General features: G+C 35.3%; 6 protein-coding genes across 7 annotated transcripts; 3 read left to right on the top strand and 3 right to left on the bottom strand.

Moving 5' to 3' along the window:
• Window positions 1–13,348: 13,348 nt before the first annotated feature.
• LOC120010234 (F-box/LRR-repeat protein 4) lies at window positions 13,349–15,084 on the bottom strand. Its single transcript, XM_038860959.1, has one exon. The coding sequence runs from the start codon at window positions 14,963–14,965 to the stop codon at window positions 13,541–13,543; it is 1,425 nt and encodes a 474-aa protein (XP_038716887.1). The 5' UTR covers window positions 14,966–15,084; the 3' UTR covers window positions 13,349–13,540.
• A 6,298-nt stretch (window positions 15,085–21,382) lies between these two features.
• Window positions 21,383–24,917, top strand: LOC120011557 (heterogeneous nuclear ribonucleoprotein 1). The gene is made up of 6 exons (XM_038862701.1): window positions 21,383–21,607; window positions 21,836–21,876; window positions 21,956–22,119; window positions 22,218–22,317; window positions 22,395–22,564; window positions 24,074–24,917. The coding sequence occupies exons 1-6, from the start codon at window positions 21,492–21,494 to the stop codon at window positions 24,629–24,631; spliced, it is 1,149 nt and encodes a 382-aa protein (XP_038718629.1). The 5' UTR covers window positions 21,383–21,491; the 3' UTR covers window positions 24,632–24,917.
• Window positions 24,918–35,241: 10,324 nt separating this feature from the next.
• Window positions 35,242–39,588, top strand: LOC120011032 (protein kinase PVPK-1-like). 2 transcript variants are annotated; one of them, XM_038862045.1, is made up of 3 exons: window positions 35,242–35,527; window positions 36,229–37,435; window positions 38,478–39,588. In XM_038862045.1, exons 2-3 carry the CDS (start codon window positions 36,249–36,251, stop codon window positions 39,349–39,351), a joined length of 2,061 nt encoding a protein of 686 aa, XP_038717973.1. In that variant the 5' UTR covers window positions 35,242–35,527; window positions 36,229–36,248; the 3' UTR covers window positions 39,352–39,588. The 2 variants fall into 2 exon arrangements, with proteins under 2 accessions (XP_038717973.1, XP_038717972.1); XM_038862044.1 differs by having other exon boundaries at window positions 35,242–35,581.
• Window positions 39,589–43,916: 4,328 nt separating this feature from the next.
• Window positions 43,917–46,848, top strand: LOC120010187 (altered inheritance of mitochondria protein 32). Its single transcript, XM_038860904.1, has 5 exons — window positions 43,917–44,287; window positions 44,375–44,460; window positions 45,296–45,601; window positions 45,688–45,771; window positions 46,255–46,848. The coding sequence occupies exons 1-5, from the start codon at window positions 44,036–44,038 to the stop codon at window positions 46,610–46,612; spliced, it is 1,086 nt and encodes a 361-aa protein (XP_038716832.1). The 5' UTR covers window positions 43,917–44,035; the 3' UTR covers window positions 46,613–46,848.
• A 96-nt stretch (window positions 46,849–46,944) lies between these two features.
• Window positions 46,945–47,661, bottom strand: LOC120010547. The gene is made up of 3 exons (XM_038861332.1): window positions 47,582–47,661; window positions 47,310–47,448; window positions 46,945–47,226 (listed from the first exon to the last, which is right to left on the bottom strand). The coding sequence occupies exons 1-3, from the start codon at window positions 47,659–47,661 to the stop codon at window positions 46,945–46,947; spliced, it is 501 nt and encodes a 166-aa protein (XP_038717260.1).
• Window positions 47,662–61,812: 14,151 nt separating this feature from the next.
• On the bottom strand, window positions 61,813–63,333 carry LOC120010546 (alkane hydroxylase MAH1-like). The gene has a single exon (XM_038861331.1). It carries the CDS (start codon window positions 63,331–63,333, stop codon window positions 61,813–61,815), a length of 1,521 nt encoding a protein of 506 aa, XP_038717259.1.
• Between the last annotated feature and the right edge of the window lie 8,756 nt (window positions 63,334–72,089).

Below are 72,089 nucleotides of genomic sequence, written 5' to 3'. Positions count from 1 at the left end.
ATTTTATTTCAATAGTTTATAAATTATAATACTAGAACTAATATTATAATTAACACAAAAATCACTTAAATATAATTTTGGGACAATTTATTATTAATTATTTTATTTAATTAGTTTATAAATTATAATACTAGAACTAATATTATAATTAATACAAAAATGACTTAAAAGTAAAATAAAATTAATAAAAAATAAAATAAAAATTCAAAGGTCAACCCATCTCATTTTTAAAAAAATTAAAAACCATATATTATAAGCCACAAAAGTTGATCCCACTTATTTTTATAAAAAAAAAATAATTCATAAAGTTTGCAATGATTAAAATGGTCCCCGTCACTTTTCTTAAAAAAAATAAATAAATCGGATTAGCCTTGAACCACTCACCAAAAACTCCTTCATAGAGCTTTTTTTTCTAGGGTGGTACAGCTGGTAGTAGTAGAGCGATATCACCAAATCGACCTGTTTGGCAAAGCTTGTACCGCTAGCGATACCGCTAACTTTTAAGCTTACATACACGCTTTACCAAATACACACGGATCCCTCGCTTCGGTTCATGCGATCATACTCATTTTGAAATTCCATTTTCTACTAACGGATCTGGTGAGATCTCTCTCGTGCAAGACTCTTTGATTCTCTAGTTGCTTCTATTCCCTGCGACGATAAGACTATGCATCTCAGGCCGCTTCTACCTCTCCTCTTGACAAAACTCTTTGATTTTCTAGTTGCTTCTATTCACCGCCTTCAAAGACTCTCTGTACTTTTGGCCGCTTTTATGCCCCACTCATCCTCGATCTAGTTTTTCTGAAAAACAGTGATGATGGAATCAATGTTTGTTATATACGAGAAATTTAGGGTATCCGATCTAATTTTTCTCGGTTCGTGTATGAGTTTTTGAGTTTTGCTGATTTTTGGAAGTGGATTGTTGGGCTAGATGAATTTGTTTTTTTATGTCGTTCATGTATCTTTGATGACTTGTGCCTGACCTCTACTAAGTGCTACAAGTTGATTTTTGGAAGTGGATTTTCGAGTTGGATGGTGTTGTGCCATTTTTTTTCTCCATTTTGTGTGTTCTACTATTGTGGCTTGATTTTTTGGATGAATTTGTTGTGCTTTTTTTTTTGCTTGATGAATCATTCCTTAGGAAGGGTGGTAATGTGGTTTCTTGTTTACAGGAATTCAAGCATAATTATGAGTAGATCAAAGACTATAAAGCATATTGTTGTTTGGACTGGAGATTAAAAACTTCAAGGATATTGTTGGTGCTCAACCTGCAAGAGGCAATATTTTGGTTCCGTTTGATAGAGCGGTTGTGTTGATTTTCAACGCTAGCGGTTAAGGTGTGGAAAAAAGTTAAGATTAAAGCTGTGAAGTGTTTGGTAGAGTTGTTAATTGTTGTTAGCAGTTAGGTTGGATAAATATATTTTGTTTATATTTTTTCATTTTGATTTTTTTATTTCAAAAAAAAATTAATTATAAATTTAATAAATAAACAATGATTATTAATTTATAAATATACTTTATGAAGTTAAAATAATAATTACTTTAGTTTAATATTTAAATAAATTTGTAATATAATATATACTACATATATACATGAAAGAAAATGTCAAATTAAAAATATATATTATTATAATTATTAATATATATTTATAATTATAAATCGAATTTATTAAGTCTAAACATATATTACTTGGGGTTTATTAGTAATATTAATGTGGGTCCCATCATATTTTTTTATTTAAAAAGGGAAAGTTTAACTTTAAAATACGTGGGGCCCGCATAAAAAAATTAAAAAAAAAAGTGAGGGCAGTTACCGCCCTCACAAGCTCCATTTTGGAGCTTGTGATTTGAGAGCGGTATTAGGGTGGTATCGCCCTTAAAATCATGCTGTTTGGCACAGCGGTCCCCAAAGCGGGACCGCTGTGCCAAACAGGCTTTGTTGCTTGGAGTTTGGACTGAAGATTGAAGGCTGAAGACACTTTTGTGCCCCTTAATTTCTCCATGTATTGCTAGCTTATTTTGAAGTAAAAATCAAATAGAAATGTTGTAAAACAATGACGCATATTCAAAGTGAATAAGGTCAATTTGCACAAAAAAACCCATGGACAAAAACACTTCAGACTATAGTACTATATACTTAAGCAGGGATGACTGGCTTCTAACGTTCAAGGATAAAATCTACCCAAGTTACTCTGTGTGCGATATACATCTCTCACCAACATCTAGCTCCATCCCACTTCTTGACTTGGCACCAAATTACGATCAAAACTTGGTTCTTGCAAACGAACATTGTGTGTAATATGTGGACTCAAGCAATCCTCCTAGAAGTTTGAGAAATAAAAACTTCAAACTATCATATCCATAACAAAAGCAATCAAGTAAAGTACAAGCATATATATAAAAGTTTAAATTACCATATTAAAATTAGAGGTTTTTCTAATTTTTCTTGTACGTGTCTCATGTTGTGGTTTCATTCTTCTCTTTCCCTTTCGACCTTTCTTCTTCTTCAATCCCTTGACATTTTCCATTTGATTGTTAACCTTGTTTCCAATCACTGTGTCAGTTTCAACTTCCTTACCCATTATGAAAATTTTCAAGTTTCTTGCTGCAGTCATTTATCGTGAAAATACGTGAATTTTTGTTCATTGAAGCTTGATATGTTAACTGTAGGAGTTGTGATTGGACTCTTCTAATCCAATCTTTTGCATATTCTTCTTCATTCGACTTCTCTTCATCTAATACAATCTGACTCTTTACAACCCTTGTAAGTCTATTGCAAATGTATTTCTCCAAAATTTTTGTCACATTTAGCCAGCTAAACACTCTTAATATATGACATTCCCCCACTTTCAAACTTTTTGCAACTACAAGTCACCACATCATAATTAGTGTCACAAAACACCTTGTATTCTCTCTCTTTTTTCCAATGTGGAGAAACAATATATGCACAAGTGTCTTGTATGTCATCCTTCACTATAAACAAATCAACACAACCATACTCCTCCTTAAAGAGATGAAAAAAATTTAGGAGTGTACCTTTTTGATAATTGCTTTAGTATTGGGACTTGGAGAAACCTAATGAAGGGACATTATCTCTCATTTTAAACTCAACATCTAGCTCCTTATTTCGCTTTTGGTCGTTCACCCTATCAAAATGTTTAAAAAAAATCAGCAATGCTCAAAGTGCTTTTCAAATAATATTGAACCATTCGACTGGCAAAGTGACATTATATTATATTTGTCTCTAAATTACATCAATAAATTAATCATAACGTAATTTGAAAAGGTAGTGTTTTCTTATTTGAACTTGATAGATTTTAGAACCTGGTGAATATTTTGTTTGGATTGGACGACACCACTTACTTATCAACAGTCGAAGTTTCTTCGCAACCCAGATGTTGGATACCGGTAGCGACAGGTGCCAAAACACATTCGCCTTTTCAAGCTTCACATCTTGATTGCATGAACCGAAGCAGCAAGGAATGGAAGGTAGGGTTTGAGGGAAATAATTGTGGCCATCATATCTGAAGATAAAAAGGTACAGAATTTGTACTGTACTAATGATCGATAAAACATGTCCAACTCAGTTTGGTGGGCCCTTGATCTATTGATTGCTTCTAGATATCTTAGAGCCATGAATTCAAATGCAGAGAGAGTCATAAAACTGTGATGCTGTCAACTGCTATGAGGTGCTGTGTGGTGTTGTGAGTTATAAAACTGTGGTGCTGTGAGGTGAGTTGAAACACAAAAAACTATTTGACGCATCACTTTTAAAACTGTGGTGCGGTGCTGTAAGGTACGTTTGGCGTATCTAAATTATGGTTATATTAGATGACTAATAATATTAATATAAAATCACTTAACGTTTACATTGTACATTAATCTAAAATAAAATAATTTACCTAATTTGATTACGTAGGACAATTCAACATATATTGTAAGTGTTTGAGAGTGCTGTGAGGTGTGGTGAGGTGTTGTGAGGTAAAAAACTGTGGTGCTGTGAGGTGAGTTGGAATGCAAAAACTGTTTGGCGTGTCACAAAAAACTATGGTGCTGTGAGGTGCGGTGCACCTAAACACAGTTGAAACACACTGCCAAACCCTACCATTGTTTCAAGCCAGTACATATGGTTCATTAGAAAAATGATTTGAGACCTCTAATTTAGCAATTTATGACACTTCCAAAATTTTCCATAATATAATGAGTATCTTTTGATAACCAATATCCTAAAATCCAAAGAAAGATTTCTTGATCATAGACAGCGATAAAGATCTTCAATTGAATTGATTGAAATTTGTAGAAATTAAGAACGTAATGTTTTTGTCATGGAATTTCTTCATGAAAAATGACATGTTTACATAATATTTGGTATACATAAGATACATAATCTATGTGGCATGTGTAACACCCCAAAACTTCACCAGGGGTAATTACACGGCACAGCCACTATTTGCACATTCCCAGTTACCCGGGTCCATGCAGATAGCGTACCGTAAGCCTTTATTATCAGAATACGATTATCTAACTTCGATACACAAAAGTATTTTATTCCACAAACATACACCATAATACCAATAGCTTTAAGTACACACTTAAGTGTTTGATACAAAATTTCCTTGCATAGATTTACATAGCTCTAGATCTATTACACTACCTTGATCCTTATTTAGCCTGGTTCCTTCCCCACTCAGCTCCCGTTAATCTACATGTATGGAAAAACATGCAGGAGGGTTAACCAAGCTAACTGCAACCAATCAAAGTCAAGTATAGACACTTATCAAAATCCTTTGGGCAACCATAAAATATAAACTTGTATAGAATATAGACGAGATCACAACACGGGGTTCAAACCTCTTTTGAAGGTAGTGATTATAAATTTGTAGAAATCATACTTCAATACAAATTATCCCTGTCTGACATTCCAAATTATAAATCCATTCAATGGATTCCAACATTCCCACATTACGGTTTTTCCCAGATTCGTCAATCCGGTTAGTATGTGGGGTACCCACCGGTATGCTTTCCCGTCGGAAAGATCGTGGAAATAAATCCTTTACATAGTGTGGGAGTAAAATCGCTCCAACCACACACACACTAGTCACACCTTGGGACTAGTTAGCAGATACCACAACCGGGCCAAGGTTGGGGCGACCATGTGCACAGGCAACAGAATAATCATATGCTTTCATTTTTACATACTCAAAGAAGTTCAGCACAGGGAGTTTGAAATCATATGAATATGTGTATCAAATCGCATTTTTACAGGAATTTTAATAACATGTACCACTTGCATAATCTCAAATGTAAAATTCTTTTTTTTTGATACTTTATAGCCAAGTTTCATTCATCACATAATCGTCTTCCAAGATAACTCAGCTTTCAATTTACAATAAATGTAAATAGGTATTTTTTTTTTCCACAATTCATCGCAAACCATAATTTGGCATTCAAACACATATAAAATGTATTTAACGCAAATAACAATTTCTTTATTGTAAAAGAATTTATCTTATCAAATAAATCACATACCACATCAAACATTTTCATTATATATCATATCAAAACATTTTAAATGTATTAGCAGTGGCAACCCTCACCTTTGCCGATATTTTCAATTGTCAGCGAGTGCTTTCCCCTTCTTTTTATTATATACGAGATTCGGTCCGACGTCCTCGATTCCTAGTCAATTACTTATTTCAGTCTTCCGAAAATGCAACATTATATCATTCTTCGTTCATGCTTGTTATCCGATTCAATATTACAAGTATACAGTAACAACGTTTTCAAAATTCCAAGTTTATCAAGTATATTACTTTGGTTATAACGGCTATACCTTACAGGTAATAAAGACAAATGGAGTTTATGCCTTAAATTATAAGCTAATTAACTTATTACGTAATTATTTACACATGCTTCACACCTAGAGTATTGATTAACAACCCCAATCCAGTTTCAAAACTTATAAAATTTTGATTCTTATGTCGATTCATCCACAGAGTAATCATAACACATGCAAAACCCAAGTTCCCATTTTTAGGACAAATCCTCACATGCAAGTTTAACTTATCAATTCCATTCATATATCTTAATGAAAGTTCATAACAAAAGATCTACTACTGACAACTTAGCATATTCATGGTCATGATTCCTCATCCGCTTGATCAATTTATGCATGCATATATAAATCCATATCACAAACTCCAAATTATCACCACATATTCCAACCTTTTATTTGGACCTATAACTCTAGGTCCTCTCCATGCACTATTATATATATAACACAGTCAAGTTCACCCCAGCATCATCACCTTTCCTTACCTTCTTCAAGTACCTAAGCTTGTAAGCTTCTTCGTGCTTCTTGAATTTCCCTTGTTTTTATCTTTATATTTCCCTTGCGATCCAGGTCTTCCAAAGTACCTTGCTACACTTCTTTTTCTTCCCCCTTCATTTACCTCTCTCTCTTTCTTATCTTCCTCTCTACCTTGCTGAGTAAGAGAACCCATATTTAATCCTACGTTTCTTCTTTTACTTCTTTACGCGTTTCCTCTCCCTCACTTGACAGGTGGTACACATGCATAACTCATAATTACATTCTTTGCTTCTTGCCTTGTACATGACAGCTTGCATATCTTATTTCCTCTGATTATTATTTCTTTTTTTTTTATACCAATAAACAATTCTCGTACACCATACATCATCAAATTCTCATGTCAAACTTTATTCTTCTTAAGACTTCTATGTTTAAGGTCTTGATAGTCAATTCCAATTAACGACTACCCCTTCCTACCAACTTTGGATAATATATATATATATATCTTTACATGTTAAATACGTGCAAAAACAATCCCTTATAATTATTCACTTATACAAAAATTTCACCTACTTACTTGGTGAATTTATTTATTTTTTTCCTGGTGTTACAGCATGCCTCATAGATATTTTACACAAAACCCTAAAGACTCAGCCATTGTTTTCCCACTTATATTTCTCTCTCCTCTATCTCTCCCTCTCCTCTCTCTCACACGATTCTCTCGTTTTCTCTCACGGCCAAAACCGGACCTCCATCGTCCGATTACCGATATGATGGCCAATGCCACCAAAAGAGGCAGTCGGCCCCCAGGAGCAACACCCAACCACCACTTGCCATCAACGGTTGTTGATTTTGTCGAAAATCTACCATGAAGCCATGCGTATCCATCGGACAAAAATCACATATCCAATGATTCCGATGTCAATTTGGTAACTCGACACCACTAATGGACTCCCCTATGTGAGGAGCACCTAGCCCAGCCCTTCGTCGACCGAAACGACCATCGAAAAACAGAGACCCACGTCGAAGGTATGCTCCAGTGCGTCATTACACTATACATTTGGCAGTGTATTTAGCTTTTTCTGTTGTATTACTTGTGAAGCTTGGTTTTAATACATTACAAATAACCAGTGTATTTAGAGAAGTTGTTCATTATATTCAAATTTTTCTTGTTAAATAGATTGGTATTACTTTGATGGTGAGGCTTTATCATTCGGGATTCCCATTATTATCAAGCATGTTGCTTATTACATTAGGTTTTTGTAAGTGTATTTGTTAACCAGTTATTAATGCATTACGAATATCCAGTGTAGTAATGTCAGTGTCAATTAATTTTTGGTGTTCATTTTATATGCCTTATTATATTATAAATTACTGAATTTATGGTTTTATCTAACAAATACCTATTTAAATATTCATTTTGCAGTGAAGATATAGTTTCACTTGATGATATTGATAGTCAGATCAATATCAATCAAGTTGATAGTGTTAATGATTGTGTTAAGACTGATGCCGAAATTGTTGGATCGAATGTGCTAGTAATAGGAATGTTGTTTGAATCAGTTGATGAGATGTTTAAATTTTACAAGGACCATGGTCAAGTAAATGGGTTTTCAGTCAAGAGGAGATCATTAACGAAGGATGCGAATGGTGATTACAGATATCTGATATTTACATGCGGGAGGTCAGATAAATTTGTATCACGTTTGAAGAATTTTGTCAATCATCTAGGGTGTTGGGCGTTCAAGATGTAGTTTATTGTGTTTTAAATATTTATTACTGTAAAATTTTTATGGCTGCCAATCTTATTACATTATGTTTTTATAGTGTATTTGTATCTCATACGTTAATGCATTACAAATTAATGGGGTATTTAACATAGTTATCCATGACAATGCTTTATTACATTGTCGTTTGATAGAGTAGTTATTACCCATTTGTTAATGAATTACTAGTGTATTTAGTGCATGGTAGTAATAGCATAGTCATTTTTCTTGTTAAATAAATGGGGTTTTCTTGTTATGTCAATGATTTATGACACTCCAATATGTTTTTCTTCATGGCAGTAGTTTATTACATTTTTTTTAAAAAATGTAATCCTTTCACAATTGTTAATGCATTATGTAGTAACAATATATTTACTTACTAATAGTTATGCACATTCATGTGAGGTGTTCATCAACAAAAGTTATCAGGCGCACTTGCCTTTTAAGTGTCCGAACATCGACAAAATTAACATGGTTCAATTGACATAACTAGATAAATGTTTTGCTCATCATTTCCACTTTTTTGTAGTGGTACACATCCCATGAATATCCACCATCATTAAAAAAGTCATGGATATATTTTGCCCTCAGTTGGTAGATGTTTGTTTTGGTAAGCTTCTTCTTTTAGCTCACGTTGTTGATTATGCAATTAATTACGTACATGCATATTAAGCCGCAATCGACCTTTTTTTTATTACAAAAAAAGTGTCAATGTATTTATATATATTTTATAAACAACAAATGAAAGGTTAAATTACTCGGATATAATTAAATCAAATACATTACATAGTGTAGTAGTGTAATAAAATATTTGACCAATATGAAGAACACACACTATTGAACCACAGTATATACCTAAATACACTTCCACTAAGCTTGAATAAAATATCACAAAACACAAACCAATGCATTATAATAATTGAAACCCATCAAGTATGTAAACAGAACCATTCAAGCCATATACATTATTTAATTGGTAGCGTATAGTTCTATCAATGTTCAGACCTAAAAATTTTACTAGCTTTGTCCATACCTAAAATTACTCACAACAAATACATTAGGCAATATGGAAGTGTAGTTATAGCATTGTTCATACATACAAAAATTTTACGAACAGAGTATACCCAAACAAGACAACATTGAACATATGTTAAAAACATTATGCACACTGACAGTGAACCAATCGAACCCATCAAGAAAGGAAACTAACATATTCAATGTAACTACATTATGAGAACTTACAGTGTATGTAATATTTTGATTTTGTATAAAACAAATGCATTACTAAAATGGAAGTGTAATCAAATATTTTGCGGAACCAAGAAATCACCAATCCAGGACACCATGACGAGGAGCAGCCCAGCAAAATACACTATGTTCTAAATACACTAATGCTAAATACACTATTTGCAAAATACAATATCTGGCAAGTTAGGCAAGAAACAAACCATGAAACAAAATAATTACACTTTTCATTATGACAGTGCAATAACCCACTATCAAGCTTCACAAGTAATCCATAAGATGTTCAATCAACAAAAAAAGTTAAATACACTGTCAAATGTATAGTGTAATAACGCACTGGAGCATACCTTCGACGTGGGTCTCTGATTCCTGTGGCCGTTTCGATCGACGAAGGGCTGGGCTAGGTGCTTCTCTCGTAGGGGAGTCCATTGGTGGTGTCGGGTTGCCAAATCGACTTCAGAATCAGCTGGATCTGTGATTTTTGTCTGGTGGATACCTATGGCTTCATGGTGGATTTTCGACAAAATCAACAACCATTGAAGGCAAATGGTGGTTGGGTGTTGCTCCTGGGGCCGGACGATTCTTTTTGGTGGCAGTGGTGGTCATATCGGTGGCCGGACGACGGAGATCCGGTTTTGGCCGTGAGAGAAGAAGAGAGAATCGCGTGAGAGAGAGGAGAGGGAGAGATAGAGGAGAGAGAAATGTTAAATCTGATGAGAGATAAAAGTGATTTGTAGGGTTTAATTTTTGAAATTTGAAATTGCCTAGTCACTTGCTTACATGGCATGCCATGTCATTATGTATACCAATTTTATGTATGTATATCATAACCATTCATTCCGCATACAAACAAACTACAAAAACCACATGACTATCCGGTTTTCCCTTTGACGAAATAGATAGGGTGATTGTGTATTTAGTTTTCTCCAATATTTTATTTAAAATTAATTTTATACTTAAACAAATTTATTGAAAATAAAAAAATATGATTTATGACATGTGAAAACAATATATATTGAACAATGCAACAGGATTTGCGAGTTCTATAATTCCCCTTGAATTTTGTAATCTAAATTCTCATCTGATAAGCTATGATATCAAGTCATCTTCTTCTTTTTTTTTAAATAAATTCAAAAAATATGTGAGGAGCAAGGACGCAGGGAAAGAAGCTACACTAGACTGTATACAAGACAAAGTAGTGCAGGTACCCTAAGACTATTTGAATTAAGAGATTTGGAGGAAGGGAAGATGAGAGAAGGGAAGAGATAATATTTTTCTCTCTGTTTGGATATAAAAAAAAAATAGTTTCATTTATTAATTTCTCCTTATTTTTTTCATAAAATATTATATATAAGGGTAAAATGAGTTTTTAACTTATAAATAACTTAATTAATCGTCATTTCCCTCCAAATGACCCCATCTCGCGGGAGAAGTATTTTGATAAAAGTTAATGAAATCTTCCCCTCAATTATCTTCAAATCTCTCCCCTTAATTTTTTCTTTAACTATCCAAATAAGCGAATTGAAAGGAAGTTCTATTTCCCTTTTGTGTTTGGATTGAGGGATTTGGGGGGAATGGAAGAGAATGAAGGGAGAATATTTTTCTCTCTCTCATGTTTGGATAGATAAAAAATGAAGGAAAGAAAATTAGCTTAATTTATTAATTTATCATTATTTTTATGTTAAAATATTATGTACAATGGTAAAATAGGTATTTAACTTATAAATGACTTAATTAATATTCACTTCCCTCCAAATGACTCCATTTTGGGAGGAAGAATTTTCACAAAAATTTAATGAAATATTCTCTCCAAATCCATCCTCTTAATTTTTTATAAACTATCCAAACAAGAGAATTAGAAAGAGCCTCTCTTTCTCTTTCATTCTCTTTCCTCCAAATCCCTCAATCCAAACACACTCCAAGAGAAGAACGGATGCTATTTTACCTCCTCATTTGTCATCTGAGTTGGAGGTTGATTTTTGCAAGATGAGGTGCTATAATGACAATTGGAGTGTTTGAGTTGCTCTTAGTAACTGATTTTCTAATTTTGTAAATTATATTCACCCTCCGACATTTTTTTCTTCACTTGGTTCCCAATCCAAGACTTGCCGTTAGGCTACGATTTCAAGACAAGACCTTATACTGGACGTAGTAGAGTAGATCAATATAAATCATTTCGCACGCCCTTTAGCAAATAATGTGGAATTCTTTCAACACTCCCCTGCAAATGTGGATTGACAACGACGGCCCAATACGTGGACGACCCCAAGTTTAAGATCTTAACAAGGCCTATTCCACTACGACGTGAAGACACCGATCCAAATCTTTTTATATGCTATATAACTTGGTCGGTATATTAATCTAACAATGCTGCTTTTATTAAATTCCAAATTGACAAAAGCTAGGTGAAAAGGGTATGGAGATGGGAGCACATCGTGCATCTTGTTAGTGTTAAATCTTGGTTTTTGCTGACAATCGAACATGAAATTCTGAATACACAAGGACGAAGAACATTCAGATCAGAGCTGCAAAAATACTGTCCAGGACGACGTCTTCTTCTTTTTTTTTTGAAAAGAACAAAATATCATTAACGGCACCGAGGGGTGCAACCCACAGAAGGCAGAAATACAAGTCAAGGTTTAAGGCTCTCAAAAATATTGGAACAAGTTCCACTCAAACAAAGCTTAAGATCAGAGAACCAACGATCCAAAAATGTGTCATAATTGAAATGTGTTGCAAACTGTTTGTAAGTTAATTATATATATATATACACACACAGGTCCCTTAAATCTTCAAATTGAGTAACAGAACATCAAGAAAACCACCAGTTTTGCTTGAAAATACCAATAAATATGAAGTTAATCCTTCTCAGCCATGCAGAATTCCGGACAAAAAAAACTCCACCACCTCAGATTAATCCCACAACAGCATTGTCAAACAAACTATATATATATATATATCAACTTTTAAGTGATAAAGTTATATAATCAGTTAACAGTTACATGCATGACAGGAACCAAACCTAAATCACAAAGGCACGAGTATTTGTTGCACTGTCAAGTGCCAACATGACAAATAAAAGACAAATATTATGCCATTTGACTTGTCTTAGCTATATAAAGCTCTCCAATTTCTAGCAACTTTTAAGGATAGAAAGCATTTTCAAACTCACTCATGTTCCACACAGATTGCAAAGACAGACAGGACTTCTGATCATAACCCAATTCAAAGCAAGTCTCCTTTAGCCTGTCTTATGCCCCTTTCAAGATCCTCATATGGCTAAAACAAACTCTTTTAAAGTGTCAAAACTGAAATGCTTGATCTTTTTGTTATCATCCAGATGGAAAATTTCCAAAAATCAGCATGATCTTGTGGACCAATGATTTATTTAAACACGGCAACTGAGTATAAGATTCTAAAGATTCAGGTGATTTACTCTACCCCAACACAAGTTAGAAGTATTTTATCCTTTCTCCCTGGCAGTCATAGACTACCTTATCTCCTTCTTTACTCTGTCATCCTATACCACCTAGTCAGATAACCAGCTTACTAATGCCTCATCCCAATGTGTTGATCTACATACTTCTAACGGATGTATATGGATTACGACTGAGTAAAAAATACTATGCAGCTTCATTATAATGCCCCAGTTAATGTAACTAAGGATAATCAACCTTCTATTGTTCTTATTGTTATACCCCATCTGTTCCCCCTCAATAGACAAGGGTATATCAGATTAGTCACTCAACCGTTTGATTAAGACAAGTATTCAGTATTGTCTTACAACAAAACTACTAATTTGGACACTTTAATGATAAAAGGTTATAATCAGTACACAGTTAAACATGCATGAATGGAATATATGTGAAGCCATAAAGGTATGAGTATTTGTTGAGATGTCAACATGATAAGAACGAACAATGCACAAAAACTAAAGATGATAGCGCCATTTTAATTGTCATCTATATGAAATTATTAAAGTATGAATGGCTGTTGCAGTGTCACTAACTATTAAAAACAACCAACAAGAATCAAAACAATGGTGCCATTTTATTTATCAAACACTGAAGGCAATAAAAAGGTTTAAATTGCTCTTTTGATTACATTATATAAACAATTTGCAAATGTAGAAATCACTTCGAACATGTGATTCGATATATACCTGTTTGGCTTGAAATGATCATTAAATAAATACTTATTCTTCTTTTCAGTTCATAAATTAAGCAACAACCTCGATGAATCGATTTGATGCCCAGGTCCTCGCAACATCAGAAAGCTTGGTTTCCTCAACTTGAACCCGTCTCAGCCGTGGAGAATTCATGACAAACAACTCCACAGACTCGGCCCCAATCCCACCACAATGCATAATATCAATACTCTCCAACTTCTTGCAACTCTTAAGTATAGATTGAATTGTCAAACCAGTGAGTCCCCTACACCCTCTCAACTTCAATTCGATCAAATAACTACACGAAATAAGCATTAATATAAACTCCTTATCAAGTAACATTTCATTGTAAGACAAGTCCAGCTTCCTCAACTGCTTTAAATTCTGTCCCAATGTGGCAAGCAACCCAGGTTCTCTTTCAACAACATCACAATTAATCAGTGACAATTCTTCAAGCCTTGAATTCATGGAAATTCCAAGAGTCATTAGGCCCTCACCAGTGACAAGACAACAACTTTGAAGCCTCAGAGTCGATAGACCTCTTAAATTCACTGCAATAGAGGAGAGATGATCGTTATCGAGGTCTAATGGTAAGCGAAGATCGAGGTTCTGCAAATTACTCCTACAGTTGCTTATGAATTGAAGCAACCCTTCTTTACTGCCACCATCATAAACCAACAGAGAAGTCAAATAATCACAATTATCTGCCAATTTCAATAAAACCCCATCAACTATGCTTCTGCAAGTCCTTAATTCAACTTCTTCAAGACCCTTTAAGCACCTAACAAAAGACCCTCCATCACAAATACCCTCACAGCTCTTCAACTGCAATGTCTTAAGCCTCTTGCAGCTCCTCCATAGCCAACCAATACCCCAATCATCTGCACGAATCCCAGATAAACTAAGACTCTCCAAACCCAATTCCACCTCAAGTTCCTGATTTGGGAACAATCTATATCCTCTATTCCAATCAAATTCCTCCTCAATACCATCACCACCACAGACACACACATATAACTCCTTCAAACAAGAAAAAGAAACAACCCAATTGAAAGACAGAGGCCTAGACAGGGAAATAGACAGAGAAGTAAGATTCTTACATGTTCTAGACAGAGCTAGCAAAGAAGAAACACGAACAGGACCAGCTAAAAACCTCAATTGCTTAAGATAAGAGAAGCAGGAGGAGGAGACTACGAATAAAACTTGGTCATTAAAATTGGTAGTTGTAGAGGTGCTACTAGAGGAAACAAGTAGAGACAGAGATGAAATAAAAGGGTAGTGAGAGAGAAGAACTGACAAAGTAGGAATTGTGGAGGTGCGAGGGTCCAGCTGCAGAGAAAGTGAGGTTTTTGAAGCCCTGTAGAGATGAAGCCAACGCTTGGACACCAGAGAAACTGATGAAGATGAAGATGGAGATGATTGAAAGAGTCTTGTGAAAATATCTTGAAGAAGTTCATCACACAACACCCTATCCATCTCTCCCCCCCTCTGGAATTTGTGGGTGGCGATGATCTATAGCCTTTTAAGGGTTTTTTTTTTCTTGGTTGAGTTTGGTTTGACAGCTGGTTCCTCTTTGTGTTCTCTGGTTATGGTTGGAAGAACCAAGACAAGGCGAGAAAGAGAAAGATATAGAGGGGAAGTGAGTTGGTGAGAGAGAAAAAGAGAGCTGACAGAGTAAAGGATCTTCGCAGCTTGAAGAGCGTGGAAGACAGTTTCCCATTTGGAAGTGGTGTGGAAAAAAAAATCGGTTTCGGATTGGACAAGAGCACGTGTTTACGAAATATTTACATATCCGGACCCTAATCGGAGTTGAATTTCAAATGTACTTAATTGATCAAACTCATATTGATTTAAATCCAAACAAGTAAATTGAAAAATAATCTAACCCGAGTTAGGATCCGGACAAACAAATCGAACAAAGTTTCTATGTTCAGACCCATACCCGATTTTAAATTAGATAAAAATTTTATATTTAGACTCAGATTTCAGACATATAACTTTTATCCAAACTTAATTTAATTCGAATCAATCAAATTCGATCATTCATATAGACTGTTGACACCACTAGTTGAAAGTGGGAAGGGTATTTTTGAAGTCTATTTAGAACCCACTAGTCTTCAATCAACGCCACAAGCAATGATGCCTTGAAAGGCTCGAATAAAAATAGAACCTTCAAAGTTGCATTAAAAAATGATGCCTTGAAAGAACAACTTAGACTGTTAGACAAATCAAGTTAAGTAAAATTTTGTACGTTCACTTTTTTACAGTATAGATTTGAGTAAATCTATCTGTTCAACCAGAAAAAAAGTTGGGGTATCTTCAAAAGACCAAATTCAAAGAAAATGAAGAATAAAAATGTCAACTTTTTTGTTGTCTTTTCTGTCAACTTTTCTTTTCCCACTAATGCTGGAAGAGAAAATTTGGTTGTACAGGTCCTCATTTAGACAGATGACTCTTTCACTCCACACAAGACGTATATTTACTTTTTTAGGGTTTAAGAGAGACGAATCTTTACTTTGTTAATTATTGGAGTATTGATTAGGGCATTTACATCAGAGCATGAGATTCAAGAGGAGATTATAGTAGTTAAAGTTGTTGGGAATTTTTACCCAGATCCTCCTTCTGAACATAAATGTTACACGATAGTAGAGATTAAAATCGAGAATAGCAACACCCAGAACTCAATTGCACCAAAAGATTTTTCACAAAATTTTTCCTACCTTGCTCTCTCTCTCTCATTAGGTATGGCTACCTCTCTAACCCCTAGAGAAACAAAACAATAGGAACTAGATTACAGCCCGAGAAACACAAGTCTACTATTTATAGAAAAACATAAGCTCTCTCAGTCATCCAGAAGGGCGAGGCTACTTATCCTGTACGAACGACAAGAACTTACAGACTTGATTTCCAATGCAGCTGTCCTAACACCCCTTTAACTGTCTAGATGGATCTTCATCATTCCTCAATCTAGACGTCTAGTAAGCCCCTCTGCCACTTCACTTACTTGAATTGTCCGAACGACAACTCGAGAAACACAATACTAACAATAGAACTTATCTCGACGCGCAATCCGAATTCGATCCAAATAAATTGGTGAAACCTAACCCAAAAAAAAAATACAGATTTGTTGAAAAAGTCAGCTGCATGGACTCTGAAAATTTCATTTGGGATAGTCAGCAACTACCAAGTCTGAAAAGAATAAATGACAATAAAATAATGAATATATGTTTTCTCAATGCCAAATATTTGGCGGATATATTTGTCTCACAACCATATTCAAAGATGCTCTAGCTGTTGTGGCTAGCCTGTGAATCTTGTTCATATTCAGCATAATTACCAAGTACACTCTCTCAGTAAATTATCCAGACTCTACAAAATTAGTAGGACTAGTCAATTTCAATGAGCTAGAACCAGTCAATTTCGATGAGCTAGAACCAGTCACTTCTTTTTTCATCTTGTTTTCTTTTTTATTGTAATTATTGCTAATTACCACATCGAAAAAAGAAGTGAGATTCTTATAGCCCTCACTCATTACACGAATAATACATTTTACTAACCTAAGTGAGTTGGACTTTGACCCATAAGTTTCGGCCCTTAGTAACTATGCTAAGGAAGAACAAACTCGTACGAGTCCGATATATCATCGGGAATAGAATAACCCAAAACCAACAATATTTTGTTGGTTTGTATGATGGTGTAGATTTACAACAATGATTGATGAATCCATTCAAATGATAATGTATCATTAAAGACACACTCTCCAAACATGTAGGGCAGAAGAATAAAATGTTTAAGATGCTATCGTCCCTCGGATCTGGTCAACAACAAAAAGTCATCAATTTTGGCCATTCAGATGTGGGTGGGATTCTCTTTAATGGCACATCCGTGGACTCCATACATAGCCATCAATCCCTTTCTTCCAGTAAAGCCATGTTTTGCGTATACCCTTTGATCCAAAGGAAACAACATATTAACCAAACGAAGCATGAAAAGATGTCTGCTCTGCACCACCTATATGATGTGAAAACAAAATCTCAACTTTTCATGGGATAAAGGGTAATTTTCTTTAAAGATTATGTAAGTTGATGATCGGCAGCCCATCCCATCTCCAAGTTAGATGGATAAGCAAGCATCATTCCTAGTCAGGCCTGCACAATTGAGCTGACGCCCTGCTACAAATAGTAAGCAGAGGTAATAAAGAACAATAGCAAGCACACCTAATCTTCATGCCAGTCGAACCTGGTTCTACCACACAGAATTACGAGTAAGGAAGCCAAGAGAAAATGTAATTGAACATTATCATGAGAACGCTATTCATCTTTCAGATATAAGGTCTAGCTGATTACTGTGGGGGATTGTCTCCCGCCCCTACCGAATCCACACCACATCCAAGAAATTGTCTGCTCCGGCCACCTGTGCACTGTATCACTGGTTAGTCTAGTCCCCCATGGGGTAGGCCGACAGTAAACACATCAACCTCAAGGAGTTATTTCAGGAAATCTCGCCCTCCCTCACTGTTATAACTCATGACCTCTTGGTTACGGGAAAGTGAGTGGTAAATCCGTGAGGAGACAAAATTTAGTGATGGAATTTTGTTCTATCGCTAATTTGTGTCAGAAAAAAGTATATTTTTTCAGGATTTTGTACCAGTAAATAGGATTTAGTGACGGAAAGCTAAATCCTATTAAGAAAAATGTAGATTTTTTAGGATCTGTGACAAAACATAGGATTTAACGACGGACATACCATTTTGTCGATAATATGTTTTAGAGATTGAATTTAGCGACGGAATATTATTTTCGTCGCTAATCCATTACAAATTTTGGAGGGAGTTCGCGCCACATTTTCGATGCAATTTGAGACGGTTTTTTTTTTGCAACAGAATATTCCGTCGCAAATAGTGAAAAAATTTCACCAAATTTAACGATGGAAATATGTAAATTTTCCATCGCAAAAAATACAATTTGCCGCAAATTTTCATCATTAAAAAGCTGTTTTCTTATAATGCTTTCAACTGATCACACGTAGTTATCATGTGAGTCACAACTTGATTAATTTAATAATTAATCTTACATGACTAAGGTTGGGCTCCAAACAAACCATGGACTTGATTCATCAAGCTTGACACTAAGCCCACCATATCATGACCTCATAATGTTCCTTAAATAAAAATAAAAAAATCCATTAGATTGGGCTTCAATTGACTTATTATTACTCCTGAGAACCAAACCAATATAATTTCCAAAAATATTCACAATTTATTTCTGCTGCTCTTACTTTTGGACTTTCCCATTTTTCTTGACTCCGTAGGCAACTAGGCTGGCATAGGTGGTTCCTTCACACCAACTGCCAAGTCCATCCGTATCCATGCACCCCAAAGTTAGGAAGATTTTGTCCTTCCAATACGAAAAATTATCCCCACTCAACAATAGGATATGAGAAGGTTGATTAATTAATGGAGTAACTAAAGATGCAATAACCAAGAATAAATAGTAAACCTTAATGCTTTGAAACAAGAAACCATAATTTGAATCAACCAATGTTAGATCCAATTATAAATATAAACCTTCTTGTGTGTAGAGGCGCAATATGCATTAGATATGCCTTTACATGAATTCCAAATATTGAAGAAAAGATATCATATAAATTCTTTTTTCACAAAATTCAGATTCATTTTATATTGATCCATAGGAAGTTTCTTTATAAATGATATGGGCATAGCATTAACTCAAAACAACTGTTGCTTAATCACAATATGAAACGCAAACAATTTGTAATTTTAGATGGTATTAATTTTTTTTTTAAAGAATTCTCACTACCTAGTAATCTATTACATTGTATTTTTACATTAGTGGATACCAAACGTGCAATACCAAGCCAACCAAACCACCCATAAATGGATACTAAACATTAAATTGCAATAAGATTCCTATTGCCATTCCAATACCAAGAAAATTAACCAAACAGAGCTATATACAATAGGAGGTAAACACTATATATATATATATATCTATATATATCTAAGACAGCATGTAGTAGCTAGTGCGACCACATCTGGTAAACACAATTGCATAGGGTGCTGAAGATGACACTATATATATATATACACATATGGGGGTTTTGAAGTTCGAATTTAAAGGTTCTCGAGGGCTTCAGTGGGCAAATGTTGAGGCTGAGGGACTTGTTGGTGAGGAAGGCCTTTTGGTGGGTGATCATGATCACTCTTCTCCTGCTCAGTTCTCTCTTCTGTAATTACTCGTTTAAATATTGCATGAGGCTCATCTACCACTCCTTTCACTTCCTTCACTGTTTTCTCTTCTTTGAACTCCTTCGCAGCCTTCTTTTCCTTGGTCTCCATGGCCGTCTTCTATGAGTTCTATCTATAATTCTATATGTAGTAGCAGTTGTTACCTGCACGTGTCTGTCCAAAATGCTCGACAGGTTGATGATATATTATCATGTTCCGTGCAAAGAGACACGTGGCAGTGTAGTCCAATTTTCAATTTTGTTCATCACGGTTCAAGGTTAAGAGTATTCGCAGCAGTTTCCTCATCTTTATCCTTATTCTGTAGTGCCATAGTTTCCTCATCTTTATCCTTATTCTGTAGTGCCATAGGACCATTATGCAGTATAGAGATTCAATTTTTGCACTAAGCATCCAACATATTCCTTATGCATGTTCCCTATATCATCAAATTTGAATATTTTTACAATTCATTAATTTTTATCTCCCCAAGTGATATTTTTCCTGATAATTAAAGGATTTTGTGAATATTGATAATGAAAGAATGAAAATTGACAATTGACAAACACAATGTCGTTATTGATCACCCAAAGAGTATGTACCCATAAAATTGTTATATCTTAGTAAAATTGAAAAAATTCAGCCAAAATCAAAATAAAAATCAAAACCAAATCAAGAACATTGAACCCTATATATGAGATGAAGACAAAAAACTAGTAGAGGAGAGCTGCATTTGTTGATTTCTTCCATTCAGCACTCATGGAGAGCATAAGAAAACTCTGGAGAAGAAGAGTTCTCGTTTCTCGCAAATGATTTCACCTGTTCTCTATCCCTGCTAAGGACTGACGCGCCAATTTTAGTTAGGTGTAAAATGTAATTTGACACACATAGGTAGCGTTTTTTTTCACTCCCTCACCCTGAGAAAAGAAATCAGATATAGAAAATAAAGTAGAGAGTCATATAAGGATAGAAAAACTGTTGCATCATTATTTTTTGACATGTTCTTCAAATATGAGGGTAGAGGGTTGTATAAGGAGACTGTTGAGAATGCTCTAAACCCCTCATCACCTTAAATTTGTTCTTCATCCAACGGTTTACGTTTAATTAACAGTCTCATAAATTTGATTGGTTTTTTTCTTCTAAACTTTCAGGATTGTTTGTGAGTTAATAAACAATTAAGAACATATAGTGCTCACAGGTTGGAATGATAAAGTTGACTATATGGGAGGTTGTAAGTTCAACTTTCATGTCCAAGAATTTTAACATTATTAACGGTTTCAATATTATCTTCTTGTTGACTGTATTGTTTAGTTAATGAATTTGGAGTTAATTTTATTTTGTGGGTTTTGGTTCGTTTTCTCCATACACGAGTTTTGACTTGATCTTACATGTTGGGCTGAAAAATTTTCGATTATGAAAAAAATTTAAATTTCTTGTTTCAAAAATCTATTATATTTTAACATTATAAATACCAAAACATTCAATAACATATTTTAAAATATGATTTAACATGGAATACTACGGTTCGAAATTCATTGTGGGCCAGAATACATTAAGTTTTCTGATGAACGAATCATAACCTGTCACGTGTCTAGGGTTATACTTTTCGGATTTGATGAATGTAAAACGAAAAAATAATTGAAAGGAAAAACGATAAACTTCTTTCTAGGGCTTATTCTAGTTCTCTCCATCTTCTATTCTTCCTCCTCATCCTGTATTCGTTTTTTCTCTACTGCCGTATTAGCAGTCTTGTAAAGCATGGACGGGCAAGATAACGGAGCTATTCGCGATGTAGAACCTATCGATGTCAGATCTGCTGACAACGTAGAAGATGACAGGTCTCAACCTCACACTGGTGACGGCGCCAGTCCAGGGTAATGTTTTCTGTTTGTTTCGCTAGAAAATTTGGAAATAGAAAATTAAGGAAAATCTTTTTAGGGTCTTAGGCGTAGAAGCTGTCTAATATGTCTTCGCTTCTTTCAGTTGTTTATCTTTTTCATGTTTTGTCCGCTGAAGTGGAATGTAACTTGTGAGGGAAAAGTTGTATTGTGTTCTCTGCTTGTTCTGTTATGTTCTAATATTTCTACGATTCAAAATAGCAGAAAAATTTTTATTGGAGGTTTAGCAAGAGAAACAACTTCAGGTTAGCTCATTGTCATGTGTCAATCTTATTAGTTTTACGGAGTTGTTTCTTGAGTTTATGATTGTTGTTGTTTATGCAGCTCAATTTGTCAAGTATTTTGGAAAGTATGGTGAAATTACGGATTCTGTGATAATGAAGGACCGGAAAACAGGGCACCCTCGTGGATTTGGGTTTGTAACTTATGCAGATCCTTCTGTTGTTGATACAATCATTCAGGAGACACATATTATAAATGGAAAACAGGTACTGCTTTAGTTTTGTTAAAGTTTGGTTCCTTTTTTCTCTGGTTGTTCCTTGTTAACTTGTTGAATGAATATCTGGGCTGCTATTGAGGAGTTTAGGTGGAAATTAAGCGAACTATACCCAAGGGAGCTGCTGGCTCTAGGGATTTCAGAACTAGGAAAATTTTTGTGGGCGGAATTCCAACAACTGTGGGTGAAGGTAATATTTTAAACGTTCTTCATAGTCGTCGTGTTTTTGATATCTGGATATTGATGCATATCCTTGTCAAATACCAGATGAATTCAGGGACTTCTTTGCTCAGTTTGGGGAGGTAATTGAACACCAAATCATGCGGGACCATGCCACAAATCGTTCTCGTGGTTTTGGATTTATTACATTTGAAACAGATCAAGCTGTTGAGGAAATCTTGGAGAAGGGCAACAGACTAGAGTTGGATGGAGCACAGGTGAGGGGATTTATTTCACTCTTCGAGCAATCTCGATGATGATATTCTATCTGCCTTGCTTTACAATTGACATTTTGCCACTAGGAAATATCACAGAAGACTTTTTTTAGTTGATGTCTAAGTCTTCATTGTTAAAAAAAGTGCATATAATTTCATATTCGAGGGCAATCAAGTGCAAGGATTGTTTAATTTTCATATGCCTGTTATTTTTGTGGATTGTCTATCCCAGAATTGTTAGATAACCTTCTAAATTGAAGTACTTGATGTTTATCTGCATAAAGTTTCGTATCAGACTTTCTCTCTATATCTGGTGATTCATTATTTGGGTTTGTGTTAGTTAACTTCTGTTTCTAATGTTATAGTGGTGCAAATGCTAAGCCAGGAACAGATTTTTTTTTGGGGTGATGAGGGAACCCACCAAAAGCACATCCCATTGGACTCCATCCCAATGGTAAACCTGCGGGCTACATGCAATACCCGCAAATCACATAGGTCGGTTTAGTCCTCAGCCGAAACCCAGTGTTGAAATAATGCCAAATCACACCAGAGTGGGTGTTACTTAGAACCTACGACCTCTCACGCACATGCGCTAAGAGGTTCAAACAACTAATTTAACCATCTGAACCAACGAAGAGGTTCCCACGCATATACGTGCGTTTTAGCTAGTAATAATTGTTGTAGGGGAAATACCTTAATTAGGTGAATTAAACAACATAATACCTCAAGGACAAGTCTGTGGGTATTTTTTTCAAGTTGCCAGTACCTGGAGAGGCATTTCTCATTGTTGATATTTTATTTTTGAATTTAATCTAGTATTAACTGACTTGAACACCTGGAATTATGAACTGTTGTAATGTCTGTGCAGTGTACTCAGACCTGAGTCAAAAAATTGCTTAAGCGCTTGGACTATGTAATGAATTTATATATCATCTGTACTCATGTATAAACTCACTCAATTGAAGTTAAAGAAACCCCCTTTTCATGTGTGATATTTGTAATCGCAACTAATACTCTAATAGAAGTATAGAACTTGAAGATGTTATGGAAGCTGGTGGAAATGTGGAATTATTAGATATCAACTCATGTAGGTGAGGAAAATGCAAGAAATCAGTAAATAGAAATCTTGTTGTAGATTTTAATATGCGTGATACTGATTGTGTATATAGGTCGGTTCCCAGCAGCCGTATGTCAACTTGATTTGCAATGGTGGCTGTTGAGGTTAGCACTGTACATATGGGTTTGGGAAGTCATTTGAAAAATTAGATGCCTACCCTGTCTTCTGTTTTTGTGAACTACAAGATAATTTCATTCATGTGGATACACTTCATGGAACAAGATTGATTGACAACCTCATTTTCCTTCATTGTGCACGAGTAACTGCTTTTGCGCTGTTGCTTAGAATAGTTTGATATTTCATCTGACTTGTGGATGACTTTCCATATGCTGAATGCATTGTTTATTACTCAAAGAGGTGCAATGACATAGGTCTACACTCTGCTTTTTTTGTAGGTGGAGATCAAGAAGGCGGAGCCCAAGAAGCCCAACCAACCACCTCCCTCATCCAAGCGTTATAATGATTCTAGGGCTTCTTTTGACAGTGGTTTTGGGGATGCTTATGGTGGCTTTGGGGGTGGCAGTGGCTTCGGTGGTGGGTATAGATCTGGCGGGGCTTATGGAGGTAGAATGGGTGCTTATGGGGGATATGGCGGAGGAGAATTAGGTGGATATGGAGGATATGGTGGCACTGGCATTGGGGCTTATAGGGGAGACCCATCCCTTGGATACTCAGGTCGTTATGGAGGAGGCTTGAGCAGAGGCTATGATCTTGGAGGTGGTTATGGGGGCCCAGGTGAGTATGGAGGATATGGTGCTGCTGGTGCTGGCAGTGGCACTGGCTATGGGGGTGGGTATGGGAGTGGCTATGATAGTGGCCTTGGTGGCGGGTATGGAAGCAGCAGCCTTGGTGGCGGGTATGGAAGTGGCAGTGGTGGGTCATTCTACGGAAGTAGAGGGGGATATGGTGGCGCAGGAAGTGGTACGGGGCGATACCACCCTTATGGCAGGTAGAAGGTTGTTGCTGGGAATACAATATTTTCATGAATTGTAGCAGGGGAGTTGAGATTGTTCAGTTTGTATCATCCGACCTTTTTATTTTCCGGTAGTCTAATGGAGCTCATTTTTCTCATGTTGCATTTTGGAAATTTATGAGTCAATGCCAAAATGGTTCTCCTTTTAATTTTAACTTGCAAGGTCTCAAAAGTCCCTGTTGTATGTATTTTTTAAGAATTCCTCATTGATGTTGATGAACTAAAAATTTTGCAGGAGGCTATATGTTTTTACTCGTCTGATTGAAGTAGACCTGCAATTGAATAGCTAAATTGATTTTTAGCCAACTTATCTCGTATGATAAGAATCTTATTTTCTTTGAACTTTTTAGTGGACATGTTTGAACCACTATATGGCAATGTGACAAGTTATTTGAAAGGGCATCAAAAGTTGAGTTGAGTACATGGAAGATTTCTTGAGGTTCTATAAAAATATAATATATGTTATATAAATGAACTAGCTCTTTTACCGGCACATGGTGTGGGGGAGGAGGAGGAAAGGTGGAGGAACTGGTCCTTCAGTAGGGGCAGCTTTTAAGAGACAGATGATGTTATATAATTGAAAACAGACAGAACATAATGTAAGATATGAAGGTGTATAGAAGTTATTTATCGTTGATTTTGCTTATCCTTTTACACTGTTGAAGGATACGCCACTTTTTTTTTTTTTTTGACCTTTTTATATGTTTGGATGTTAAATTACTTGTTACATTATGGCTATATTTATATAAATGATATGTACTTTTGGTTGTACAAGTTGATACTTAAGAAGAAAAAATTAAGTAAAAATTAGACCCCCTCCCCCTCCTTCCCCCTCTTTCTCCTCTTTACCCCTTTTTCCTCCCCTACCCCTTCTCCTTCCCCTTTCCTTTCTCTCTTTTCTCCCTGCCTCCATCTCCTCTTCTCTGCTTCTCTCCCCTCTCCCCCCCTCTTCTTTTCTCTTCTTTTCGTCCAATGGGTTAGATCTACCATTTCTTCACCCAGATTTGTTTTATTTTGTTATGTTCTTGTATTTGAATAAGGATTTTGCAGGTTTTTCAACTCTAGATTTCGATCTCTTCCATATGTCACAGATCTTTGATCATCGGCGTTTTTGGTGCTCTGGCAACATAAATTTAGATTTTAGTGATGAGATTTTCATATTTGAGGAAGTTTGGCCTCTCTTATAGATCCAAGTTGTAATTTTTTTTTTGTTTAGTATTTGTTATCTGACTTAGCTCGGTAGAGTCGAATCATTGGACAGTGGTTCGACGGGGTGTGGTGTAATATGGTGTCGTATAGTAATGTCTGGCGATATATGGTTTAGTGTTTGTGTTTTATTACTTTGTTCTTGTTTTTTGTAGTTCTTAGGTTGTATTTCACCTTTATGGTGGGTCCGAGTGTTTACGGGTCTCAGTTATTCAATTTATTGGGTAACCTAATACAATGAGGTATATAACTTCTTTTCAAAAAAAAAAAGTTGATACTTACTTGAAATTAGTAAATAATTAGGTTGTAGGGTGTAAATATCCTGACAAATTTCCTAAAGTTCACTTGTTTTATCAATGGACAACTTTTTATTACTCTAACTCAGTAGAACAACTTTACAGTTTTCAGAAGTTGGTGGAGCAAATGAGAGGAACGTTTTGTTTACAATGTGGTAGTATCCTTGTTTTTCAGATCAAAATGTTAAGAAAACTCAATTAGAAGACTTTTTTTAGGGATAAGTTATGGGGTAGAATCATTAAACTTGCAAGTAACGAAAAAAGGATATGGACAGTGTGGTATTGGTCAGTGTATAGCTCTGGACTCGAACGAATAGCGAAGGAGAATCCACGTGGTGAATTTCAACTAGTGTTATTAAAACTGGGCCGTACTGGTCGATTGGACCGTAAAACCGATGACCCGAACACCAAGCCAACACGGTTAAGTCAAAATACAAGTTATGCAAGTGACCTGGAAAAAAATCAATCAAATCATGTGATTTTTCATAAAAACCGTTGAACCGTGCCGATAAATTGGACGGTTTTTTTTTTTTTAAAATTTTGAATTATTTATTATATATTGTTAATTTATGATGTGAAACTTGATATCTATATGTATTGAGTGTATTGTTCTGTTAATCGAACCCTTCGCTGTATTGAAGAAAGTGGCTTTTGAGACTTCATAATTGAGTTGGATTCTTCCAATGTTGTTCAAGCGTTAGTTTCAGATGACTGGTTGGACTCTCAAATGGGTCATTTCGTGAGTGAAACCAAGACTATTATGAATAGACTGGGGGTTGTCAAGTGTCAACATGTTTGTGATCTGGATAATGAGGTTGCTCATACTTTAGCAAGAATGACTAAGTTTGGCTTTGGGAGATCCATGTGGGATGCTTTCTGTTTAGTGGAAATTATTCCTCTTGTTGGGAAGGATCAATCCCTTCCTGTGTAATGTTACTTGTTTTTAATGAAGTTTTCTTCCTAAAAAAAAAAGGTGTATTGTTCTGTATTAAATATGATTTGAACTTAATTTTTTAATTTCTTAGTTTTTTTGTGGATGATCATATAAATTACAAGTTATGTCAAATACAAGTTATGCAAGTGACCTGGAAAAAAATCAGTCAAATCATGTGATTTTTCATAAAAACCGTTGAACCGTGCTGATAAATCGGATGGTTTTTATTTTGAATTATTTATTATATATTGTTAATTTATGATGTAAACTTGACTTTTATATGTATTGAGTGTATTGTTTTCTATTAAATATGTGATTTGAACTTAATTTTTTAATTTCTTAGATTTTTTTATGGATGATCATATAAAATTATTATGATATTTATTTTTAGCATTATTATATATTTTTTAAATTAAACTTGTGGTTAGACTGATGACCACTAATTGAACCAGCGAACCGATCCCTCGCACGGATGTATGTTCGGCACGATTTTTTATAACATTGATTTTGTTGGATATATAAATGTTATAATGAAACAAATTTGAAATGTCAAGTTACGACTATAACATATAATATATTTATACATGCATTATATGTTTGAATTTTAATAACAATTTTTAGTGAAAACACTTTTTTAATACAAATAGTCCAATCAAGCATATATAACACAAAGATTTTGTATTGAAATAAACACACAAATTGATGCACCTTTAAACACAAATAGATTGAATATTAACACAATATACCAATAAGTTGAAGAACCAGATAAGTTGATTTGTGTAGTTGTTGAACAGTAAGGAAGAGCGAGGTACGGTATGCATCGAATCTCCTTAAAGTGAATTTGATCATGCCTCGCGGTGTCCAGCAACTCCAAGCAATCACCTCCCAAGATACAACGCTCCTGCACCACCGTGTTAGTGACACTCCAAAATAGGTGGTTCAAAACGAACCAATTAGAAGAGCACTCTCAGACTAGATGATAGAATAGAATTTTGGTAGAGTAACGATAGGGGAGAAGCAGAAGAATTTCGTGACAACAGTGGAGAAGATTTGCGTGTGTCTTTGAAATGAAGTTGCAGGTCTCCTTATATAGGAGCTAGAGCAACCAATTGCCCAGAAAAATCAGAGAGTGGTTGTTGATTTTCTGGGCACACCTCTTGACCAGGAACTTCCTACTGATATGGTGGGCATGATCCTTGACCCCACAATTTCGGGCCTGACTAGAGACTAAGTCTCCTGTCTGGATGTTGGGCTTTCTCTTCTATGGGCTTGAGCTTGTAACAATGTGCAAAAAATTTAAGATGTGAATTGGACTAGGCCTAGTACAAGCCCACCACGAGCAACCGAACCGAACCGAACCGAGTCGGGCCGGCCTAATGGACGGCTGCGACAGCACGCGGGTGTGTGTTTTTAATCAAAGCCCATAATGGGGTGCCTCTCCCTCCTACAAAAGCTTGGGTGCCCTTTGGCCCAAAGTCCTACTACAAAGTTTGAGCTTATTGCACTTTGTTTACCATGCTCATCATGGTCACTTTGGAGTCTTTTTACATTCAATCAAAAAATGATTTGGTCACACTAATTGTTTTAATTTATTGTCCTTATAACAAGGATTAATTACCGATAAATTTCATTCAATAAATATTATTGAGCTTTCAATTAATAAGGGTCAAACTATGGTTGACTATCATTTTTTCCAACAATCTCCCACCTTGAATGTGAACAGACGACAATACTGACACGGAAGATCGTCTGAGAGTACAGTAGGATAAATACTGCATCAGGATAGGTAGCTTTAGGCTTTGAACCTTCCCTAGTGAAAACCTATCGGACCCACTTAACTAGTCAGTGGGCTATAGCCTTGAACTGCCAATTGTTTATGTAAGCCCAGTCAATAGACCTCACACAACACCAATTCAAGTTCAAAATTGGTTCTCGGTTGTGTTCATTATTTCGGCCCTGAACATCTTGGGTTCAATGAGTGGCTGGGTGCTTTAGAAAATCTCGCCTTTAAAAGATTTTCATAGAGTCGGCCTTACTCTTCACTCACATAGGTGATATCCTATCAAGAGTATCCTCTAATACTCCACTTGTATTTATAAGATATAGGTATCATTAAAAGCATTGCTTAACCTTGATACTCACTTAGCACTTAGTGCATCCAAGGAATGGGTTGGACTTTAAATTCCAAATTGCTCACTTGAGTTACACAAACTTGTGTTGTCCTATTGAACCTAGTCTATGGGATCTCCAATTGCTAGGTTAGGTTTCCATATGGATAACTTATTATTTTAAGGCTTTTAAGCCCATCCCCTCGATGCGCAGTCAATTTGCTCTCTACTCAACCCCTTTGTAAACGAATCCACTAAATTTTCTTTAGACTTCACAAAGTCTATGGAAATTATTCCATTTGAGAGCAATTGCTTAACGGTATTATGTCTACGACTATTATGTCTAGACTTACCGTTATATATCATATTTTGTGTCATTGCAATTGTAGCTTGATTATCACAGTGAATGTAGATTGCGGGCACAGGTTTTGACCATACTGAAATATCCTCTAAAAAGTGACGAAGCCACTCTACTTCTTCACCAGCTTTATCCAAAGCGATGAACTCCGATTCCATCATTGATCGTGCTATGCACTTCTATTTTGAGGACTTCCAAGATACTGTCGCACCCCGTAGGGTGAATACATAACTGTTAGTTGATTTCGACTCCTTGGAATCTGAAATCCAATTAGCATCACTATACCCTTCTAGAATAGTCGGGTATTTATCACAATGCAAAGCATTATGCTTGGTTTTGTTCAAATACCCTAATACTCTCAATAGAGCTTTCCAATGCTCATGTCCAGGATTGCTTGTGTACCTGCTTAGTTTATTGACAGAGTACACAATGTCTAGCCTCGTACAGTTCATAATATACATGAGATTGCCTATAATCCGAGAATATTCCAACTGTTCAATACTAACATCACTTATAATACTAATCACAAAAATTATTAAACTTGCAATTTCAATATATGCACAATCATCACAGAAATTAAATTATGCACCAAATCAACAATTGTAGTTTGATAAAGCAACAATATTCATGCACGTACATGTATTGATGATGCAATCATACCCGGTTTATCAAAAGTACAAAATACTTATATGGAAATTTATTGATTCAGCAATGGATACTTGTATATTAGACAGATGCTCATGCAAGTACTTTAGACAAACTTGTAAGCATAGAATTCAACAATTAAGCATACTACATGCAAACTTATTCGAGATTTAACAGAACACTAAATTCACTTTAAGATTGTTGGATATATAAATGTTATAATGAAACAAATTTGAAATGTCAAGTTAAGACTATAACATATAATATATTTATACATGCATTATATGTTTGAATTTTAATAACAATTTTTAGCGAAAACACTTTTTTAATACAAATAGTCCAATCAAGCATATATAACACAAAGATTTTGTATTGCAATAAACATACAAATTGATGCCCCTTTAAACACAAATAGATTGAATATTAACACAATATACCAATAAGTTGAAGAACCGGATAAGCTGATTTGTGTAGTTGTCGAACAGTAAGGAAGAGTGATGTATGGTATGCACCGAATCTCCTCAAAGTGAATTTGCTCATGCCTCGCGCTGTCTAGCAACTCCGAGCAATAACCTCCCAAGATACAACGCTCCTTCACCACCGTGTTAGTGACACTCCAAAACAGGTGGTTCAAAATGAACCAATTAGAACATCACTCTTAGACCAGTCCAAGATACAACGCTCCTTCACCACCGTGTTAGTGAGACTCCAAAACAGGTGGTTCAAAATGAACCAATTAGAACATCACTCTTAGACAAGATGATATAATAGAATTTTGACAGGGTAACAATAGGGGAGAAGCAGAAGAATTTCGTGTGTCTCTGAAATGAAGCTGCAAGTCTCCTCATATAGGAGCTGGAGCAATTGCCCTTTGATATGGTGGGCATGATCCTTGACCCAGTTGCAGTCTCCTGTTTGGATGTTGAGCTTGGCTTTCTTTTCTATGGGCTTGGGCGCGACCGAACCGAGCCGGCTAGCCGACCGGATGGTGGTGGCGGTGTGCTCGTGTGTTTTTAATCGAATCCCATAATGGAGAGTCTCTTCCTCCTACAAAAGCTTGGGTGTCCTTGGGCCCAAAGTCTTACTACAAAGCTTGAGCTTATAAACACCACATCCACATTATATTTTTCCAATGTGGTATTCTCACACACACACTTATTGTACTTTGTTCACCATGTTCATCATTGTCATTTTGGAGTCTTTTTACATTCAGCCAAAAAATGATTTGGTCACCCTAATTGCTCCAATTTATTGTCCTTATAACAAGGATTAATTATCCATAAATTTCATTCAATAAATATTATTGAGGTTTCAATTAATAATAGTCAAACTATGGTTCATCATCATTTTGTCCAACAGATTTCACCTAAGTTTTTTTAATGGTAGACAGACTTTTATGCAGTGACATCAACCGTCCAGGGTCGTAAAAAGGTGAAAACATTGATGGTCCATCTGAAATAAAGTCAGAGAAGTAATAACCCAACACATTGTCATAAATTTAGTTCTGCTTCCCTGAGTGTGTTTAGCATATAAATAAATGCACATCCTTAACTGATCAAAACTCTTTCTTCATATAATGCAAACAAGATCTTAGTGATTTCTCCATGCATAATGTTATCAAATATCCATCTCTTGATTGACTTACTTGTGCATGGTGATCGATCGGTTGGTCCAACAAACCAGTGAAACGCGAAGCAACTAAAAATGGTACTGCGTTGCAGTAGTCAGGGTATATATGTTCTGTTGCGTCATTCTGTTTTGGCAGAAGCTGCAATGTCACGCATTCAATATCGCTCTGTCTAATGCATTAATTGATCATGTTAGACCCTCATTTTTGTACGAAACGTTTTAAGTACAGAGCATAAACTAACAAGTTAGACATATAAGAACAATAGAGATAGCTAGTACAATGGCCGCTGGCCTTTTGATTATTGTTTATTTCTCAACTCATTTTTTTTTTCGTCCTTGTTAGCGGTTGATCATCTATGCCACCGGAATGGTGCACAAACCGTGCTTGTTCATTATTATGAAGGCTTCGTTCTCATAATAGGCGACAAGCTAGGTAACTGGTATTATTGTTATCATCAGTTGTCATCCATTAATTGTTGTTATACATAACAAGATACACAAAGCACATCATTAACAGAGAGAATCGACGAATGAAGTTGATGAAAGTGTGCTTCTTGTGTATTTCCTGCACTTGGGTGGCACAAGGTTTGGAGAAAATACAGCCATGGATGCTAGCTTGGAGGGAATGATTGCAATACATTGCACACTTAGAATGATTGGTGACGAAAGGGTCCCTCTAAGCCCCCACTAGAATCTTTTTTCACCGTTTGATCGTGTCACCGTTTGATGAGTGTATGTGGATCTTTTCTTTCTTTTGTGGTGTTGGTAGGAGAGTAAAGTGGGACCTCAACAAGGACAACTCATACTTCTACTCTCATGCTCCAAACATGCCCAAAGACCGAAGTGGGGTCCGGTAAATGAATCCCAACAATAGGAAGTGGGACCCGCCAGCGTGGCGGCCTGGTCCCACATGTTCTGTTAAAAAAAGAAAGAGACATTGATATTGCAATTGCACCACCACCCTACAAAAATATCTTTTTATATCCTTTTTTTCTAAGACTACGACTGTCATTTTATACTAAATTTATATGACATGTAAAATAGCCATTAATTATAATGCACATAATTTTAAAAAAATTCATGGATGTGTAATGATGGTGTTTACGAGTTCAACCATATATTTTTGTCTCAAATGAAAATCAAATTCATCTGAACAAAGACATAAAATGTTTCAGATTTGTATTCAACAGTTCAAAGTTTTTTTTTTATGTCATTTTCACGTTTAGTTTGATTTTGTTTACGAAAATGGTTAGAATCATAAACCCGATCAAAACACATGTATGATTTTTTGCAAAAAATTTTTGTTATTCAAAATCTTAATTACAATGGGGTCAACTGAAAAATTACAATAGTCCTCGCTATCCATGGAAAACACACAAGATATGCACATAATTTTAAAGTTATGTGATTTAGGAACAGGACAAGTTATTAGTTTAAAAACCGATTAGTTTGAAATAACGTGAAACCCCGTTAAGTCACACGCTAATTATATATCGCTAAGTAATGTGAGACTATGATGGTGTAACATCCAACTCAAGTGGGTGGAGTTACAAGTCTCCGTAGTGCAAATTTGATAGTGTTGTGCGAATTATCGAATGGCTAAGGGGTTAAGTTTCTTATCCAACATCGCTCAAGGAAAAATGTAAAGTACAATATATAATAGGCTAAACTTCCTAATTAGTAATAAACTCTTTTTCTGAGTCATACTAGCCTAAATATCAGCTTTGGAAGACCGGACTGTTGCAATAGATAATACCCACCTAGTCTTATTGCGGACACGTCTCAAAAAATTAATTATTTTTTGTACACAAGCGGAGAGAGCTTACATAAGAAACGTCTATTGTTTGATGATATGAGAATATCTTAGAGACTTTTATTTTATGCCCTATTAAAATAAAAAGTAAAAGAGCTTTCAATTCAACTTTTGTGGTATCTCTTGATAAAAAATAAAATAAAAAAAAAAAACTTTTGTGGTATCTAACGCTACATTGGGTTTAATGTTTAAAAACGTCACCGTAGATGTTTTATCATGCGTTGGGGAGATGACAGCCGGCCACGTGCTATTGTTCGTGTTCACGTGCAAGCATGTGAGGGCTGCTCCACCGTTGGCTCCAACGTGAACTTATTGATACTAGTGCGGTTACTTAACCCATGTGATTACTATACTTTTTTATATTCCTAATCACAATTAAACACAAATTAAGCATTAGATAGTTTTACCAAGAAGAGTTGGTTTAGTTGATAATTGGCTGAATTAGACATATGTGTACCTAAGGTTCGATTCCAATTCTAAATATATTTCCCTAAGGGTATTTGTTAATGATAAAAGATGGGTATTGATAACGAGTGTCTTAAAGGTATTTGTTAATGATTGATTACAATATATCATGTGTGATGAACACTCTCTTACCTAATCGTTTTTTATATTTCAAAGAATCTTTTTTTTTATCTTTATCTAGTGTCTTTTTAAAAAAAAAAATATTGTTGAGAAATATGTTACTCGTTGTAATTGAACATTGGGCACACATATGCTTAACTCCATCGATTGTCAAACGAGTCACCTTTCTTTGATATCCTTATCTAGTGTCTTAAAAGTACTTATTATCATCCATGAAAGTTTTATAAGACTAAATAGGATTATGAAGAAGAGATGTTATTTGTTGTGAAAACAAGATTGTTTTTGTGTTATTTTATGTTTTTTTAATGCCAAGAATTCTCATTTTGTGTTATTTTGTTTACTCCACTAACGTTGACGGTTAACATAATATGATGTGCTCCATGTAGATGCACAAATTAGTAATTTTCACAAATTTTGATTTGTTACATAAAATCTGTGCAGCCCCGTGATTCGAACAGATAATATCTTCAATATGTTTCGATTGAGAATTTCAACATTAATCGACCCGTTTCATGTATTACGACATTTTTTATTTTTTCTTGAATTTCATAAATAACTATTTTATGTCCTAAGTTTTTTTTTTTTTTTTTTAAAGTTTGTGGGGACATTTGTGCAACAATTAGTCTAATTGTCTCCAACATCAAACGTCTTCTTAAAATAATATTTTTTTTAGTCATTTTGTAAAAAATAAGAATCATTATTGTCCAAAAATTATAAATTTATGCTATTGTATTTAACAAAAAATAACGATGTATTTAACCATTTTTCCGTCTAAATAATAGTTAGGATTTCTTGTTACGTATTTACTGCCTTAAAAATGAATAAAAATATTAAATTAAAGTTAGAGACAGATAAAAGGTAGTGGGGCGGCCCGATTAGAAAAGGTAGTGGTGCCGGAGCCACTCGAATTGACAGACTTTAACTCCCCAAAAATTAAAAAACAAATATTTTGACAAAAACAATAACAAGAAAAACCATTGATGACAGAGATTGATTGCAAGGCAATACATACAAGAAAAAAAGACGGCTTTCTTGCTTTTCCTTGTGAAGTTGGCTCTCTGTTTTCTCTCTTAATCCGACGAAAGACAACAGGATTTATCTTTTCCACTAGAAAATTTATATTAAACAATAATGTAATCTTTAGATTATCAATCAATCAATCTTTCTTCTTTGTTTTCTTTCTTGTTTCGATCGGATCTGAAGAGCTCTCTTCAAAGAACCAGAAAGGCACGGGACACCACCACCCACACAACAACATCTACAACAGCTTTACGGAAAAAAGTTGTTTCACTTTCTCTCTTGGTGAGCTGTCCAGTCATGAGACTTTGCTTGCTCTGCATTGCCATCTCTGATTAGGTGCTTTTTAATTCTTTGTTTCTTCGCGTATTTTTCAGTTGTTTATCTTCTTCTTGAATCCTTTGCTTATCTGGGTTTCTTCAATTGCTTTGTTTCTCAGTCGCTGTGTGTGAGATTGTATGAAAACAAAAGCGAATGGGTTTTGAAATCTTTGTGTTTTCTGTTTCTTCAGTTTATTTTCTTTTTCCTGCAACGCTTTACAAGCAACTAAGCAGAGCGTTCTGGGTCTTGAAATAAAAGTTATGTATAGGAGAAGCAAACGTGAACTATTAGGTTATGTAGGATTATTGAGAATCTTTAGTCTTTACAATGCTTTGAAGGATTCGATACTATACATTCATTTGATTGTGAGTGACGATTTATGTCTTCGGAGTTTTCTTGAAGTGTCAGAGACGTTTACTTGCTGATTATGGTATCTGTAATGGGTCGCCTTAGCATATTCAGTGACTTTTTGCTTTGTTTGAATTTGATTTGTCATTTAAATTCATGGCCTTGTTTGGAGTTTCAAAAGCCTTGTTATTTAAACTGTTCTTTGATTGTATCTAGACATTTATGTAGGAAGATTTTGTAATTAATGGCTTTGGTATAGGGGTTATCAACGATAGCCACCAAAAATTGCAGTACTTAGTTGAATTTTGGTTTGACAGTGCTGGTGTTGAGTTCCTAAATGGAGTCACTTGTTGCTGGAGTTAAATCTTCATCGAAGACTCAACTTTCCCCATCGAAGACTCAACTTTCCACATCAGCGGTAGGCAGTAACCCTCCTTCCAATTCTGGGACCCCTAGACCATCCCAGCCACCATCTCCGAAACAGTGTAGAAATGAAATGCCTTCAACCCCATCCCATGCAACTGGTCACAATCATGGAGTAAAGTCAGTCCGCCTTCCAAATGGATCTGCAGTCAATCATAAGCATATGCATAAAGCCACCCACAATGGTATTCAGCAGGAGGAGTTACCCAATATGGCAAAACACTTTTACGATTCGAATAAGGGGAAATCAGAATGTGTGCGCAAAAATGATGTCTATGTTAAAGCAGCAGAAACTTCTTTGCAGAGGAAGGTGCTGATGGTCGACACCAGATCCTGTACCAAGCAACCTGTTGATGACCCTGAGAATGTGAGTTCTGCTAGCTTGCTGGAATTAGAGCGTAATGTATCAGGCCCATCTCAAGGAGGTATTGAGCAGTTGAACAGCCATTTGGCATCTCAACCAACAATAAAATTATGTCCAAGTCCTTCAAACAGTGTCTATACTGCAACTCTATATGCCGAAGCCAAACAGAGTTTCACTAACACAGAGGTGAGCGAATGTGAAAGTGGCATTGAAAAGTCTGGTGAAAGTCCTGAAGCTAGTTACTCCTGCGATATTGAAAGCAGAAAAACCAGCATCTATAGAGGCAGCACTGGTAGTGACCTTAGCGATGAAAGCAGCTCCAGCAGCTTAAGCAGTGCCATGTACAAGCCTCACAAGGCCAATGATATAAGATGGGAAGCAATTCAGGCTGTCAGAACTCATGTGGGTGTGTTGGAATTAAAGCACTTCAGAGTGTTGAGAAGACTTGGATGTGGAGATATTGGAAGTGTTTATCTAGCAGAGTTGACAGGCACAAGGACTTTTTTTGCAATGAAAGTTATGGATAAAGCGGCCCTGGCAAGTAGAAAGAAGCTACTTAGGGCCCAAATCGAAAGAGAGATATTGCAATCCCTTGATCATCCATTCCTGCCCACTTTGTATTCACACTTTGAAACAGAGAAGTTATCTTGCCTAGTGATGGAATACTGTTGTGGGGGAGACTTACATGCTCTCAGACAAAGACAGCATGGGAAGTATTTTCCAGAGCATGCTGCCCGGTTAGGATTCCCTTACCTTTCTCCTTTCATTTGTTTTTTCCATGAATTTGATCATCATGTTTATCAGCGAACAAACTGTAAACTGTGTTGTTCTTGCTGTGCGCTATAATTCTTTATTGTTTGAAAAAAAACTATAATATGCATTACCACTTAAAGTAGCAATATATTAAGTCTAGAAGAAATCTTTTGTGTATGATCTGAGGGACTCAGCAGTCTTTCGGATTTGCACGATCTTATTGTGTTTTCTTGATGACTTATGTTGTGCAAAGTGTTGAATGGGGGTCATATTTTGTTACAAAGCCTTTTGGAAATGAGATATATTATAGAGTGTTTGTAAACTGCACTTTGTCAAGTAATTTGATTCCCTCGACTCAAGTGGAATACTTTCATAATGTCACTTCAACTTGGCGTGTCTCCCCTTCACAATATAGTATTTTTGTTAGCATAACTTCTTAGGTATTTAAATGGCTTTCCAACTTGCATGTGCCACCATTTGACAATTGAGCACCAATTTAATGTTTCCTTTCCTTTCTAAGGAACATTTAAGCTTTGTCGGCTAGGCGTGGACCCCTATTTGATTTGTTCTTATGACCCTTCATATGACTTATTCGAGCCTTTTTAGTATTTAGTTGCCAGCTTGTTGCAGATTGGAAACAAGTACATTGTCTTTTTCCCTCCACATACTTTGATTTTTATGGTATCAAAATTCCAACATGCATCAATTATTTGCCCCTTTTGTTGCCACATTTATCCTTTGCTTAGTTAGACTCATCAGATCCTCTTTATATGCATTGAATCAGTTTCTTCAATACGCAATATAAAATGATAAATATAGGCTTTGCACAATAAATTGCAACTTATCCAGTTTTGAAGCCAGTAAGCAATCAAAACAAGTAGAAATGATTTTGTTTGGATAACATTTGTTATCCTTTGGTCCTGTTGTACTCGGCTTCTTTATTGACATGTATTGCAAAATGAAACAAAAGAAGTATTTTCATATATAGCAGATGCAGTACTATGATTTTAATCCAAACATCTGCAGGTTTTATGTAGCCGAAGTTCTCCTTGCTTTGGAGTATTTGCACATGCTTGGGATCATCTACAGAGACTTGAAGCCAGAGAATGTGTTGGTGAGGGAAGATGGGCACATAATGCTTTCAGATTTCGACCTTTCTCTAAGATGTGCCGTCTGCCCCACTCTAGTCAAATCATCAAACTCAAGCGTGGAGCCAAAAAATTCGGGATACTGTGTGCAGCCTTCTTGTGTTGAACCTAGTTGCATAGTACAGCCAGATTGCATTCAACCATCATGTTTTGCACCACGCTTCCTATCAGGCAAGCCTAAGAAAGAGAAAAAGAACAAACCAAAGAATGAGGTCTACCATCAAGTGAGCCCTCTCCCGGAGCTCATTGCTGAACCTACTAATGCCCGATCGATGTCCTTTGTGGGTACACATGAGTACTTAGCGCCTGAAATCATTAAAGGTGAAGGCCATGGAAGTGCTGTAGATTGGTGGACGTTTGGTATCTTTCTCTATGAGCTTTTGTTCGGTAAAACTCCTTTCAAAGGAGCAGGAAACCGCGCTACTCTCTTTAACGTGGTTGGCCAGTCACTGAAATTTCCAGAGCATCCAACTGTGAGCTTTGCTGCTAGGGACTTGATAAGAGGCTTACTCGTAAAAGAACCACAACATCGGCTAGCTTATAGACGCGGAGCTACTGAAGTGAAACAGCACCCATTCTTTCAGAATGTGAACTGGGCACTCATTCGCTGCACAAGTCCACCGGAGGTTCCAAAACCAGTCGTGTTGGATTTCTCTCCAAATCCCAATGCACCAAAAGCACCCACAACTAACGAGGTGCCAGGAGTAGATGTCAAACCCTCAGGTAATTATTTAGAGATTGATTTCTTTTAGTACTTTTCTTTTCCATTTGAACCCGACTTGTTGTGGAATGTGCGAGGGGGATGCAAATTTATTGTTTCTTTTGATAAGCACATGTAACTGCTCCTTTAAACAGAAGCTTCATTAGCAACACCAAGGGAATCAATTGCATTAAAATGTGAAATGGAGTTTTCTGATCTTTCATTCTGTAAATCCTGTCACCATACCTGGAAATTCATATATTCTTGATACTGATATGTACTTGTATTACATGCACGAATAAGAACGTTGCCGCGAATGCAACAAAGAAGGCAGCAAGCATGCTGTGCTCTAGGCATTTTTTTGACAGATGACTGTGTGCTTTAAGGCAAGGACTCTAAGCTGTGGATGTCTTGAGACTTTGTTTTTATTTATTATATTGTCAAATGTTTCAACTGAACATACTGAAGAACGACATTGTTCTTACATGGATGTTGAAATGCTAGAAAGGCTCATGGTCCACGGTCATAAAAATAAAATAAAAGAATATATTGACAAGGGAATATTTGTAACGACTTATTACAGGGAGTCGTTATTTGTACACGAATTTAGACTCACTAAACACACTTAAATACACACTAAGATTTTCTTTTACACGCATAAAACTTCTCAAATTATCTTTTCGTATATATTAATTACATAACCTCTAAACTACCATTTTATCCTACTATATTTCAGGTGAATTTTAAGTCCTACTTTTACCGGTCAACATTAAGACCTCACACAATTATCTTTGGATTAAATAAAACTTTTTTGTAAATTAATAATTTTATTAAATAAAATTTATAAAAAAATAAACTTTTTTTGTTATTAATTTTATTTTCAGTGGGGCATCAATATTTTTTATTTTTACCCTCATTTTTTCTCGTGATTGATATTTTTCTAATAAAAATAAAGAAAGAAAAAATTATACAAGTATAATATCATTCTTAACTTTAAAATATAAAAAAATTATACTTGTAAATTAAATTTTGAAATGATAAATTTAATCAAGAGGGTTTTCCAGTAGATTAAATATTTTTTGCGGTATATGTAGGTGTTTTTTTTGTCGACTGAACCACTATAATTCCTTCGTGTATTATTTATATTTTTTGTTATTTAATTTTTTTCTTTATTTTTATTTAGGTAAAAAAAGGGGAGAAAAAAAAATTAGTCAACAGAAAAATGAGTGTAAAAAAGAAAAAAAAAAGAAAAGTATCGATATCCCACTCAAAGATAAGATTAATTAAAAAGTATAAATTTTATTTAATAAGATTATTTAATTTACAAAAATATTTCATTTAATCCAAATATGATAGTGTGAGGGCTTAATGTTGACCAATAAAAGTAGGAGGGTTTAAAGTTCACTTAAAGTTCACATGAGATATAGTAAAAGGATTTATAAGTGCTTTATCCCTTTTATTTTTCTCTTTTAATTACCATTTTTACATAAACAGTTACCACTTACTGTAACAAAAAGATACGACGTTCTTTAGGAATCACGTCGTTCTAATTTTTAGGGATTTAAAGAAACATTTGTTTTTGTTTTTATTTTTATAATAAAAATAAAAGAAAAGCTTCAATTGCTTATACTTATTGAGAAAGTTAGAAAACTAGTACTGCAATTCCTTTGGTGTTCTTGTGTGTAGAGAGCACTGATACAAAGAGATACTATGTTGTTTTATTGCGAGGGTGATGTTGTTGTATACTGTTAGCATAACCTGAGGCAGAGCCACAAATCGTCTTAAAAAGAGTAACCTAGTTAAGGACTCATCCTATCGATCTCGATTTTGTTGTTCAATTTTTATTCTTTTCAGAACTTAATCTAGTATTTAACTAATTTTGTGTTAGTGCTTCAGCAAAATAGAGGAATTTCACATAAATTAGCGGGTGTGCGTGGCTTATAGCCATAGCATGCTTTGAAAGGAGACGTTCCCATATAGCAATTGATGGAGCTATTGAAAGCAAACTCTGCTTTGGGGTAGTAACAAATCCCAAGAAAAGGTACTTACCCAAAAAAAATCTCAAGAATTGGCATAATCATGAACAAGGAATAGGAGGAGATGAGTTGGGAGGTGGTCCAATTTTTAGTTACAATTGTAGCTACAATTCTTCCCAAAAAATAATGTTAAATCATGGTCTTGTTGTTTGACAAGGACATATAAGAGTTTAGGAGTTAAGAATTAGTGTTTGGGGACTAACCAAAAATATTTTAGAGTTTAGGGTTTACATTTTAGTTTTTAGAATTTAGGGTTTAAGGTTTAGAATTTAAGATTTTAATTTTTTTCTTCAAATCTACTAATATCGGAATGAGAGTACTTCTACTAAACAAAATGAAAACATGCATGAGGATTTTGATTGGGAATACATTCTGAAATGTATGGAAGAATGTGTTTTACAAGTTAAAATAAACATGATAGCCGTGGAGGCTTGAAAAGGAAATAACTGGGCTAAACTAGTTGACTGGAGTCATGCTAATGTAAAGGATAAAAGTTTAGAGACGTAGAGTTTGTGTTTGACGTCGAGCGAGTACAAATTATGCTAGCCCTCTCTCTTATATTCTTCTTGTTTCTTGATGGGGGTCATCATCTCCTGTTTCCTTGGCATGGTCTTAGCACGTTCCATCATGGTAGATCAAAGGAAATTGCCTGCTTGAGTTATTGGACCAAATTCCCCTATACCTGTCACATCTTCAAGTTGTGTGGATCATGGGAACGAACCTAGATTGTGATCTCTCTTTATGGGGTTTTTGGAGCACTAGGAACATGTAGCATGCTCCACTTTCTTGGAATGTATGCCTCATACTTACTGTCGAGGGAAGATGGTTAGCATTCTTGACTTATTCTGTTTGATGAATATGAGAAGATGGCTTAATCCTCATAGTGCATAAGAAAGTTAGGTTTGGACTCTGTTCGTCGTACAAATTTATGGGGATGTGTCTGAGACAATTTAGGAACGTGTGGGTTGCACACTCCAAAATCTCCTGAGCCTTTTCTAATCTTATCCAGCTAAAATCTCGATCATTACCTAAAAAACTGTTTTAATATAGAATTAAACAGCTCTAATAGTAAATCCTTAAATTCTAGCCTTCTGGACAGAGCTCCTTCAAACCATCATGATTTCTAGCAATAGATTCTTGTAATTCAGTTGAAATGAACTAAAATTTCCTATAAAATGAACTGGTAATTAGTGTAAAATCTCTTTGCACCCGCCACGTGTTCACTTAGTATTGGACGAAAATGGTTCCTCGTGGACCCCATACCGCCAAGTGTCATTAAGTGACTAGAGATCCTTTTGGTACAAACAAAAGTAGGGATGACAACGGGTCGGATGCTCTTTCAATTAGTGAATTCCAAAACCGTTTCCATTTAAGGTACCTAATACCGAAACTGTTTAAAAAACCATTTCAATTTCCAAAACCAAAACCGAAACCATTTACCATCGGGTACTCGTTTACCATTTAACTTTTAATTTTTTTTTATTTTTCTATAAATGTATAATTCAATTTCTTAAAAAATAATTTGACTTATCATGTTATTATAGTTTGAATATATAATCTATAATTCTATTATATTATATTATTTAATATACTTTATCATGTTTAAATTTAACATTCTAATAATATACCTTATATAGATGATTTATAATATTATTACTATAATTCATTTTTTTAATTAAACGGTTCGGGTATCCTTAACCGGGCATCAAAAATCAAACCCGATCCTAAATCATAACGGGTTTGAAAATCAAAATCAAAACCATTTTTAAACCCTATAGGATCGGTTTTTGAGTTTTAAATGGGTCGAATATCTTATGAATAGTACTCGAATCGGTTTTTTTTGCCATCCCCAAACAAAATTTTTTTTTTTTTTTTTGAAAGGCCCACATACCACACACGCACTAAGCCATGCCCGAGGGGCATGAAGCAACTCTAATTATTATATGATTGTTTTGCTAATCCATGACGTAACAACCCCATGAAGGGTGGAATTGACTTAAGCATTGATTATTATATTTTTACTTTATTTCACACCACGCGCCACTCTACTGGAGCTTCGTCCTCGTTGGGACCCACATTCTTTCCATCCACGAAATATGGAATATCTGTCCTTTCCTCGGCGCTGATTATTGATCAACCAACAAACAGAACTGATGCTTTTTTTAAAAAAAAAAACCAATTAAAAGAAATAAGAATTGTATATATACAATAATTCTCTTATGCAGGCACTTATAAATTATATTAATTTACACATTTTAATCTCATCATTAATTTGAAACATATGGGATCCGAAATAGTGTGTCTCACTTGTCATTTCCTTTTTGAAAAAACTTAAAAGTGGTGTGTATAAGTTATTAAGTTACGGATATCCGCATTTGAGAATTTCTGTGTATATATATTATATATATATAATTCATTTAATGATTTAAGCAACCATTTACTGACATTATTATTTTAATTTTAAAATATCAATTGTTCTTCTGCGCGCGTGGTCCCACGCTTCACTCGCGCTTTCATAGTTTCATTTTCCTCTCTCTTCGCTCTCATGAACCATTATCATCACGCAATGCGTATTGCGCACACCCCACACACTCTTTTATAACGTTAGCTCTCCATCGCCATTGCAATTGTCACACTCTCTCGCTCTCACCTATTCGTCAACGAACCCCAAACCTCTCCCATTTCACTACTACTCTCTCCATGGCAGACAACATCGACAGTGCTTCCCCTATTTCCGACGCCGACGAAAACGACGTCAAATACGGGTTCAAGAGGCCGGAGATGTACTCCACCGACCTCGCTGGGACCATCGCTAAGTACGATCGTCACGTCTTCCTCTGTTACAAGGGCCCGAAAGACTGGCCCCCACGCCTTGAGGCTTCCGATGCCGATCCTCTCCCCAAGGTCTTCGCCTCTGTTTTGAAAGCCCGTAAAGACGATATCACTGTCAAGGTCCGTTGCTTTCGAATCCTAGAGTAATCGCTTAATTGTTGTCGTTTGATTTGGTTTTACGAACTGTTTTTGTCTGGTTTTTGGTAGACGAACCTGACTATATTCGGTGGAGGCGACGCGGGGGAGTTCGCTGATGGAGATGTGTTGATTTTCCCGGACAGGAAGCAATATAGGTGAGTATGGTTTTGTTTCTTCGTTTTGGTTCTTTGTTCGAACTTGATTGAGTTAGTTTATTTGTTCGGTTTTCTTTCTTATTTGATTAGAGCTAGTACAAGCTTTTGTTCCTTGGATGTGCAGATTCTTTTTTCGGAGATGACTTAATGCATTAAGATTTTTTGCCTTATAGTTCTGAGAACCGGATAAATCACTTTTGAATGTGAGATGTTAGTGTTGAGCGTCTGTAATTTTTGCTGTGTTCATTGAATCCGCTTTGCATATGGCTAGGCCTTCTATGAGGTTAGATTTCAGATCCAGTTAGGTTACGAAGTAAATGTTTGGTACATTTTATTTGTTGACTGTTAGGTTTGTGCTGTCACACAACACTCTGTGAATCCCTTATGGAATGGTGTGGTTGGTTACACTCGGTTTTCTCTGTCCAATAAATTATCCAGGTGGCAGTGCTTCTTTTTAGCTTGGGCAAAACTTGTCACAGGGTTAAGTATCTGTGTAATAAATTTATGAAGCTTAAATGTTAGTTAGGCCTGGGATGTTAGAGTTTTAGGTGTGGAATCGGTTTTGGGAACTTGAAGCGTTTGGAGTATTTAATTATTAGGATGCTGAAGTACAATTTTCTGACATTTCCTCCTCCCTTATGCAGCATTTTACTGATTTTCAGATTATAAAATGGGATTAAGGTTTATGTGGCATTTCCTCCCATGCATATTTATTTTTCAAAATGCACAGAGTATCTGAAATTTTTTTATCATAGGCAGTTGAGATTTTTGGGCTTTTATAATAATTAGAACAGTTGATCCTAGCATTATATCTTTTCTTTTTTTGGAATTGAAGGGGCTTGAAAGAATCTGATGTTGATAGTTTTGTTGATGATGTGCTTGTGAACGGAAAGCCATGGGCTGATGGCTTGCAGGAGAACTTCATTAGTTCCCACATATTTGTTTGTGCTCATGAGAAGCGAGATATGAGATGTGGTGTTTGTGGACCAGCTCTAATTGAAAAACTTAAAGAGGACATCAAGGCACGTGGACTGAAGGACAAGTTGTTTGTCAGCCCATGCTCTCACATTGGAGGGCACAAGTATGCTGGAAACTTGATTATCTTTGGCCCAAACCCTGAGGGAAAAATTACAGGGCATTGGTGAGACATTATCATGAAAACTCTAGTGGCCATCTGATAAATTTGTTTCATTCATGGTTTCATCTAGTTCTTTCATTTGATTGCAGGTATGGCTATGTCACTCCTGAGGATGTTCCTGAATTGCTGGATGAGCATGTTGCTATGGGAGTTATCATAAAGCGTCTTTGGAGGTCTCTGTTATTATTATTTTTATTATTGTTTTCATTATTATTATGTGCTATTGTTTAGTGAAAACTCACTGATTACTTACCTTTTATGGTAAGATTATTCAGTTGGGTTTTCTTTTTTAATACTTGAAGCTATCATTGGCACAAGGTTGGTTGTTGTAATCCAACCTGCATCTGGCACTTTCCCAACATTAGTCTAAGTGTCTAACTGCAGGATGATAATTGTTACGTCGATCTGCAAATAATTTTCTTTCCTTGGGAAGTCTAATCATGCTTATGAACATGTATTGGATCCTCAATTTTTTATAGCCTTGTGCATTAGAACATTTGATCATGAATGTTAACAATAATTAGTTGCGTGGTGAGTCATATAAGTGTTCCTTTATTACTTTTTCCCCCTCTCAAAGTGATTTTCGATTCCTATTTATTTTTGAAGCACTTTACTTTACAATATGGACCATAAACATTAATAATAATCAACTGCAGGGGCCAAATGGGGGCATCTAGTGAAGACGGTGAAAAAGTGGCAGAACAGAAGCTTCGAAATGGAACATATGACAAGAAAAGTAAGAAGCGTGAAGAAATCAACCGGGGCAACAGTGAAAACACGTCTGGCTGTTGTCAAGGTGCCAATGGTTTTTCATGTTGCAGAGATGGAAATTTGGAAGTGAGCGAAGAGGAAGAACTGAAAGAACCTCTCGAAGTGGATGGACCGAATGGGATGGCTAAACTCCCAAGCTGGATTGGATCCTGGGAGCAGCATGATGTCCTTGCAGCAGCTGCTGTTGTTGGAGCTGTGGCAACTGTTGCAGTCGCGTATAGCCTGTTTAGAAGGTCTGGCTGAAATATGCCCTCTAATTGAGGTGTTCCTAGTTTTTGCCTGTTTATGCATACCTTCGTTTTTTCTAGGACAGCTTATTTCATCAGGAGAGGATAATATATATATGTACTGCATATCATACAACAGCTCATCCCAGACTCCCAGTTCATATAAAATTTGTGTTAATTTCTAGGACAACTGATGTGGGGTCCTTACTGCTATGAACTTGAGCATCAGTAACGAGCCTGAGTGTTGTGCCATCATCTTGTGCGTCAATTTCTAAGCTTGTGCTTTTATTGATTACTTCTTGAACAATAGCTCGAGCCATCTCTTACTTCTGAGCAATCTCCTTTCCCTCAAAATAAATCCTCTGTATGTCTCTCTGCAAATTTGGCATAAGAGCAGGAGGATTTCTGCTGAATGCTCTTTGCTTGTGAAGATCCATCTTCAATTGCCTCCCCCAATGCTCCAATTGCTCCACCGGTAGAAGCAGTTTCCTGAAGTGCATTCCCTGATAAAGAAATTACGTTTTCAAGCTGCATAATGGCCTTTTCCACCATCTCTGATGATTTCTCTTTGCCGCGGATTAGGTGAAGCAATGGTAATACTACGCCAGAAGAAATGATTAATGGCACGATCTGATGGCAACTGGAGAGATTCCGTAGTGTGGCTATTGCATCAAGGTTAGCTTGAATGCTTGTGTTCATTTTATTGGCATTGCCTCATTGGCATAATCTCCACTAAGAATCTCAATTAGAACTTGTATAGCTCCAGAAGACGCAATCACAATCACTAGCTGGTTCGCGCTGCAACCACAGAGGCTAGCTAATGTGTGCTCAATCAGCAGGCGGGTTTTGGCTCTGAAGCAGTTGTAAAAGCATCGGTATACAAGATTACCAACATCAATAACACAGTTTCTTTAATACATATTTAGTTCCATATAGATTGAATGTATATGTTTTTGAGAAAACATGGGGTTTCAAGGAAACTAACCGTTCACTGCCATAGGCAAGGCTGAGCAGTGCAAAGAGAGCAGCTTCAATGAAAAGATTTTCCACCATCAAATCTTCCATGGTAACACTATATCCCTCTCTAGCACTCTTTAAGTTCTCACTTTTGCTTGCTTAATTCAATTGGAAGCAAACTTGTGAACTCTCTTAATAGAAGAAAACTTACAAATTCCCTGAACTTTAGTTTGGTAGGTAATAATATATATTCTGATTATTACCATGAAAGACTTGTGATCCAAAGACATATGACACTGTTTATAGTGTGATTCATACAAATAAAAAATGGTTCTTTCTTCATTGGCACAGCTGTAGAGAGATTGGAATCAGAAGGACTGGAATACTTAGAAGTTGGAATGCAAACTTGGGCCGTTAAGACCCGTGCGCATGGAAGTTTCTCACCTCACGACAGGGTAAGTTGAACTAAAACCTAACGCGTGACCACAAGCATATATATTGCTCCCAACAGGAAATAGTTATCAAATTGTTATGATGACTCATGTTTGGAAAACGAAATCCTAGTACTTGTTTTTTTTTCTTTTGATAAATTATAAATTATGCATGCATGGTTAAGTCATAAGCTTGGCTCCAATGGTACAGCTGAATTGAAGCACTTCTTTTTGGGTAAAATGCAACAAATATTTTCATGTTGTATATATAATTACTCCTTCATCGATCATATCGCTTGTAGTGAAGTGTTTGATTACTCCTGACAACACCAACTCCTATTAAGGTTGTAATGCCCAGTCCCAACAAGAGTCGTCGAAATGACTAAAATACCTTCAACTATATATATGTTATGCAAAATCCTCAAGTTTTAAATTAAAATTCAAAATAAATGGTAGAAAACCTGAGAACAATCCATGAATAAGTCTAACAAAAGAAAATTTATGGAAGCGTGAAAATTTAAATCCTAATGCTAAGCAAAATCCTAACCCTATAGGAACCTAGTATTCAGAGTTAATTGAACTTTACATCACCGAAAGATCACCATTGTTTCAACTCAGTCTCTTATTTTCAAATTTGTTTCAATTTCATCACCCTGGGCAGATTTCCACAAATCTGGGCAGTCAGCCTTGCCTATACGACATTTTGACCGCTAAGTCAACAATGAGTTGGAATGACAAATGCCACCTGGAAAGTTAAAAAAAAATGGCAAATGCCACTTGGACAATAAAATAAAATTCTTGACAACATTCTTAAACTCTTTTAGATCGGTAAACTCCATTCCAAGTTCAAATATCGACTCTTCTAAAGTAACCTTAGGATTGAACTTTGGATTTGCTACCCTACGTCTCCTAATTTCATCTTCACTATCATCTTCATACAACAAGATGTCCACATTCTCTGATTCATACTCCAGATTGAGGTCTTCATCGCTGCCAGTATCACCACCAATGCCGTAAGCACCACTGCCACCATCATCTCCGTAATCATAAAGTTCAACACTGCCATCTCCATTAACACTGCATCTCCATCACCACTGTCATCACTACCATCTTCATTCCCTCCATGTCCACTGTCTACATTAACATCAACAGAACCATCATTCTTTTCCAAATTCGTCATATACGCATCACCATCATCCGCGTCATTAAGAGAACAATCAATAACCTCAGACTGAGTCATTTTCTAACAACTAAACTGTATATTAACAAGCAAACAAACACAAACAATCAATACCCTAAAGTAAATCACGAAACTATAAAAAAAGCCTAATACCCAAATTTCTTACAAACTCAAATAAACTTAAAACTTAAAGTAAATTTGAACAATAATAAAAGAGAACATCATAATCATCACTTACCAGTAGCAATAGCTTTCGGCCAACACCCTTGCATCTGATACAATCGTTTGACCTAAACCAAATGCACGAAGATGAAATGGAAATGGAATTCGTAGAACTCCAAAGAAGAAGAAGAAACTGTCATTAATTCTCAAGACTAATTACAAGATAAAATGTCACAACCGGGGTCACGACGCGGACCGACGATGGACGATGAAAAACGTTTAGAGTCACCACCAATTGGACACCATAAAGACCTGCGAACCAGAGAAAAGGGGTACGGGGATCGAATGAGTATGGGAAAAGTATTAGGCACCCCACAACTCCCGTTTGAAAACGGTTACCCTAATTAATATAATGGTTATCTCATGGAAACTTACTCTTTGCAAGATATAATTGTTTTGAGAAAAAGTTTGTATGAAAAATACTATCAACTTATGATAGTTTTGGAAAAATATTTGGAATAACGCTATCAACTTATGTTGTTTTTTTTAGAAAAAGTTTGAAAGGATACTATCAACTTATGATAGTTTTTTGGAGGAACGCTTGGAACATTACTATCAACTTATGATAGTTTTTTGGAAAAAAGTTTGAAATATTACTATCAACTTATGATAATTTTTTTAGCAAATGGTTTTTAATCAATAATGATTTGTTCAAATATCGATTGTAAAGGAGCAAATTTATTGAAATAAGATGCTAACCGATTATTTATCAAAATGAAAGTAAATGATGGATTTAATAAAATGCACTACCACCTTTTGGTAAGTTTAATGAGGATACATTACCAACTTTTGGTAAGTTTAATGAGAATACAGTACAAACTTTTGATAGGTTTAATTTTAAATACCAACTTATGGTATAAATGATTATTTGAAAAAGTTTCATCTATCAATTTAACCTATTATTGCCAACTTATGATAAATTCATAAATGAAATCAAATAAGGTCCATAATTCAAATAAAGAAAACCAACTTATGATTTTCTTAATTGAAATGACCTACATTCAATTTTAAACTCATACACTCATAATAAATAAAAAAATAATCCAAATAATTAATGTCCAAATTATACATGTCAATGTGAATGAGATAGCCAACATAAGGGCCAAATATACATACATAAAATAAAAAATAAAGAATAACTCAAATAAAATCCTAAAATTACTCAAGCTCTACTTGATCCCGGCCCAAATAGAGTCCAACTCGGTCCAAACGAAGTCAAGTCCGGTGCACATCGCAAATCAAATACAAAGATGGGGTTAAAATTGAATACTCATATGTAATCAAAATTCAAATTAAAATCAAACTTACACTTTAACAGATATACACAACTTTCATACTATCTATAAATACCAATTTCTATTCAAATGTGGTCCATACACAGGTAAGGAAAGGAAAAAAAACAAAAAGCAACCATCTCTAATCAATCAAACCGAATACAATCCACTCCCATACCGATCAATCAAACCAAGACAGCCATCTCAATCTCATCCTAACACAACTAAAAAATAGCCAACACAACACAATATAAAGATCTCAGATCAAACAAAACCGAATATAAGCAAACTGAGTGCAGTAGCAACCATCTCAAATCAATCAAACCATATGCAAGCAACTTTGACATAGATTCCGGTAAAGAAATCAAAACAAACATAGTCAAAATCTCAGAACATCAACCTGCAGCAGTATGAATCAATTCTAAACCAACAACGTGAACTCAACCTAGCAACACGAACCAGATTTTCAAAGAAATAGAACCACAGAAACGCCAGAGTAGAACTAGAGAAACAAAAGCAAAGGATGTAAAACCATATTCAAGATGAGTTGGTTAGAATCATTACCCTTGGAGACTAGAACCAAGTTGAGCGTAATCCTCCTCTTCTTCTACCGATTCTGCTGTCTCTCTGGATTTTCTTCACCTTTCTTTTTCTCTTTTCTTTTTCTCCTCCTCTCCTCTTGTTCCACAGCTGCTCCTTTCTCTCCTTCCCTTTCTTTTTCTTTCTTTCTTCTTGTGTTGTCGGCTACCCCCTTTTTGCTCTCTTGATCCTTTTATATTATGAGACTAAAACTCTATTTTTTCTCTTTTTATCAAAAAGCCCCCCTTAAACCCCTATTTCTTCTCTCTTTAGAAACCCTAATAAAATAACCTTTTTTTTGTATTTTTCATTCTTTTTGCAAAACCCTAAAAAGGTGACACCTTTTCCTTTTCAAGGTTTTATTTTCAAAATCTTTTAATTTCCTTATTTTTTAAATATTTTCTAGGGTTTAGTTGCATTGGGCTTTGAGTTTGAATTTTTACGGGCTTATAGTCAAAAAAACGGGCTTTTGCATATTTGTAGGTCTGTGAGGCGAAGAAATGGGTTTTTGGTCATTTATTATTTTAAGTTCTTTTTAATTTTATTTTTCACTATTTTTCACTATTATTATTATTTTTTAATTCCGTCGGATGGAAATCGGTTACTACATACAACAAAAGGCTTTATATACTAAGCCCAATTCGTAACAAACAAACATAAAGCCCAATACACGTGAAGCCCAAACTATACTAAATCAGTTACATCCCAACTGATTAGAAACATAATTAACAATGAAAAGACTAATATGACCTTCCACTCTTAAGAACTATTTTGACATAGGTTCTAATCAACTTCCCTTCCCTTGAAACAATCATTGTCCACAAGGACACAAACTTGGCACCTGGAATTACAACAAATCCTGTAATACTTCTAAGAATAAGCAAAGAGATATAACCAGTAAAAACATATTAATAATATTTTTCACAATTTGAAATCAGGGAATTTTTGAGCAAACTCTTCATAGTCCTCCCAAGTTGCCTTCTGTTCATTGTGATCTTGCCATTGTATTAATAATTGAGTACCTGCTACATTTCCTTTTTTATAGACTCTTCTCTGCAGAACTGCCTTAGGAACCTGTTGTATCAATCCTTGATCTATAATATCAGGTAAGATATCAAAAGGAACCACATTAGGTCCAAGATGCTTCTTCAAATTGCTCACATGGAACACTGAGTGAATCTTTGTATTGGAAGGCAATTTCAATCGATAAGCAGATGAACCAATTTTCTCAATCACCTCATAAGGATCATAATATTTTGGTAGAAGTTCATGAAAAGAATGAGCAGTAAGTGAGATATTGATAAGGAACTAGTTTAATGTAAACTAGATCACCAAGATTGAACACCCTCTCAGATCTATGCTTATCAGCTTGCTGCTTCATTCTCTCCTGAGCAAGTAGCAGGTTATGCTTCAACACAACCAACATTTCATCTCTTTCTAGCAAATCTCTTTCCAACATATCTAATTTAGCACTCACGGTTGGTGAAGGATAACCATAGACTAACTCAAAAGGAGTAGCTTGAGCTGCAGTGTGGAAAGCAGTATCGTAGGACCACTCAGCCTAGGGTAACCAGCTTAACCACTTCTTAGGTTGCAAACTTGCAAAGCATCTGAGGTAAGTTTCCAAGCACCTGTTTACTACTTCAATTTGTCCATCACTCTGAGGATGGTAGCCAGAAGATATACACAACTTAGATCCCTGTAATTTAAAAAATTCCTTCCAGAAAGCACTAACAAAAATGGGATCCCTATCACTAACAATGGAAGCTGGCATACCATGCAGTTTAACTATATGTTCAATGAATATTTGAGCCACCATACTTGCTGTGTAAGGATGAGACAAAGCTAAGAAGAGACTATACTTAGTAAGTCTATCCACAACTACCATTGTCACTGATCTGCCCTTACAAACTGGTAATGAAGTGATGAAATCCATGCTTATATCCTTCCAGGCTCTAGTAGGTATTGGTAGAGGTTGCAAAAGACTAGGAGGTGAGACTGTCTCATATTTATTCTACTGACATACATGGCATTCAACTACTAATTGCTTAATCTCCTTCTTCATTCCTACCCAATAAAACCCCTTTTTCAACCTATGATAAGTCTTTAATACCCTAGGATGTCTAGTAGTTGGAGTAGAATGGAATTCATGGAATAACTTGGTTTTCCAAGGAGAATTAGGGCTCAGAACCACCCTCTTCTTATATTTGAGAAAATCATTATCTAAACGATACTTAGAAGTGTTTCCAGCAACTACAGATTCCCTCCACTCCTGCAATTTTTCTAAAACCCAATCATCCTGCTCCAAATCCCTCCTTAGATCATCCAACCACCCAAAATAAGGATAGAAAATTGCTTGAAATTCACTATCTAAAATAAGATCCTTAGTAGAAAAATCTTGATTCAAATTGTCACCAGACATCCTAGATAAGACATCAGCTACAATGTTCTCCACCCCTTTCTTATACTGAATTTCATAATCAAATTCTAAAAGCTTTGCCAACCATTTTTGCTGAAATGTAGTGTTGGCTTTTGATAGGTATGATAATACCTATTATTTTTGGTAGAAATCTCCCCCTCTTAGGCTTCCTTTTCATAAATAATGAGTGTATTTATGTGTTGATTTGTATTTTGATAGGTTGATTGCGGTTTGGATGAAAAGCGGCGAAAAAGAGGCTGAATTGAAGAAAATGTCCACCGACCTTGGTGTGTTCAAATAGTAATAACTTTCTGCCAAGTTATTGGAATCGAGTGAAACAAAAGGCATTGGAAACTAGACATCTCAAGTTTTCCGTAGACTCTAAAATCACTCAAATCGAAGGTCATATGGAGAAGTTATTGTCCTCTTTTTAGTTCATTATTACATTGTTATGTTTTGCATTGAGGACAATGCATTCTTTAAAGTGTGGGGTGGTGGACTGCGTATGGATTATCTTGTGCGAAATTTCACATGATTTTTGTAGTAGCTGAATTTTGGAAAAAAAAAAATTGAAAAATTTCAGTGCTTGAATCTTGCATATTGATGGGAGTTTTCTGTTGAATTGAGTGCTATACTGAAATGCAGCTGATCTTGGTTTGTGGAACCCATCTTATCCTTCTATATGCTTGACGTCTACTCTATTGGATAATCACTTGAATTCACTTGCACGAGAATGTGTGCTTGTGGGGTATGACTTGGGTGAATAGATGTTGAATGTGGACTTTCTCTAAGATGATCTAAAACATCATGTTAGTGATATTCTTGGCACTAGTTAATTATATGCATGTTAAAAAAGAAAATGAAAAAAAAAATGATGATGATTAAAAACATGTTCCGCTCATGTGTTTTTGCTGAGTAACCGGGCTCTTGTCTAATCAACTCGAGTTTTGCGTAAAAAGGTATGGCAATCATGATGAACACACTAGGCTAGCTTAACTTCGAAGCCTTTTCAACTCGAGTGATTGATCCGAGGCATGCTTTATCACATAATGTCCTAAACCAACTGGTTGGGAGTCATTGGTCGAGAACTCGTTACATGGGTTGACTATAAAGCTTAAAGGAGTGAGCATTGCACGGTCCTAGTAAGATGAAAATAAAAAAAAAATAAAAAAAAATAAAATTTTTTTTAAAAAAAAGATAAAGAAGAAGAAGAGAAGTATGTATATAAATAAAAGTGTCTTGGTATTACTACTTGACTGTTCTTGGAATTCTTGGAATGTGACTATGTTTGGTGCCTATGAACGCTTGGAAGCCAAATATTTATACATTTCATCTTTGCACGCACTTAATGTAGATGGAGTGACTGAGTAGACGGATAATCTTCACTGAGTATATGGTTTGGATGAAGTGTAGGGTCTCCGCACCTTTTTGATTGGATGGCATTGATGCATGTTGTTTTGATTCTAGAGATTTTCCTCCCATATGTTCGATTTGAGTTATCTTGAAACGTTTGTGGGTGTCGTTATTGTAAGCCCTCAGGAGACAAAACTCCTCCACTAGGGACACCTAGGGGTTTAACGGCTTGTTGCATATGCTAATTGCAATCACGATTCCTGCGTTAGTGAGTTAGGATGTTAGTTGGTAGATGTACTTAGTTTAGTTTTACTTGAGGACAAGTAAGGTTTAAGTGTGGGGTGTTTGATAGGTATGATAATATCTATTATTTTTGATAGAAATCTCCCCCTCTTAGGCTTCCTTTTGATAAATAATAAGTGTATTTATGTGTTGATTTGTATTTTGATAGGTTGATTGCGGTTTGGATGAAAAGCGGCGAAAAATGGGCTGAATTGAAGAAAATGTCCACCGATCTTGGTGTGTTCAAATAGTCGTAACTTTCTGCCAAGTTATTGGAATTGAGTGAAAAAAAATTCATTGGAAACTAGACATCTCAAGTTTTCCGTAGACTCTAAAATCACTCAAATCGGAGGTCATATGGAGAAGTTATGGACATTTGAAGTTCCCAGGGCAGATCTGGAGATTTTGGTGAAGAAGTGTGCCTAGGCGAGGTGCATTTATGCACGCCCAAAATAATTCCATCCGCCTAGTCCAGGGAGCATTGATTTGAAGAGAACCGAAAATATGAGCTTACGCCTAGGCATGAATTCTACACGCCTAGGAGCAAAAAACAGTTTTTGGGCCAGCTTTAATTCGCGATTTGCACTAGCTGCAGGAGACTTTGGACACTTCGAATAAACTTTCTGGAGAGCGAAAACAGAGGGGAAAAGGGATTCTTGGAGCTTGGAGGAGGAATTCTTCAACCCAACTTGGATTATCTCAATATTTGGGGTTTATTCATGCCACTCTCTTCCCTCTTTGTGTCTTTCTCTCTCTATGTGTAACTAAACTACTTTTGCCAAGGATAGGATGAAGCCTTGGGTTTAATGACTTTGTGTATGACTTGATTTATATATATATGAGTTGATTTGGGTATAAATCTTGTGTTTCTATGCTTGATTGCAATTTCTTCATGCTTGTTGTGTTTGGCCAACACTTTAGGTTTTTGGATGAAATTGTTTGAAGAATTTGCTTAAACGGTAATATGTCAAGTAGATTATGCTTCTTGAAACTCTTGATTATGAATGTGTCTCCCTTTAATTAGGTGACGATTTGTGTGAACCCTTTTCTCCATGGAACTTCATTAATTCCTATGCATGTTTAGACCAATCGGATGGCTAAAATGTGTAGTAACATCCAACCTAGACCAATGAGATGGCTAGTAATTGATTTTAGGGAGATTTGACCTAGGTGCGCTAGTACCGACCTAGGTACGGGTTCGTTATTCCTGGATTGCTATTGATGTGTGTGAATCGGTTTTGTTGCAAATCAGTGACCCTTGGTTGATTCTGAAGCCTTGGTGCTTCTTTCTCATCTTGAATCTTATTCCATTTCTTTTAGCTTGTTTAGTTATAAATTGCATTGGCTCGATTTGCATCCTTATTCCAAGAAAACACCAAAAATACTTTACTGTTTGTTTGTCATTAGTTTAATTACTGAACCAAACAAACTTGAGTTGATCTTTACTTTGTTTTCATTGTCCATACATACATTCAAGTATACAATTGGATTAGACATAACTCCGTCCCTGTGGATTCGACCCTTGCTTATCATTGTGCTGTAGTCGCCGACTAGTACACTTGCTAGTAAGGTTAATTTTAAGACCCAACAGCTTTCTGGCTCAAGAAATATTTCAAACCACAATGATCTGTTTTAATTATAAAATGCCTTCCGTGAAGATAGTGTTGCCATTTCCTTACTACAGAGACAATAGCGATGAGTTCTTTTTCATAGGTGGATAAAGCTTGGTTCTTTGGACCAAAAGTTTGGCTAGAAAAAGCTACAGGTCTCCCTCTCGTTGTAGCACATCCCCTATACCATTACCAGAAGCATCACACTCTACCACAAATGGGAGGGTAAAGTCAGGTAATGCTAAAACTTGAGAGGAAGTCATTACCTCCTTAAGTTTCTCAAAAGCAGCAGTAGCTCCACTTGTCCAAATGAATCCATTTTGCTTTGTTAATTGATACAGAGGTTGACAAATCCTACCATACCCAGGAACAGACTTCTTGTAATAGCCAGTCAAACACAAAAATCCCCTCAATTCCTTCATTGTCTTAGGTGTAAGCCATTCTAAAACAGCCCTAATTTTAGCAGGATCTATTGCCACTCCACTGCCAGACACTACATGACCTAAGTATTCCACCTTTAATTGACCAAAAGCACATTTCTGTCTCTCGACTAGAAGACTATTCTAATGTAAAATATCAAAAGTCCTCCTTAAATCCTCCAAATGCATCTCCCAAGATTGGCTATACACTAATATGTCATCAAAGGACACCAATACAGACTTCCTTAACAATGGTTTGAATATTTCATTCATTAATGATGGAAAAGTAGTTGGAGCATTGGTAAGGCCAAAAGGCATTACCAAGAACTCATAATGCCCCTCATGAGTCCTAAATGCAGTCTTCTCAATATCTTCCTCCTTCATTCTTATTTGATGATAACCAGACCTCAAATCTAGTTTAGAAAAATACCTAGATCCATGTAGCTCATCCAACAAATCATCAATCAATGGTATAGGGTATTTATCCTTTATTGTTAATTGATTTAATTCCCTATAATTCATACACATTCTTCATGTACCCTCTTTTTTCTTGACTAACAACACAGGAGAGGAGAAAGGACTATGACTGTCTCTAATAAACCCGGCCAGCAACAACTCCTTCACAGCTTTTTCTATTTCTATTTTTTGCATAGGTCCATAGTGATATGGCCTTTTGCTAGGAGGATTTGATCCAGGTATTAATGGGATTCTATGATCACAATTTCTTAATGGAGGTAAGGATGTGGGAGGTTGGAATAGAACATGATATGCATTTAATAGTGACTCTAACTCCCTTAACTATTCAGTAGATAGATTAGAAACTTCTTGTTTGGTATCCACCAATTCATGAGAATAAAGCAACATTCCAATACTAGTATCTTGTAACACCTTCTCCAACTGATGACAAGCAATCCCTTGAACAAATGGTTTATTTAGATTCACACCCTCCAACTTATAGGATACACCATCTACCATAAATGCCATGGTAAATAACTTGAAATCCCACAAAACTGGACTAATAGTTGACAACCATTGAACTCCAAGAACCAAATCCCCCTAAAGACAGAACATATAGGCTAGTTAAGCAATTATATTGCCCCATATTCAAAGGAACCGATTTACAGCATCCCATACTCTTTCACTCTACCACCATAAGCAATCATGACTTCAAACTCAGAAGTATTCTTCTAATAACTACCAAATGCTTAATGACTTTTAAATCTATGAAATTATGTGTGCTACCTGAATCTAGTAACACTATTACAGGTTGGTTCTTTATCCACCCTTGAACCTTCATTGTTTTTATAGATGGAACAGAGGTTGTACCATAATATGCAGTAGAACTCAACTCCATATGCTGGCATTCAGGTACTAAGTTCTCTTCACTATTTTCTACTTTTGGTTCATCATATTCTTCCTCCAAATCTACTTCTAACAACAGTAATTGATTCTTAGCACAATTATGGCCTCTGGTATATTTCTCATCACAATAAAAACAAAGTCCCTTTGACCTTTTATTCTGAAACTCTGCTGGTGATATCTTCCTACTATTATTAAAATTATTCCGAGCAGAATATTCAACAGATTTATTAATAGCAGGATAATCAGTAATTTTATTAGCAATAGGCAAAGCACTAATATTCTTAGCAACAGTAGTACTAGCTGCAGCAGCTGGCTTAATTCCAGTAATAGATTTAGACATATTGCCCCGCAAATGATTTAATTTGGCATCAAGTTGAAAGGCCAAGGCAATTGCATCATGAACAGTTTCAGGCTTGAGAAGTTTGACATCATACTTGAGCTCTGCCTTAAGCCCTCCCAAGAAGCAACTTTTCAGTTGAGCAGGATTGAGACCAGTTGTTCTAGTGGCCAATCTTCTTAATTCAGTCACATATTCCTTGAAGGTTCCAACTTGCTTAAGTTTGAACAATGATTCAGTACTATCTTCAAACTCAGATAGTCCAAACTCTCTGCAAAAGATTTTTGTGAAATCTTCCCAAACATGAGTTGTATGCACACAGTTGACCCAACGAAACCATTGTAGAATTTCCCCTTCCAAATTGAAAGATACAACAACTACTTTTTGATTATCTGGAGTGTCAAAATAAGCAAAGTATTACTCTGCTTTGTATACCCAAACCAGAGGATCATCGCCTTCATTAAACCAAGGAAACTCCATCTTCTGCCAACCACTTCTTCCAGGAATAACTCGTGAATCATGTCTTTGATCTGAAAGATCCATCCTCCATTGATTACGAATAAACCCTAATTCTGGTTGTTCAATTTCATTCAAATCTTGATCTTGAAAAGGCAGATCCACTTTACCCTTGCCTTTTCCATTGTTCAACTTAGCTTCCATTTGTGTTTCAATCAACACTAGCAATTTCGCACTCTCATTGTGTACAAAAGTTTGGAAATTCTGGAACTTTCCAAAACTTCTGCAAATTTTCCAATGCTAGCTTCCATAGTAGCTAGACGAGAATCCATGGCGTTTTGAGTTGTTCTGTGCGGCATGCACCGGAAGGGAATGATGGAATCACCGGCTTCGATACCAAATGATACAATCGTTCGACCTTAACCAAATGCATGAAGATGAAATGGAAATGGAATTCGTAGAACTCCAAAGAAGAAGAAGAAACTGTTATTAATTCTCAATACTGATTACAAGATACAACAAAAGGCTTTATATACTAAGCCTAATTCGTAACAAGCAAACAAAAAGCCCAATACATGTGAAGCTCGAACTATACTAAATCAGTTACATCCCAACTGATTAGAAACATAATTAACAATGAAAAGACTAATATAACCTTCCACTCTTACTCTTAAGAACTATTTTGACATAGGTTCTTATCAGCTTTGTATGCACCCTTGCTTCGTATGCAATAGCTTTTGTCCTACTGAGTTAATTCGATCAAGGGAGATGAATTTCGTAAGGTTGATGGGCTAAGAAGAGGAGAGTTGGGTGATTCGTGAAAGGGACATTTTGGAGGGCTAAGAAGAGGAGTGTTGCGGCGCAAATCGTTCTTGAGGGATACTTAAGTTAGGTTAGGGTTTTTTTGGGTTTGGTTTTTAATTTTGATTTTTTTTATTCTTTCAAATATTACACGTAAGCACCATTAGACATGTCATTGATTCCGTTAGACACTTAACAGTCAAAATGCCATGTAGGCAAGGTTGAATGCCTAGATTTGTAAAAATCTGCCCAAGGTGATGAAATTGAAACAAATTTGAAAATGGGTGACTAAGTTGAAATGATCTAACATTGGGTGACTAAGTTGAAATGATCTAACATTGGGTGACTAAGTTGAAACAATGGTGATCTTTCAGTGATGTAAAGTTCAATTAACTCATATTATTCATGTCATTGCGAATCACTTCACAGGATGCCAGTCTTCCTCAGTAATGAACTCACTTGAAAAAAAGAAATCAAAAGAAGGGATGAGCTATAAAACCTAGTAGATATAAATACCCGATAAGAACTCGGATATCTATGAGACAGATATCCGAGTAAGCAAATATCGAACACAAGAGCATTATATATAGAATGTAGATTTAATCTACTAAACAAGAGGCAACCAACAACAACGAATAAGATAAGGCAGAAAATAATTCATATGATCATTGCCGCACAATCACTACTAACAATGCATATATATAGGCATACAAATATATATGCAATAACCATCCACCGTAACATGTGGGCACATCAATCCAGAAACATTCAATTCATTGAAGGCAATGGCACCAACAATGCACCGTACGTAGTACTTAATTTAGAGGGACCACTAGGGTCAATCAATATTTTGTATCATCAAGTGGGTAGCAATAATATGTAAAGATTAATATGTTGCGTAACATAATATGTAAAGATATAAACAAAGAAGAGTTACTCCATCTACCCATACCATTAACAAACATGGGGCTCTTGTACATATAGAGGAGATTTTGAGGCCATATTTCAATGTCATGAATTTAATAAGTACTCGTGAACCGTGGTGTAACCAAACTTGGTACGTATGTGATCATTATGAAGGTATCTAACTTTTCTAATGTCATACTAAATTTTTTTTAAAATTTAATTGGATCCTTTAATTCTTTTTATCAAGTTAATTGTATACCTTTGATTCAACAATAAACTCTTCAGTATTTGAATTCCCTTTTATGAAACACATATAAATCACAATGAGAATTCAATCCAAAATCATTTAGACAATTGGTTGTTTTATATATTTCTAATTGACGGTAATTCATTTTTTTAAAAATAAATAAATTAGAGAAACAGTTAAAACACAGTAGTATACCTAAAATAATAATACTTATCATAATAAGTTCATTTATTTGATTTGTGAAACCCACAAGCTTTAGATAACAAACTTTATCAAGAAAAGCTATAAAAAGCTTGATATAATTTTAACAACACACTTCACATAAACTTTTGTCTCCATCATATGATATATTTCTATAGATATAATATCATTTTTTCCGAATCAAAAACTTCTTCTAGCAACTCTAACCTTCAATCCATGTTTCATGTGAAGAAGAATAGACAAACTTGGGGTGACATGATGACCCTCCACCACATGAACATGATAGTTATAGAGAATTGCACAAGCCACCATTTTCATTTGAATGAAAGCCATGTTTTTCCCCAAACAACTTCTTGGTCCTGCAACAAATGCCATGAACTTGTAAGATGGGACATGCAGGATCCCTCCTTTGTCCGAAATCCATCTCTCTGGCTTGAATTCCAAGTAATCTTTCCCCCAAATTTCTTCCATTCTCCCCATTGAATACAAGGAGATCAATATCCTTGTGTTCGCGCTTATTCTGTGGCCGCTAGGGAGAGTGTCTGGATCGATCGAACGTTTGTGCTCGAATGGTCCTGCCGGATATAACCTTAGGGTTTCACATAATGATCCGTGTAGATAGTTTAGCATCCTTACCTCTTTTGCACCGAAAATTTTCAATTTTTTCCCATCTTTTTCGACGTCCACGTTTGCTTTGATCTCTTGTATGATTTTTTCTTCGATTGATGGGTGTGTTGCGACAAGCCAGAGAAACCAAGATAGGGTTGCGCCCACAGTGTCTCTTCCAGCTGCAATGAGACTAAATGCCATGTCTCGTAGAAATTTGTCGGGCGATGCAGTAGTCGGTTGATCTTTCAATTCATCTTCCTTCATTAGCGTAGTTAATAAATCAGAATATTCTACGTTCTCATTGTTTGGAGCTTTTACTCCCTTTAAGTATTCACGTTTAGATGAAATCCTCTCGTAGAGGAATTCATCAAAGATTTTCCAAGCTTCACTCATCTTCCTCTCTTGTCCAATTTGAAACCATCTCTGCAACTTCCACAAGTTTTCGGGGATGATATGTCGTCGGAAGGAAGTCTCTTCCATATCGTCGAAAGCCTTCTCGTACACAACTTCCGGGAATCCAATTGTGAGGCATTTGGGATCATACCCTAAAACCAACACACAAATGGTGTCAAAGGTTAATCTTTGAAACACTTCTTGCATATCAACTTCAATCCCATTTCCAATCGCATGCTCAAGAACCGGGACGACGCCATTTTCGACCTTCGTGAGGATTATTTTCTCCAAATTATGCTCGAACAATTTGTTTTTCATCAACGATTGGATCAGCCTCCTTTGGAATTTCCACGACTCCCCGTCGGCGATGAAAATCCCCTCTCCCACAGGCTCTAAGAAGAGCTTGAATTCGGGTCCTTTCGGGTAATTCTCAAAGTTCTTGCTAAAGATATGGTGAACATTAGCAGGATCACTAGTGAGAACGAATCCTAGACTAGTAAACAAAGGGCCTTTGAACACATATGTGTAGCCACTCTTTTTGAGTACTTTAGTGATAAACTCATGGATGTTTGAGGCATTGTAGATGAGCCCTGGAAGCATCCCAATCAGAGGCCAATGCCTAATTGGAGAATTCCTAGTCCATCTCCAATGGCAAAGAAGAAGAAGAAAGGAAAGAAAAATTGCTACTAGGATGACCATGAGTATTATGTGTGTAGTCATTGCTCACAACTCATGTTCTACATCTATGTCAGGACCTACTCCATATATATATATATATATATGTAAAGCATGCACTGCCATATCTTAAGGAGTGGGCTTTATTGATTATGTAATATAGATAGTGGCATTGTGTCTCATATGCCGATGTGAAAGTCACTAGTCACTATCATTCAATATAGTTTTGATGACTGATAATTCTGCTGTTTTGACGTGTTGTCCTAACCGTATGTGCTACATGAGTATGGAGTATTAATGATGAATTTAATTTTAGAGATTTTATATTGCAATGTGACTCTCTCTCTTGTTTTCTTTTTGGCGAGATTGCAATGTGAAAGAAAACTTAGGGTAAACGATATTTTTGGTCACCGACAAATAGAGTCTATTACAACTTAGTCTCTTATATTTCAAACGTAACAATTTGATCATTGGAGTAACTGAGCTGTTCCACGTTTGAAACGTAAGGGGACTGAGTTGTAATAAACCCTATCTATTAGTGACCAAAAGTATCATTTAGATTGTTTTTTTTTTCTTCTAAAGCATTCATGAGATTCGTTATACATATACATATATATATAGGAATTCTCTGATACTATAGTAAGGAGATCCTTATTTTACTTAAAATAAATACTTCTACTTTAAGTCATGAGATCTAACCAAATGATTGATATTAAAGATTTAAAATTTAAATATTAGGGTTTAGGGTTTCAAAAAACAATAAAAAAGAGTTTAATTTTTAGGGTTTATGCTTTAGACATTAGTTTTTAGGGTTTACGATTTAGTTTTTAGGGTTAGAGTTTTAGGAGTTTAGGGTTTAGGGTTAAGGATTGAGTTTATGGTTTAAGCTTAGTCATTTGATCAAATGCAATCGTTTAAAAGTAGAGATACTTATTTTAACTATAATAAGGACATCCTTACTGGAGAAGATCTCTCAATATCCATCATTTATGCATATTTTCAAGTTACTTAATAATTTTTCATCTATATAACAACGTGATTTAATTTGTCTCTGCCTAATAGAACTAAAGCTATTCAACTACTGACCAGCAACATTAGGTAGGGTAATAATTAAGTTTAATTTGGTTGTTTTATTACAAAAATCATAATTTTGTTTAACAATAACCAATGTGGCCTTTGTAAATTGCAATTAAACGACAGAAAATCAAAGAACAAAAAAGATAAAGATCTCAGCAACTGGGATCTCAGTTGTTAAGGTGTATGCACAGGATTTAATATGCATGTGATGGGTTCCACATGCACATTAAATCCTATGGATATACCTCGAATCTCAATTATTGGGATCCGTAACACTTCTTATTAAAGAGAGAATGCACATGAATTTACAGGGTCTTACAACGATGACTCATGTATCCACGAAAGTGAGTGGTTAACTTTCCTATTAATTAATTAGAGACTAATGTTTATATGATTCATTAACTTCAACACATTTTGGGGTGTGAATAGGAAAACGTGGAATGCAAATAACCGCCACCGGAAACAAAATATACAGTATGTGCTGGGATAGTTGTTATATGAGCTATAGTCAAAGTCAATGCTAAACATGGATGCATAATAAATTGATATGAACATCTCGAGCTGTCGAAGAATAAATAAGTTAAGGCGAATGTGGATATATACGATGTACATTTCTCTTGCCGACAACCAAAAAAATATTTATGAGATTACATGCATGCATATATATATATATATATATTTATGTAGATGAACCGTCCATGGTAGTCCCAAATTACATTGACCCATCCGTGCAATAATTGCTAGGAAGGTCTATCTGTATCCATAGACCATAACACATTAACAGGTTGATCCAAATTAATATCAATTGTGACCTTGCATGCTAGAGCTATATATATATATATATATATGCCCTTTAATTAAAACATGATTTTTCTCTATTTATATATATCATAAAAATTGGAACAAAATTGGCATTCAACATTCACTATTATTAAAATATTGAATAGAGACGCTATACCGCAAAATGTTTGTTCACGATTGTATTATAAAATTTTAGGGTTAATTAACATTAGGTCCCTCAAATCAAATTTTTATTCCAGTGTGTCCACTCTAATTTTTTTAACCTATAAGGTTCTTAAGAAGATAAGATTTATTCCATTAATGAAAAATTATTTAAAATATCTTTTTTATTGACCATATTACCCTCAATCACTCTATTCCTGATGCCATTGGATACTTCAGGTTCTTGCTCTTCCATAGCCATATATTTTGGTACCGCGAGTTCAACTTCACTATCCACAAGTAAAAGAAACAAATGCAAATTACCGGAGCGTTGTAAATGCAACTTCACTATCGGTTCGATCGTCATATAAATTCCATATTAATTTATATACCAAGTCATCTTTGCTTTTCAATTTTTTCCACTTTCTTTTGTCTTATTGCGTGATGTAGAGTCCGTTTGGTAAAGCGAAAAGATTGATTTTCAATGTTAACGAATAAATTATGGAAAAAAAAAACCGAGTTCAAAGCAATATTTTAAAATACCGATTGAACCAGAAATCGAAAGGGTCACCGGTACGATTTAATAAAAAGTCAATTAAATACCGGTTTGGTCAAATACCAATTCAACCGGTCAGTTTCCAGTATAAATACTGGTTGTCCGGTTTAAAAAATTCAAAATTAAGAACTTTTTGATAAAAAATAACAAAATATGAAAATAAATAAGTAAAAAAAAAATGAAGACTAAAAGTTGAACCTAATTTAGATATAAATGGTTATGTTGAACTTGGAATTTTATAATTTATATGATTTTGTTGGAGTTTCTTATAAGAATGTTTGTTAATTTGATATTGAATTTGGTAATATTATGTTTAATTTGAGATTGAGAGTGTTATTATTGTGTTTAATACTTTATTTAAATGGATTTAATTTATAGTATTTTTTCTAATTTTTCTAGTATTTTCTAATAATTTACAAATATTTTATAATTTATTATGAATTATCGAAATTTAAATTAATTAAATCAAACCGGTCTACCTGTTAAACCATTTATCAGTGGCCTACCGGCACGATTCGAAATCCGGTTTTTAAAACATTGGTTTAAAGCTGTGTAATATGTTTTAAGGTGTTTGGTGAACTAAAAACTAACGCTAGCGGGAAAAACTGTTAAATTAAAATATTATCTTAAACGTAATATTAGATTTTAGGATTTTTATAATAAATTTGTTATATTTTATATTTTTTTTATTCATTTTATTATAAATATTTTATTTTAATCTTAATCTAATAAGTAAAAAATATTAATTATTACAAGAATTTAAAAATAAAAATTAAATGCTAAATCTTCTAATAAAAAGTGGGACCCATAATTTTAAATTAAAAAAAGAAAAAAGAAAAAGGGCAAACACCCTAAATAAACTCCCATTGGGAACTTATTTTTCCTAGCAAATCTGTTGGCGCGTTGTTTTTTTTGGTAAAACACCGCTTGCAGCTCCGTTAACGGGCCCGCCATACCAAATAGGGACATAATGAACCCAATATCAACATGACCCATGTTGATATGTTGTCTCTATCAGCTTCAAAGGTTAAACCATCAACGGCGTATATGCCACAAGTCTCGCAATTTCTTGTCTCTATGGCACTTTCAAACTGTCTGATATGCGGTTATGATGCGGCGAACTGGAAATGGCATGTAGACTTCATCTGGTTTCAACATAGATTTTTCTAATCCAAAGAAAGGCGCCAAGTGAGACTAATTGAATCAACGCTGGGCAACAACGGATGCCATCTAAGATCAGGAATCATCACATGCATTATTCCAATCTGCACAAAATTTATTTATATTATCTGTTGTGATTGTGATTTTGTTATGATTAGTATAAATTAAAATTTATCTGCACAAATTAAATAATTTTTATGCATTGCAAATAATCTGCACATAAATAGTTTTTATGCACTACATATAAATTACACAGTGCATATAAATTACATACAGTGCTAACAAATTTTTTTATGCAATGCAGATAAATTTAATTTACATGCGAGATTTTTTCATCTCATAATTTATCGATGAGTGATCTTGTTTAAAAGAGTTTTTCATGCTAAATTGAGAATATGCATTTTTTTTAAAATTCCGTCATGTATTTGGGAGATAAATCATTTTGAAATTTTGTTTAAAAAAAAAGGAAAAGTAACAACTGTTATTGTCATGTGCTCACAAAAATGTGAGTGAGGCATCGATCATAGGGTGTAATTTCTTTAAATGAAAATGGACCTATATGTAACTTTACAATCTCTGTCCTTATTTTTATTTTTTTTCCTGGTTGACCTTATTGGAATAAGATCATCCACAACAAAAAAACTCTTAATAGAAACTCTAAATTTACAATAATAGTATACTTTTTTCAAGATTTACAGTTTCTCTAACAGTACCACCACGTAGTAGATATTCTAAACCGAACTCTAAAGTTTAAATTATTTAACTATTCATTTATACAATCAATTTTTATGACCTAAACTCAATTTATTTTACATTTAAATCAGTTGACATAATAATAAATAAATTTTTATGTATTAACAATGAGTTATTATAATTAATTTGTTCAATAATTAAATATATATTAATGTTTTAATTAATTTAATATGCAATTGATTGAAAGCATTAAATTTTTAAAAAAATGCTTATGAAAAGACGAGATATTAATTGAGCGTGCTCATTGAAAGAAAGAAAAAACAAAATAAAAGAGTTAAAATTAATTGGTGCAAGACCCACACCAATTAAAAACCATCAAAAAGACTTACAGTCTGCTACAATAGCTTGTGTATTTTTAGAGAGCCGCTGTAGCAAGCTCCAACTTTAGAGGTGGTTTTCCATGGATGCCATTTTATGGCCAAAAAATACCCAAAAACTTGACTGGCTTCGTTCCCCGAGTTCGTCGTGTTTCTTCCTACGTCGCCTGAGTCGTCAATTTCAATTTAGGTTGAACGTGATAGAAGAAGAGGGGAAAGCGTGATTGGATACAGGAGGGTGTATCTTGCGATTTTAGATCTTAGCCATAAGATTGATCCAACAGCTGTTAAAGAAACTCGTATTTTACACGCTTAATTAGGAGAGAAAAACTATAACTTGTTTCCAGTGTTTGGTGCAGATGCTCTAAGTCTGGTTGACTTTGTCCTTATTGATAATTGCCTCAAAATTTTACGATTTGCAAATACATTTATACATCTATCAACCAATTTAACATTGTAAACCATCTTGTGCCAGAGCATCTATTAAATGTTTTGAGTGAAAAATCAGGATTTATATATTGAATGCCATGAACTTGTGAGATGGGACATGTTTGATTTCTGCTCCTGCAGCCTCTGTAATCCCATCTTTCAGGCTTGAATTCCAGGCAGTCTTCATCTTCTCCCCATATCTCTTCAATGTAGCCTTATAATCATGTAGGATGACAACAATATTCTTGAATTTTCTTTGACATGGTACCCACTAGAAAGAGTTTCTGATTGTACTTGAACTTTATGCTGGAAAGATGCCGGTGGGTATAGCCAATGCAATGAAAAATATGAAATTTGATATAAAAAAAAAAACACATTCAATTACAGCCACTACAACGAGAAATTGTTTATTTTGACCTATTACGGCACAATATGTTTTACTGACGAATAAGTTTTCTTCGGAGAAGGCTTCATCAGTAAAAGTTATAACGACAAATAAATTGATTGTTGGTAAATACCTTCATATTTGTCGGAATAGACTCATACCGTTTCCTGACATTTTCTTTTTGTCAAAAATTTCGAACTCGTTCAGCATATAAATTTGAGATTTACGACTATTGAACTTTTATCTTGTTTTACATGCTATAATTAGAGGAATCACAATACACCATGAATCAATTCTCCGTAGAATTTATAAAAAAAATAATTTTAGAACTTACAACTAAACAGAATGCAATGCATTCATGAATGAAATTCTATAACACAGCAAAAATATGTAATTACATACATCAAAGCGAGTTTTAATTGCTCAATAGCCGTGCCCACAAATTCAGACCCTACGAACTTATCCCTAGTTGCCAACGTTGTGCCAAACCGCATTACTACTGCCTAGAAAAATGATATATAGCACAAATACATGGATGCACAAACCCCACATCACATTCCTTTAAAATACTTTAATTGTCCAAGAACCTTGAAAAGCCAATTCTTCAGTACAAAATAATGACAGAAGCTAGAGATGCACTGCCGAAGCTAAATTCACATATGCATTGCCGAAGACAAATTTTTTAACATCTTTTTATTGACCAAAATACCCCCATCATATGCATGCAATGTTAGAAGTGCTCTTGGCTGGTATTGTATAGGGTCGATGAAGGAAGGAAATCGAAGGCTGGAGTGGCTTCATCCCCCGAGTTCGTCGTGTTCCTTCCTTCGTCGCCTGAGTCGTCAATTTCGATAGGTTGAACGTGATAAAAGAATAAGGGAAAGCGTGAAAAAGATAGGATACAGGAGGGCGTATCTTGAGATTTTAGATCTTAGCCTTAAGATTGACCAACGACCTTTAAAAGAAACTTTTATTTTACACACTTAAGAGAGAAAAACTACATATATCAACTGTCCATGTTAGACGCAAATTAAATTGGCCCATCCGTGCAATAATTGTTAGGAAGGTCTATCTATATATCCAGAGAGTCATAGACCATAACACATGAACAAGTTGATCAAATTAATGTCAAATTTGACTTGGCATGCAAGAGCGGGCTAGCTAGCATAGATTCAAATGACGGGCTTACGTTATGCAATTTGATGCACCGGATTAAGAGTCTGTGCACCAAATATATTTTTAAAATTTTGAAAAGAAATAATAGATAGATTTATTTTAGTATCGTGAATGTAATGACATTTTTTTCTTGAAAAATAATTATAAATTCATCGAAAACAAATAGTGACAAGGATCAACTGTTGGATAATTTCAGGTGATATATTTTTATATTTTATAATTTTCAGGATAAATTTAAGATTTAATGGTTAAAATCACTCGTATTTTATAATTATTATTTTTAGAATTTTTTTTTGAAAAAATGATCCTTTCATTAAATGCACATCACAATTCTTTTGACCGGCCATATCTGTCGGAACTCCTTCATGATCAAACATAAGGGATGCCAGATGTGGGAACCCATCAACCATTGAAATTTTTTTTATTACACGAGAAACATTGTCAACAATAATACATAATTGAAAATTAATTGGAACAGCAATAACACATATATAATTATTCCATATTATATATAAATGTCGTGTCATTTTCCTGAAAGACATGATTGTGAAATATTGATGACGTTGTATAGGACGACCATAGTTACTAGGAACTTGGTACGCTCCGAGTCATGGTACGGGTACGAAAATGGGGTATATCACTTGATTAATTTGTGATACGTTTGAAGATAGACTTAGTTGGTACGCTATCAGGGAACATGGTATGATTTGAAGAGTTGTTGGGGTCACTTCTAAATATTGAATGAAATATAAAATTAAATATAACATATTTTATTTATAATCTAAAGTACAAGAAAAAAACAATTTTAATGCTTCTCTATTATTTGTGGAGAAAGGGTAATAAATTTTAATGGACTTTATTTTTTTAGGTAAATTTTATGGGCTTTAATAACCATAAATTTAAGGTTTAGATACTCTTCTTTCCCAATCCCAATATCATGAAGACTCCTCTCTGGTTTAGGTACTCTTCTCTGTCGCGCCTTCTCTGATTCTGTAGTGAAGTAACTGTTTCTCTCTCATGCATTCTCTTTGGTTTGAGTACTCCTCTCCCACATCTTCATCTTCTCTCCAACTCTGCCAGTCTATATGTTGTCTTCTACTCTTCTCTATTCTAACATCTCAATCGATTTTTTGGTCTTTTCATGATTTCATAGCAGAATTTTGGGACACTACTTTGGGCATCCTAGGTCTAGTTCCCGAGTATCCCAAGTTGCTAGTGTACCCCATTCTGGGACGTTTGTCCCAATTCAAGGTACGAGGAGGGATTGACCGTTCCCGGTAACTATGGGACGGCCATTCTCATTCAAATGTCATAAAGTTTGCCAATTTTGACAACTGGTATTGGCAGCTAGTTTGAATTGGCACACATACATATTTCATTGTGTTGAATAGGGTAACGAAACGGTCCACGGCCAAAGCTCAGCTCAAGCTCGAAAGAACATTGGGCGTGGTAGCCCGAAAGGACTTATGGGCGAGTCCGAGCCTTATATATCCATACATATAGACGACTTCTCACATGCACCTCAACTATGTGCACCACCTTAACACACTTGTTTTTCATATATATCTACTGTGTATACTGCATGTATATATATGTGTGTATGTATATGGCTACTTTTCATACATATCTACTCTGTGTATTGCATGTGTACATATATGTGTGTGTGTATGTTTACTGTGTGGACGACAGGTCAGTACAAAAAAAAATAGTAATAGCTAATTTCTCAAAAAAAATAGTAATAGCTAAGCTCAACCTAAGACCCAAACCCTTGCCTAAGGCCACTCGTTTGGGCCTAAGCCAGGCCTGGACTTTCATTTTCATCCTAAGCCCGGCCCAAAATATAACTTCTCAAATATTTTGACAAATAAATCACTAGCCAACTCCAAACTTCTATATTCGCTCACTGCAGAATACTTTTGATTAAATGTTCATCTTGTTGTTGCTCAGAACTGCATGATTCTTTTTGTTAGTTTCATTCCGAACC

The sequence above is a fragment of the Tripterygium wilfordii genome, chromosome 12 (assembly GCF_013401445.1).
Source record: "Tripterygium wilfordii isolate XIE 37 chromosome 12, ASM1340144v1, whole genome shotgun sequence".
Classification (NCBI taxonomy): domain Eukaryota; kingdom Viridiplantae; phylum Streptophyta; class Magnoliopsida; order Celastrales; family Celastraceae; genus Tripterygium; species Tripterygium wilfordii.
Note: the sequence above shows the minus strand (reverse complement) of the source record. Positions and strands in the feature narration are given on the sequence as shown.

Bases quoted from the DNA above. Each gene is read 5' to 3' on its own strand.
- LOC120010234 (XM_038860959.1), bottom strand. From the start codon at position 14,965: ATGGATAGGGTGTTGTGTGATGAACTTCTTCAAGATATTTTCACAAGA.
- LOC120011557 (XM_038862701.1), top strand. From the start codon at position 21,492: ATGGACGGGCAAGATAACGGAGCTATTCGCGATGTAGAACCTATCGAT. The intron at 22,120-22,217 runs GTACTGCTTTAG...TGAGGAGTTTAG, and splicing joins ATATTATAAATGGAAAACAG to GTGGAAATTAAGCGAACTAT. The intron at 22,318-22,394 runs GTAATATTTTAA...GTCAAATACCAG, and splicing joins TCCAACAACTGTGGGTGAAG to ATGAATTCAGGGACTTCTTT.
- LOC120011032 (XM_038862045.1), top strand. From the start codon at position 36,249: ATGGAGTCACTTGTTGCTGGAGTTAAATCTTCATCGAAGACTCAACTT. The intron at 37,436-38,477 runs GTTAGGATTCCC...AAACATCTGCAG, and splicing joins TTTCCAGAGCATGCTGCCCG to GTTTTATGTAGCCGAAGTTC.
- LOC120010187 (XM_038860904.1), top strand. From the start codon at position 44,036: ATGGCAGACAACATCGACAGTGCTTCCCCTATTTCCGACGCCGACGAA. The intron at 45,602-45,687 runs GTGAGACATTAT...ATTTGATTGCAG, and splicing joins GGAAAAATTACAGGGCATTG to GTATGGCTATGTCACTCCTG. The intron at 45,772-46,254 runs GTCTCTGTTATT...AATCAACTGCAG, and splicing joins ATCATAAAGCGTCTTTGGAG to GGGCCAAATGGGGGCATCTA.
- LOC120010547 (XM_038861332.1), bottom strand. From the start codon at position 47,661: ATGGAAGATTTGATGGTGGAAAATCTTTTCATTGAAGCTGCTCTCTTT. The intron at 47,449-47,581 runs GTTAGTTTCCTT...CAACTGCTTCAG, and splicing joins CTTGCCTATGGCAGTGAACG to AGCCAAAACCCGCCTGCTGA. The intron at 47,227-47,309 runs GCAATGCCAATA...AGTTGCCATCAG, and splicing joins GTGGAGATTATGCCAATGAG to ATCGTGCCATTAATCATTTC.
- LOC120010546 (XM_038861331.1), bottom strand. From the start codon at position 63,333: ATGGTCATCCTAGTAGCAATTTTTCTTTCCTTTCTTCTTCTTCTTTGC.